The following is a 72,089-nucleotide window of genomic DNA, read 5'->3' as shown; positions in this document are numbered from 1 at the left end:
TGCAGACTTGCTGGTTAACCAGCCCACTGAGCTCTTTGTGCAGCAAACGTATGGGTCTTGTTCTTCCTCCCCACTCTTCCTCTTTTCTACTTGATTACCCCACCATGTCAAATTCTAGGACAGAAACTTATGAGCTGCAAAATGTTCGCCATCCCCTCCACCTAGAGTGGGATCTGTTAGGATGCCTTCATCAGCAAACGATAAACCTGGACTCAGCTGGCTTAAATTAGGCACATTTATTATTTCACATAATACGAGTCTGGAGGTGGGGTAGTTCCAGGTTTGTTTAATTGGACAGTTCAATGATGTCATCAAGAAACCACAGGCTTTCCATCTTTCTGTTCTGCTCTCTTAGCACGTGGGCTTGTCCCCGTGATCGGTTCCTTTTATGATTACCAGTTGGCTGTTTCGCTGTCTGTCCTAGTGAGCCGAGACAGACAGACAGGAATGTGAAATCCATTGCATACACTTTTATTCACAAGGTAAACCATACCTTGTGAGTAAAAACGAATCATTGGTTAGAATTACTTCCCATGTCCATGCCTAAAGCAGTTATTGATAAAAGGAATGGTCAGTGATTGGTTTTGATCAATCATAATTTAGTCAGTATGTCTAGGGAGGAAAGGATCCTCCCTAAAGATGCGTGGAGGCCCAGCGGAGAACGCGACTTCTGCTGTCCAGGAGGAAGGGAGCCCAGCCGCGTGACTCCGTGGATTTTGCCCAGGGTGCGGGCTCGATCCCCAGCAGGGGGCGTGCAGGAGGCAGCCGATGATGGATGCTTCTCTCTCTCTCTCTCTAAAGAAATCAATAAAATATAATGAAAATAAAAAAGAAGGAGGAAGGGAAGTCATGCCTATTGGGGAGGTGGCCAAGAAAGTCAGTCACATTGGTCATGTAGGTTCTGTGGAGGTTAAAAGAACCCTCTGCTCACTCCTTGACCCGGCACAGGCAGGACCCACCGCGCTCAGGGTTTGCCCCGTGGCTGTTGCTGGAACCACTCCCGGCTGCTCCAGCGTCTTCCCCCCAGTGCCCCCTCAGCATCTGCGGAGTGGGGCTCAGGCTCTTTTTCTGGAGAGAGCAGCAGGCTTCCTCCTTTCCTGTAATGAATGTGTCATAACCACAGCAAAGGCATTGCTCCCTTTCTTAGAGGATTTCATTTCTACACCGCAGACTTTGGACGATGCCTGGAGCTGGGGTCCCTAGCCTCTTGTTGGTCACGGGTGAACTGTACATATAAGTACATGCAAGATACTTGCTTTTAAATGTGATTTATAAAAATATTTAAACACAAAGCAACATTGGAAAACTGGCACAACAAATACCTGTAGATTCTCCATCTAGCTTCATCAATAGTGAACATTTTGGAAAATACATGTGCATTATCATACACACAAGCTGTACATATGTATGCCGCAGAATTATCATACTCCTGTATATTTCAGAATGCATCTCTTAGGAGTGAGGGCATTTTTCTACCTAACCAAAGTGCCATTATCATATTTAGAAAAAATAACAATAGTTCCCTAAGGTACCATCCGAATCATATACAGATCTTCCATTTGGCCTATGTATTTTTATAGTATTTTTTTTTTCCTGAGCTTGGATAGTTTGTATATTGCATTTGATTACCATGTCTCTTAAGTCTCTTTAATTTTTCTCCCCAACTACATTTTTCTTTATTTTTTTCATAATATTGTCTTTTGAAGAGTCTAAGCAGTGGTTTTGTGGAATGTCCCATGTTTGATCTTGGTCTGATTATTTCCTCATTGTGTTTTGTTTCTTCCTCTCCGATATAGCTTGTTAACCAGAAGTTAAGTCTAAAGGCTTAATTAAATTCAGATTAAATGCCATTGTATATACATGATATGGCATCACTTCATGTGCTGCATAATTTCAAGTTGCCCTACTATTAGTTATACTAACTCGGACCATTTGATCAAGGTATGATTTTCAAATTTTTCTATTGTAAAAATATACTTTAAAAAATTGTTCCATAAAGAATTTTCATTGAATAATTCTGAGTACCTCTTTTTATTATTGTACTCACTTTGTGAAATATTAAACCATTCCACTCTATAATGTATTACCCCCTTTTTGTTCATATTTATAGCAAAAGCATTTGACATTTTACATGGTTATACTATTTTCAAAGTGGGCTAAAACATTATTTGTATTTTTATTCTCTAACGTATTAGTGTAGCGATTTTATCTTTTTAAAAAGCGCTCTTGCATTCCTGAGATGTATTTTCTTGTTTCGGAGAAAACATTAGTACTCTCCCAGTTTCCACCGACTTTGGTTATAATCTCTAACAAGGTGTCCTGGATGGAGTCCGCGGCTGGTGGCCGCCCCGCAGCCTCGGCGTGAACCGCGTCCCAGCGGAAGGCCGCACCGAACACTTTCCACACCGATTGCTCAAGCTGCTGAAATATAAATTATAAGGGGAAAAAATTATAAAGTGAGTCAGTATTTCAGTTGGTAAAATATATATGATTTAGATTCCGAGGGAAATTAGTTTTAACCAGGAGAAAAATAGAAGTCTAAATTTCTGTGCAAGAAAGCTGAAAGCCAGAGACCTGGGGGATCTGTCCTGTGATATTTCTCCATGACATCGCAATGGGTGCACTTCTACAGAAAACTACTAAACATAAATAAACGCGCAAACATTTTTACCTAGTTATTCAGCATTCAGCATGAATGTTAGGGTTTTTGCCTTCAAAAAAAATTTTACTATTTATTTGAAGGGTCTTAGATTTTCTCTTTGGAAAATGTATGATAGGCATTATATAACTTCAAAGTCAGTTTACTAAAAAATGCAAGATGATGATGCTGATATTAAACATGCTTGACGTGCCTGGGAGACTTGATTTGAGAATGAATATATCTTATTGACATACATCGCCTCTTTAGACTTACTGGTCACCATTTGGCTTTTGCATTCATTTTTCATCAGCGATATTTGTCCTCTCCAAAAGTGGATGTTGTTTGAAGTATAAAGTTAGAAAATATGTGTGGGGAGTTTTTCTTCACACCTTTGTCTATACATAGCTTTTAAAGCTGTACTGACTCTTGTATAAATTTTGGCAAGACATGAAGATATTTCTTCAATAAGGAGTACTTGCTTGATGCATTTTATCCCTAGGCATGACATCAGCTCTTCAAAACATTTAGCTGTGATAACCTTTATGACCATAAATACTCATTGCTTGATCCAGTTATTTCCATGCAATTTTCTGAAGCTTCAGCCCAGACAGGCTAATACGTTTTCTCCAAGTCAGTGGACTTTACTGGAGCTGAACCTTCACCTCTGGAGTGGAGGAAATATCGGTTAATTAACTTTGCCCATTGCTTTTGCTGTGCATGGCTTTTTGTTCCTTTTACAAACATTGGGAATTGTAAGAAAAAATATTTTAAATTTGGCAATAAAGTTAAATAATCAAGTCTAAAATGGTATTTAAAAGGTGCCTAAGGCAATTTTTAAACTCATTTAGCAAACAGATGACTAGTTAGTGGAAAAAAAGTATCAGAGTAGTATATTATTTACATTTGCCTTACGATGGCTTACTCAGCATTAACTTTCATCATTTAAAGCTTTCCGGCTGCACTCCAGTGTGGATACACCCCGTACCACCTAGGTCAACTTTATATTGAGGATGTGGAGGTTTTTAGGCCTTAACGCAAGGAAACAAATGTTAATGAAGATGTTTCCAACTGGTCAAAAACTTGAAAGCACATACAACGTCCCATGCTTCATTAATGTCTAAGTTATTTATAAACAACGTTAAAATCATCCCAGTGAGACATGATTCACTTCCATAAATATTCTTGTAAAGAAGAGAGATGGGTCTTGATTTTTTTCGATGACATTGTTTCTAGTGAGCTATAGACCATGGGCATAAACATCTAAGTTTTGTAAAATGAATCTTTTTTTTTTTTCCCCAGTTCTCTGTATCCATTTATACTTGCAAGTAACAACTGCCACACCAACACTGAGTTATTTACAAAGAATTTGCATGCATTGGCACTCTGAGCTGGACTGGACTCAGCTGGTTGGTTCTGGCAACCTCTGTTAGTGTACATCCCTGTGTATTTGCGTGCCTGCCTGTCAGCAGAGTTCTGGCTCACAGTTGACTGGGATGCCTTGGTCCTCCTCCACTGGTGTTCCATTATCCAGCAGGCTAGTTCAAGCCTGTACTCAGAGAAGAGTGTACAGCCTCATGGTGACCTGGTTCAGAACTTGCACATTATTTCAACCAAAACAATGTGCAAGTCCAGTTTGAATTCAAGAAGTGAAGAAATAGACGCTACCTGTTGATGGGGGGAATTACAAAGAATTGTGACATTTCACAATCTACCCGACAACTAAGAAGGTGGGAGAATTTTTAAAAATTCTCTTTGTGAATATTTCTAAACTAAATACTGAATGTACACCGGTTACCGCACTCTTGTCATCATTTTTATTTCTACAAACAAGATGTTTCTATGTTAGCATTCTAAAAATAAACATATCTATTACTTTCATCATAATCTTTGCTTTGCAAGATATCTCACCTTATTTTACTATAAAATTTTCTTAAAAATTCATGAGATAAGTGAGATCATTATTGTTAAAAATATTAAATGTCTTAATGAAATAGTTGAACACTGTTCCACCTACTTTTTTTCTTTTCCTTTTTTTTGTTCAGACAGAGTGGGAGGGAGGGGGGGAGAGAGAGAGAGAGAGAGAGAGAGAGAGAGAGAAAGAGAGAGAAAGAAACATCAACGTGAAAGGGACATATCGAGTCCCTTGGGACACACGACCCAACCTGGGCCGGGGACAAACTGCAACCAAGGTATATACCCTTAGCGGGAATTGAACCTGAGCCTCTCTGGGCCGCAGGCCTACGCTCTAACCGCTGAGCCAAACCGGCCAGGGCTCCACCTGCCTTTTTTCTATGTTCATCAAAATTTTAGCTGTTCTTTAAAAAAAATTCCCCTAACAATTTCCCTTATACACGATCTTAAAGCATATTCTCCTTAGAAATAGTATCTTTAACAGAGTAGGAAAACAGTCATTAAAAGTCCATAGCTAACTCAAATCATCATATAATTAAATTATAATATTTACATGTAAAATAATTAAATTTAATTATTATGAGCAACACTGGTTTGCTTAGTGTAACTGAAAAAAGGTTGGAGACAAATTTATATAAAAGTTGATCCCTCAGGTACAATTCTTCTCACTCTGTTAAACTAATTCAGAAATTGTTGCTTAATTGTTTGTCTTTATTACTAAGTACCCAAAAAAAGTTGTGAAAATAAGTAGCAGGTGTATCTAATTCATTATAATGTCCTTAACCTATTGCCTAACATATAATAGGTGATCAATAAATACTTAAAAAAGAGAGAAAGAAGTTTTTTTAAACATTAAACTACATAATTTACAAATGCTATGATATGAGCATCAATTATCTATTTTATGTTAAGTGTTCTCATGCTTAAGAATATATCAGGTTTATTTCTTATGAGTCAATCTATCATGGAAAATATATATTTTTTGGTAGGTTAAATAGTCTAGCAAATCAATCACATTAACTTGGGCCAGGTTGTATGGTCTTATATTTGAATCATTATTCTAGTTTATGACGTGTATAAATGTATTTACTTTTTAAAGTGAATTTCATTAAAATAATTCTAATTTGGAAATTAAAGCATGTCAAGATATTAATATTCTATTAAAAAATGAATTACCCGATGATGTTATAGAATCATAATGGGAAAATGAATACTTTAAAATATCATCACCATCATCATTATGATCACCCAATTATTACTCGTTGAGGTTGATTTCCAGATATTCTCTTAAGAACATTTTGTGGAAAAAGAGTTCCTCCACGCCTTCGATGTAAAACAGATTTCAAGAAGAAGATGTTCGGAATATGCTGCATGTCACAGTGCTTCCAGGGGCTTTAATTCTCACTGGTGTCCCAGTTTCCACCACTAAAAATAGTGCTGCAACCTTTGTGGACCATCATACTCAAATTGTGGATGGTAACATGTCCACATTTTGGGAAATTAAAATTACAGAACAAAATTTCAGAGTTATAAAATACATTAGACATCAGACTTAATTGACTCAGTATGTTCTGAAAATCTGTCGATGACAAATATTCAATACAAAAATACTTTGCTGCTTTATAGAAATATATTCTTTAATTTTTGAGGCCTTGCCTCATTTTATTTATTAAAGATTGTATAGGGAAATTTGTTAACTCTGGCTTGTAAACCACATACAATGTTAAGAAATATCACTGGAGTATGTTTCCACTGTGACTTCAGTGACAAAGTGTGAAATTTGCTGAGATGAAACTCCTCCTCTGGAAGTGGCTGATGTTTTGAGAAACTCTCCGAACATGTCCGTTATGCTCAGCACACAGACATGCTTCCAAGAGGCAACTATTACCCCTTCATGTTCAGAAGTTACAGCTAGAGAAATGTTTAGAGTATTGTGTAAATTTGCAAATAAGAACATGTTAGTGCACATTATTGTGGAATTTCAGGTGCTACTTATATTGTCAGAAATGTGAAAAGTGCCATAGGCATAAGTGGATTTCCATTTTAGCACCATGGCAGTTTAACAAATATAAATTACATTTACACGAATTGTTAAAAAAAAAGCTCACTCCTTTTGATCTTAGCTTTGCAGCCACGTGATATTATTATAATAAAAAATTTACTAAATTTTTGTTCTATGGATAGTTATGTGTGCATTTTGAATACACTTATATTTTCTTCTTATTCTTTTAACAGAATGTAAATTAAAGTAAATGTAAGAAATGTATATTAAAGTAAATATAAAAAAATCTAAACTATTTTTTCATTGGTTCAAAAGTAAATTTTCTCTTAAGTACAGATAGTCCCTGATTTGTGATTGTGTGACTTAAGGACTTTTTGACTTTATCATAGTATAAAAGTGATATGCATTTGGTAGAAACCGAACTTTGACTTTTGTATTTTGATCTTGCCCTGGGTTAACCACTGTACATACTTTCTCATGATGCTGAGTGGCAACTCCTATTCAGGCACCCTATCACCATGGTAAACAACCCATACTCCACAGCGTACTGTGTTACCTGCATTTTATGAATACTGTGTTCTGAGCTTGTTCAAGGTAAGCTAGGATAAGCCATGATGTTCAGTAGGTTAGGTGCATTAGTATCTGTGACTTACAATATTTCCATCTCACAGCAGGCTTATTGGAACATAATCTCATCATAAATCTAAGAGCATTTATATTCAAAACTTATCAGCTGTCAGAGCGGAGGGAGGATGAAGGACTGGATGAAAGAAGATGAAGGGATTAAGCAAAAAAAAAGTGTATATGTAACAGACACAGACAACAGTGTGTGATAGCCAGAGGGAAAGGGGGTAGAGGGTAGGCAGAGGTGGACAAGAGAGTAGAAATGGGGGTGGAAAGAGGTTTAGCTTGGGCTGACGGATGCACAATGCAGTGTGCAGATGATGCTTTGTTGAGCTGTACACTTGGAACCTGTATGGTTTTGTGAATCAACTTCACCCCAATAGATTTGATAAAAAATAATATAAAAGGCTCATAGTAATCACAAAATCAAGTTATCTATGCAAGATATAATTTATAATTATTAAATATCAACTTACATAAATAAATGCAAATCTTTAATACATTCTTGTAAAATTAATTAAATTTTTATTTTTAATTGTATGTTTATACAAATAAAACCATTCACAGTTCTAGCATGTCTGGGTGACATTGTCAGAAATTGGTGTCCTACTTCATGCATGTAAAATGGACACCAACATACATACAAATTCAAGAATAGTAAGAATTGTCTAACATTTCGAGGGGTTTCTCAGCTTCCACATGCATCATGTGCTGAGTTTTTAGTGTTCTGGAACCATGAATTGGAAAGTAAACAGAAGCAAGAAAATGGACACTCAGCACTACTGTGAAACCAACTTTGCCATGCAAGACTCTCTTGCATTTCTACTGTCTGAGAGAAGGACTTGAAAAGTTAATTAATTTGAATTTTTCTTCCTTAAGCACATCCACAGCTAAATTGCCTGCCCTTTGAAAATTGCCTGTCTCTAAATTGGCAGGGAGATAAGCCTCAACCCTCCAGTCTATTCAAATATGGTTACCTTTTTGGGGAACAAATAGAGCAAAAGAGGTGGAACACTATCCTTGGAGCTCCAAAGATGTTAGTCACACGAGGGTGTATGTGGGGTCCCAAGATGTGCTGTATGCCCGTGATGACTGCTAGATGCTAGTGAGAGAAACATCTATAATCTTAGACACCGTTATTTTCTTTGGGTTTGTGATACGGGCTTCCGCCAAAGCACAGGATGGCAAGGAACTGCTTTGCCTGGGTACCAAATCAATGCACAGTGCCACACAGTTGCAATGGCTGTCTAAGGCAAATTCAAAAGGATCATTTATTGAAATAGTCTCATATGTATGTATATGGATATATATAAATATATATGTATTCACATGAACATGTATATTTGTGCATTTGAAATCTATTTATACCTATGATTAAAATGTATTTCTAAGTATTGTTTTAGACTAAGAGTAAATACTAGCTGGAAAATCAAAAGGTGTTGAGCATCTTTCTTAGGAACAAAGGTTAAGATTAAGGAGAAAAATGGATGGTAAGAGGAGAAAATGCTTCTTATTGAATTTGCAATGCTAGTTTAAAACGTATGGTAATAGAGCATTTGACCCATATGTTTAAAGGCAATGCAATCTATTATATTTATACCCATAAGCAATACAAGAAATTTTATTACATTTATACTCATTGAATAGAAAAGTATACAAATATATAGAGTACACTATATATATATGTGTTTGTGTGTATACATATATATGTGTGTGTGTATATATATGTGTGTGTGTGTGTGTGTGTATATATATATATACACACAGAGAGAGAGAGAGAGAGAGAGAGAGAGGTCTCAGTATTTAATGCTAATGATATTTATCACTATGCTTTATACCAACAATATTTGAAGGAAAAAAACTCAAGAATGTCTCAGCTCCCTCCTCAAAAGAATTACAACAGTCACTTATTATCATCGATGGTCCTGGGCAAAGGAGACAGAAGGTGGCATCCTTGTGGGAGGTATGCCAGACCGTCACATTTTAGCAGACAAAACAGGTATAAAAGTCTAAAGGCTGTGGGCTGTAGGTGGGGAATTCACAGGTAGAGGTTGGGAAAAATTAGAGAGCGATTCTCTGAACCCAGTAAAGCAGCTTTGAGGGAATACGAAGTTTGAGCAAGGGGTTAAGTGGGGAATGGCAGTCACAGGAAATGGCATGGTAGCTGGTATAAATGAGTTAGTGAATTTAACCTATAGTTCACCTTTTAAAAAGTCATCTAATCCAAGCTCCATGTGTTACCTCTAGGTTTAGTCTGTCTAATGGTATCCTAAAAATCTTTGGAGGATAGCATTCTTGCCAATATTTGCATGCTCAAGCAGCATCACAAATAAAAAATAATAGTTTAATGTTACATTGGGGAAGCTAAGCACTCAAATAGGTGAGCAGGGATTAGCTGCCTTCTAATTATAAAGAGCGCTCTTAGAGCTTAATTCCCAGGAGCTATTTGCTCCAGTGTTTTTAATGGCCCATAGTAGCTCAAGCCTGCATAGAGCACATATGCATGTATTCATATTTGTATTGATACATATTTCATGTATCAATTTCTATTCCCCAGCTAAAATTTGTGCTGTGAATTACTATAGTACTCTTTTGTCTGAAATGTAATTATCTAATTATGTGTTCTGGGAGATAACATAGCTAGAGTCGTAGAGCACCAATTCACAAGCATTTAATTTTTATTTTTAATAAGAGACAATGAGAAAAGGGATTTTTTTCCCTCTGGAGGGGGACACAGTACTTATGCCTAAGTGGTACTTTCAGAATTGGAATTTTCCTTGCAGCCCCTCTGGGCATCTCATTAAGTGTTTCTGCTACTACAGGGCAGTTTTGTCCTCTGATATGACCCTTAGAGAAATCCTGTTAGTCAATCACAGACTAGGAAGTCATACAATGGGAACCCAAAGTAGCCATGTAACATCCAATAATGCTATCAAGATGTGGTCTTTAATTGTTTTAAGGATGATAAAAACCCCTGTGAAATATCTTCTCTTTCAGGTTTACGAAATAGTACTATAATGAGCCAGCAGTGATTCATCCACACAGTTTGGTGGAATCAAAGGAACTAGTGGAAGCTTATGTGATTGGCCAGGAACCATAAACAAAGATGAAAACGGGCTCCATGGAAGCATGTTCTCCCCTCCCACTGGCAGCCACTGCAGTCACCGGTGCTTTAAAGAGCGGAATGTTGTACGACTCTTTTGCTAATAAAGGCTCCATTAAAGCTGTTTTGGCACTCCGATAGATGAATGAAAAACCTATTTAGAGTTGGTATATCTAAATACAAAATGTCACATTTTACTGGTTGGCACACATGCATCACTTAATTTCCCAGTACAGTAAACAACTTGTAACTCACTGGTTACCTTGATTGACAGCAGCCTTGGGCATTTCTTAGCACTCGGGTACTGTATTGCATGGAGTCAAACTTCCATGGTAATTGGCTTCAACAACAATAACAATAATAGAAATAATAATAATCCCAGAGTTAATTTAAGGTCTCAAAGAGAACTAAGTCAAATATGAGAATAATAAATTATGAGAATTTCTCATTTAAGTAAGTAACAGGTTTAATAGCTTTCTCTAAGTACTGAGATCATTCAATTGAACATCTGCTTTCCAGCTGTGCATATTGATATATTACCAGGTTTTTATTCCCTTCCACTCTAAATGTATCCATAAGTTTTTAGGAGTTGCACTACCTGACTTTCTGACAAAGCCTTGATTGTGAAAGATATAAAAATGTCAAAAATTCTGTAAGTCATTTTATACTCAGGATATTATTTTTCAATTGACTCCAAAGACAGATGTCCATGAACAATTAAACCATTCTCCAATCACACCTTGTTCCAGCTGGGATCAGAAAATTAGAAAGAAATAAGCCTTCATAATTTACTTATTGTTGGAATTCTTATAGTTTTCTGTTAATAGATTCTAATTAAATAATTCTATCAATGGAAAGGTATATTTTACATTGCTTGAACTTCTGAAGTTAGCTCTTTGATATTAAATTTAGAGTTCCTTCTCTAATTAGAATTCATATACTGAGCAACTACTTTCAGAAAAATCCCATTAGATGGAGATTAGGTTCTCTTAAGCTTTCTAAATCCCAAGTCAGATCTTAGAGAGTTTAGTCATAAAGTATTGCACTAAAAAAAGTGAGACTTGCTAATCAAAATGGATGTAACCCAATATCTTCTCTAATAGGGCGATATGGAATGAGTTCTCCCCTTTCGAAAAAAAAAAAAAAAAAATCCCAAATAAGATGTTATCTTCTTCCAATCAGCCTTTATCGTTATTTTCACCATAGCAACTAAATAGCTGAGAGTTGCAACCTAAACAAGGGACCAAATAACACGAGCTTATGAGCCCCTGCATTATTGCATTATCAGTGTTCATAAGATTGTAATTCAAAAACGCTCAAGTCATACCCACAAAGGAAAAGCCTTTATTCTCTGATCAAAAGTAGGGTTAATAAAAGTATTTCTCTATCTTCTGGGCTTTGTGGATTAAACAGCTTAAGATGTGGGGTGATGTAACCCGAAGGGACCATGTGCATGCCGCAGTCCCAGGACTCACCTCACAACAGCAGTCTGCTGGCTGGCAAAGTAATACACAACTGAAGATGAGATTTATTGATTGATTGGTTTAATTTTATTAAATGACACTAAAGAAACATGTATTTTCTTTTTCTTAACAACATATGTAATTAGGAGAATATAAAGTAGGACAGATTTGGACTGCTCCAAATGAGTTCTATAAATAACAGACCCCAGAGCAACCAGAGCTCTTCAGATTCTTAAAAGAATGCTGTCATTTGTGAAATGTTTCTAAATTATCTACTTTATTGTTATTCAGAGAGCAATAAGTTAGGAGTATCTGAACACTTTTGGTGTATATCTGATAAAGGTTAATAGTAGTACTAATAACAATAATAAAAATTAATAATAGTTAATAGTTAACATGCCACTTGCCATGTAGTATGTCTTTTGATTCACACTGTTATTCCCATACTACAGATGAGCAGATTGATTCACAGAGAGAATAAGTAACTTCCTAAATTTAGGAAGTGAAAGAGTTAGGATTTGAACCTGGGCCCTTTGACTCCAAAGAATGTTCTCAACCCCTAGGCACTGTTCAAATAGTTTTGTGTTATGCCCAGAAGGCCCAATACTGTGGCTAAAAATACACTTTGTTTTATATTTCTTGATCTCCTTCTATCACTATTATTATTTTTTTTTAATCCCTACCCGAGGACATTTTTGCATTTATCTTCAGATGGAGCGGGAGGGAGAGAGCAGAAAAGAGAGAGAGAGAAACATCGATGTGAGAGAAACACATCCACAGGCTGCCACCCGAACAACCCAACCAGGGCCGAGACAAACTGCAACCGAGGTACGTGCCCTTAGCGGGAACCGAACCCGGGTCACTCTGGTCTGCAGGCCAATGCTCTAACCACTGAGAAAACCGTCCAGGGCCCATCACTATTATTGAACCTACTATCTTTTCTACTATAACCACACCTTCTTCACGTCAAATTTATACCTAATTTAAGCTCTGCATCTTTGCATCATTCTTGGCAAGATTAACATTTATTACCTTCCACACACTTATTTTTTTTAAATAGTAGCTTTTGAACTCCTGTAGCTTTTTGTGCTCATGCATTTAATACTTGATACATCCAGTCTAATACGCTTCAGCTCTTTAAGTTCCCTTCTCCCTATACCTTTTAGAAAACAAATCTACCACTGGAGAGGAGACGTCCGGCTGGAGCACCTCCATGTACCGTGGTCAGAGGGCTTGCCAGGAAAGTAACTTAGAACCACTGAATTTTTAGTGATGAGCACCAACCACAGAAGAAGGCAGTGATTCCTGAGGGTAAATCCTAGCACGTGTGGGAAAGAAACAGGTCAGCAGTAGCCCCAGCCCAGCTTCCCACACTGCGTGGCAAAAAGAAGGAAAATCAGAGTAGGGGTCTGACTCATGAGGGTCTCGGCTCCAGGCAGAGAATAAGTATTTCTCTGTGGTTGACTGGGGACAACTGGTATCTGCACCACTGCCGTCTCTATAAGAACAATAGAATCCCTGTCTCGTGAGAAATCAGATAAATAAATATCAGGGTTCTAGTTATATGTTGCAGTGATGGTACCATAAATTATACACTGAAATAATATATGGAGTCAATTCACTTCTCTATAAAGTTACACAAAATTCTAGATACATTCTCAGACACTTAATAGCTCAAACTTTTTTTTTTTTTCACAATCAATCAAGATGCATTTAATAAATAATAAAATAAATTAGAAAAGCCTTTGTGTTTTTGCTTGAAAAGGGCTAAGTTTCTTCCTGGTAAAAAATATTCTGAAAACATGCTAAGCTACTCTACTCAAGATAATGGTCATTCTAAGACCTGCGATTGGTAATCATGGGGAGAGGATGCACCACATCCAGGATCAGCATCGGAAGCTTAGATGCAGATGGATGGTGAGAAGTTCTAGTTTATTAAGTCCTGAAGGTTTTGCAACTTAAACGGGAAATGAAGTATGGAGAGCCCGTCTAAAAGTTACAACACAATGTGAAAATTCTATGTTAAAAATAAAAGTACAGGGTACACAGAGAACTAGCATTCCAGTCAGAATGGAAAAAAGAGGGCCATGGAGGAAGAAGGCACAGACCTAGTCAGGCAAGCTTCTCGGTGGACGTGGCATCTCCGCTAATGAGCTTTGAATAATGAGAAGAAATTTTCCAGCTGAGGCGCTGGCTGAAACAGGTGATATTCTGTGCACACAGCAAAGCATGGCACTTTCAAGGATCCTTAAATAGTTAAGAATGTCTGGATGGTAAAACTTCATGAGTCAGAAAAGTTGAGTGTGCAGACTTTGGCAGATGCCAGATTTCGAGAAGACTTGGCTGTGCTTTGGAGTCTGAATTTTATCCCGAAGCCCCTGGGGAGCAATGAAGGTGTTTTAGCAGTGAAGTAACAGCTCTTTAGGTTTTTCAGAGGTTTGCATTTTTAATTCATCTTTCAGCAGGTGAAATATAAAAAGGATCAGAAGGCAAACCAGCCTGAGGCCTGACGGAGATGTCACAATAATCCAGATGAGACAGGATGCGGGTGACAGAGAGAGAAGCTGTGAGTCAACAGGAAGGGACGCAGGGAGCATGATTCAGAGTCAGGATTGACGGGCCTTGGTCACCACTGCGTTCAGAGAGGGGAGGAAGAGAATCAACAGAGACAGCAGAGTTGTGAAGCCCGGTCAGTCCTGCACACAAGACTTTTTCAGCTCCGTGTTGTACAAAATGTCCACAAGTGGACGTAGCTCACTGTGGACAAATTAAAGAATATGTAGTGACAATGGCTAATGTATTCTAGAACACTCTTAGGAGGTTAGCCAGGAGGACTTGTAGCTTCTCAGTAAAAGGAGGAGGATGAAAATGACATTTTCCAGCACACTCTCCTCTTCCCTTGTGATTCAGTACGAAGAAATAAAGTCAGAGCCTACGAGCAGTGTTAAACTAGAAGTATACACCCTAAGAATAATCCTGGCCTGGTCATTTTGCTGAAACATAGATTAGAATTTTAAGTATCTCTCCTTGTTCCCCAGATATTTCAGGGTTCAGACTGTGTCTTATACCACAGTAGCCCAGTAAGTAAGAAAAATAAAAGTATGTTGCAAGGTTAAATCTTAAATACAATCTTCTTTAAGGCTGTGAACACCACTCAGCACATAGCAACATTAAAACAGCCTTTCTAAGTTGTAATCCTTCACAGAGCAAGTGTTCATTGAGCACATAAAAAGCGCCATGCACTGTTCTGGGGGCTTAGGATATAGCAGTGGAAAAAAACAAGCAGACACCTCTGTCTTCATAGAGCTTACATTTCAGGGAAGGATGAATAATAAATAAGATATACAAGGAAAATGCACAGTATGTTAGAAGGTGGTGAGTACCACCATGAAGCGGGGAATGTCGGAGGCGGCTGTGGTCTTACATAGAGTGGCCGCATCTGGTCTCATTGAAAAGGTGGTACTTGAATAAAGGTCCAGATGAGGCTAAGGGGCAAGTACTGGTAAAAGAACCTTCCAACTAGAGAGGGGCACATCCAAAGGCCTTGAGGTGGGAGTGTGTCCAGAGATTTTAAGGAACAGTTGAGGCAGAGGGTGGGTGGCTGAGAGAAGAAAAAGAGGACAATATGAGCTCAGAGAGAGAAGGAGTAACCATATCAGGGAGGTCAGATATGTCCAGGGAAAGACTGGCTTTTATTCTCAGTGAGATAAGAGCCGTTGAAGTGTTCTTAGCCGAGGAACGATGTGGTCTGACTTATGTTTAACAGCTCGTCTGGCTGCTGTGTTGAGAATAGGCTATGACAGGCTATGAGAAGGAGAGCACGGGCCAAAGCAGGAAGAAAATCAAAAAGCTTTAGCAACTACCTAGGCAAGAAATGTGGGCAGCGCCACACTGGGAGCAAGACTGTAGTGCTGTAGGAGGTTAGAGGTGGTCAGTTTCTGGATATACTATTAAAGCTTTCATGCTAAGGGCCAGAAGCCCATTTCAGTGACGAGTATGTGATAACCTGGTTTGAAACCACCTTAGATTCCAAGATCTGCAGTTGGTGAGCTGGAGATTCCGGAGACCCAGTGAGTGGTTCCCGTGGGAAAGCTGGCAGGCTCGAGGCCAAGAGCGGATGTGCCAGGCTGGGCCAAAGGCCAGGAAGACCACTGTTCCAAGGCAGGCAGTCGGCGGGGCTCCCTCTCGCTCAGCCTTTCTGTTCTGCTCACGTCTTCGAATCCTTGGGTGATGCCCACCCACATGAGAAAGGGCAATTTACTCAGTTTGCCAATTCAAATAGTAATTTCATCTAGAAATATTTTCACAAACACACCCAGAGTAATGTTTGGTTAAATATCAGGGCACAAAATTAACCACCACACCAAACTTTGTCCCGGCCTAGCTTTAAGAATGGGTGTGCATCCAGCAAAGGACACCATCAATAAGATGAGAAGACAAGGGACTGAATGTGAGAAAGTGCTGCAAATCATATGTCTAGTAAGGGGCTAATATTCAAAATCTATAAATAGTTCATACAACTCAATAACAAAAAATAATCCAATTCAAAATGGGCAAGATATAAATAGGCATTATGGCAAAGAAGACATAAATGGCAAACTACATGAGTAGATGCTCAACATGACTAATCATCAGAGAAATACAAATCAAAACTACAATATCATTTCACATGTGTTAGAACGGCTATCAACAGAAAGACAAGAAATAACAAATGCTGGTGAGGATGTAGACAAAAGAAAACCCTCATATACTGTGGTGCGCAAGTTCTTTGGAGCAGTCACTATGAAAAATAGTATTAAGGTTCCTCAAAAAATTAAAAATAGAACTTGTGTATTATCTAGCAATTCCACTTTTGGGTATTTATCCTAAGAAAATGAAAGCACTATTTTGGAAGGATGTGTGCACCCCATGTTTATTACAACATTATTTATAATTGTCAAGACATGAAACAGCCTAACTGTTCAAGGAAGGGCTAATGGATAAAGAAGATGTGGTATATATGAACACAATGTAATATTGTTCAGCCCTAAAGGAGAATACAATCTTGCTATCTGTGACAACTTTGATAGATCCTGAGAGCAGTACGTTAAGTGAAAGAAGTCAGATAAAGATAAATATTGTATACTTTCATTTATAAGTGAACTCTAAAAAAATAACCCAAAAAACTTTCAATAAATGTAGATAACAAATTGATGGTTGCCAAAGGAGGGGGGTTGGAGGATATGAAATGGGTGAAGGGGTAAAAAAGTATGAACTTCCAGTGATAAAATAAGTCATGAAGGTGTAATATACAGTATAGTGACTACAGTGAATACTACTCTACTGCACATTTGAAAGTTGTCAAGAGAGTAGATCTTAAAAGTTTTCATAACAAGAAAAACATTGTAACTATGTGTGGTGACAAATGCTAACTAGACTTATGTGAAGATAGTTTCACAGTATATACAAATATCATATGAAACTAAGGTAATGTTATATGTCAATTGTAGCCCAATTAAAAATATGGATGTGCATTGAAATCAGGCCTGTCCTACCTATTTCAGTGGGAACCGAGTTTGTTGCAGAGCTAATCTGGAATTTGGGCTCAAGCAGTACCTTAAATTTGCAGTATTGAGTAGAGAATCTCAACATTTCAGAGTATTCTGTTCTGTAATCATAACCCCAGGGCAAGACGGAGTGAAGGAAGTAGGAGGCTAGAGAGAAGACACAAGCTTGCTCTGTGGGAGGTAATGGTAATAAACAGAGATGCACTACCTAGTATACCTTTTTCCATAATTGATACTGAATGTAATATGCAAAAAAGCAGCTAATTTTTAGAAATTTTATTTCAGCACAGGAAGGATGTTTGGGTCTGAACCCACATAATGGTTTTGGAAAATATAGTAGCATAACATTTTAGATGCTGACCTTGATGTTACATTTACTGCTTTATTGGCACCAACCTCTGTTTGAAAATCTACCAACAGATGGTCAGGGTATCTTGGTATGCTTTTTAGTCCCTTGTCTATTTGTGCATCATTTGACAGGATACTTCTGAGGCAGCAAAATTTAGCTGAAGATGTTATGGTTCATTGTTTCCAGCAATGGTTTTGGCTTTATCTAGAAGTCTGTGATTCAAATTGACATATGACCTTAATCTTATTCAACCTGATTGTCAAACAATGAATGTGTGACAACTCTTTAAGATTTAAGATCTAGTGTTATCTTCTACATTGTGCATTTCCAGGGTGCTCCCCTGCTGTGGTTAGTAAACAGAAATATTTTGAAAGTTTATTTTTAAATGTTATAGAAATTAGTTATCTTTTGAAGTGAATGCACCCAACTGAACAATATTTTAATAATAGAACACTTGATTCCTAGCTGATATAAAATATTATCAAATGTAGCATTATTTATTTGGGGATAAATTGTGGCACACACGTTTATCACAGTTTTTAATGGTAGTAAATTATCCTCTTCATACTTGGAATAGTACCATTGTAACATGCAAGAATAATGGAGAAATTCAAAACCAAAAACAGCTTGGGTTTAATATGCCATAATGTAACATTTGGCAGAACTCAGTATATACATGATTTCATGAGTCCTAGTAAAGAAATATTACAAACATAATTTGGCAGTGTGGATTGAAAGGGTTGGGATTTTACATTATTTGTCCTGAGAATTCTATTATTTTTTCTCTTCTAAAAATTAGAAATGTGAAACAAATTTTAAGTCCAAAAATGATCATCCTAGCATTGTATATAAAAACAGAAGGGAAAGTAATTTTAATGTAAGAATATTTGAATAAAATATAGCATATTGACACAATGAGTTTTAACACGATTAATATTATAAACTACTTACACAGTGTTTCCAAAATATTGATAAATAAAATAGTATAAATAATTTCAAATGTGTGTGTGTATGTGTATTCAAACAAATATAACAAAATGTCAACATTGTATTTTTTAAAAATTCTCACCCAAGGATATATTTTTATTGATTTTGTGAAAGAGAGAGAGAGAGAGAGAGAAACATCCATGTGAGAGAGAAACATTGTTTGATTGTCTCATATACATGCTCTGACTGGGGATTGAACCCACAACCTAGGTATATGCTTTGACTGGGAATTGAACCCTTCACCTTTTGGTGTAGAAGATGATGCTACAACCAACTGAGCCACCTGGCCAGGGAAACAATGGTGAGATTACAGGGGCCTTTTTTTCTTCTTTTTGTTGAATTTTTTCCAGTTTCTACCATGATACATACAACAGTAATTAGAAAAAAAAAATCCATGATAGTTAAAAGCCGAAGCATGGAGATATTTTCACCCAAGAAAAATATATGTTAGTTGTTAATTTTATATCATTAATAGGGTTAATAGAGAATTTTCAACCTCATTGATAGGTAGATGTACCTAGAAAGATCCCCTAAGTTTTACTTGCTTAAGAACAAAGTCTTATACTGTTATTATAACAAACCATAAAGATAGCTTCTCTTACGTATTTTTTAGGAATTTAATAATTAAATGAGTAAATATTTCTCTTCTGAAGTCCCTATACGAATTAAGCAATACTCTTAATAATTTAAGCAACTTACTATCTCAGGATCATTTGAGTTTGAATGGCACTGGCACCAGGTAACAAAAAACATAAGACAAGATAAACAAACATACGACACCAAGGAAAAGGCAAGCAGAGGAAATGACTATTCACCATGAAGCATGAGATATAATAAAAGCTGACATGATGATAACTTCTATGACAGTTTACAGTTTATAAGGCATGCACTAAACTACAGACATTCGAATGGCAAACATTCCAGTCCCATCTGCTTCGACCAAGATTTCACTCTGTGTAAAACACTAGCACATAGTGAAAAGTATTTATTAACATCATAGCTTTATTTTTTAACAAGTCAGGCCATCATTTTATTTTATTCCTTTTGTGTAAAGTATGGAAATACTTCATTTTTATCACTTAACCATTTCCCAAGGTTCTATTGTGTCTGAACATTTGGTTTTAACCTCATTATTGCTTTATCAGATTTTCACCTCAGTGAATCCCTCAGTGAAAACTGACCGCCTAAGTAACATCAGGAAGGAATGGAACTGATTCTGGGTAAGTCTTCAGTCTTTATTCCTTATGAAGCGCATAAGGAACACACTTCTTTCTGGTTAGACATATGTCATACTAAACCTAGTAATCAAATTGGTGAAGGGAAAATATTAGTCCTAAAAGTTTTAAAAAGTAAACTAGAGACCATTGTTCTGCACTTGAAAGTTTTACCAAAAATAATTCTTCCAATTGAGGATATGACACCATTCAAACTAAAGTCTTCCTTAGAACTACAGTGTGCTACAATAATTTTGAGGTTACTCTGGCTCATTAGTTAACCACTTTAATGTCATCGACACTGTCCAGCAGACTGATGACACCACAATGAGGCAGCTAATTAAATAAAGTATTTTTGTTATACTGTTATTCCAAAGCAATTTCTTTTTAATTCCAACAATCTATAGTTTAAATACATCAAATTTAATAAAAACAAAGCAGACATGATAAATGGCATTAAAGAATTTATTTATTTTTTTAATTCTTATCCGAGGATATATTTCCATTTATCTCAGATAGAGTGGGTGGGTGGGGGGGGGGGAGAGAGAGAGAGAGAGAGAGAGAGAGAGAGAGAGAGAGATGTGAGAGCAACACATTAACTGGCTGCCTTCCACACTACCTAGACCAGGGTAGACCAGGGCTGGGAACAAACTGCAACCTAGGTATGTGTCCTTGACTGGAATTGAACCTGTGACTCTTCCGTCCATGGACCTAAGCTCTAACTGCTGAGCCAAACCAGCCAGGGCCATTAAAGGATTTTCATCAGTTGAAGTGAATCAGACCTAGGGATATCAGCTAATTTACAAGAGATCTGAAGTCTACTCGATGATTTTAATTTTAAATACTTGGTTACACAATTTGGTGTAATTAATAAAATCATAGATTCTTAGAAAAGGATTTTCATCTTTTATTCCATTTATCAGAATATGATTGCAGAATTAGGAAAAACATTTCTTGAAGAATGGTCTTGTGTCTCAGTCCTATGATGGCACCCTGATATGGTTCATAAATCCTCTTTTTGAAAATATCTACGTGTTTATAACATTAATATGACCACAAACACCATTTATTAAGGATACAATTATGTCCATGTGAGATAATAGGACATATATATGGTCTCTGACCCTGGTTCCTATCACGTAGCTTCAGAAAACCTTGTATTTTGTGGGAGATAAGATGGGTTTTTGTTCTAACGAGTTGACTTTGAGTGAACACCTGGATGGATCTTGGATGATGGTTAGTCACCCAATACACCAAACCATGATTAGACACTTAGAATTTTCAGCCCTTGAACCCCCATCATCTTGAAAATGGAGGTGGGCTGGAAATGGAGTTGATAGATCATGCTTCAGTGACAAAACCTGCAAAAAACATCCTAAAAGTAAGGAGTTTGGAGAGCTTCCAGGCTGGTGACCACATCCACACACCAATAGGGGACAGAAGCTCTTGCTTTTGGGACTCTCCCAGCCCCAGCTCTGTGTACACCTTCATTCAGCGGTTCATCGTCTCCTTGGTCGTGTCCTTTAATAAACTGGCAAACGTCAGCAAGTGTTTTCCTGAGTTCTGTGAACTTTTCTAACAAATTAATCAAACTCAAGGAAGGGGTCATGAGAACCTCCAAATTTGTAACCAAATTTGACTTCATGTACTACATGCAACATGCTGCCTCGGTTCAACATAACATCCCGCACTAGAGGGCAATGAACTGTGGCTGTCCAAGGGACCTGCTGCTTGCTGTTGGCATCTGAAGTGGGGGCAGGGGCAGCATCCTGGGACTAAGCTCTTCATCTATGGGATCTCCAGGTAGATAGTGTCAGAATTGAGTCAAATTGTAGGGACACCCAGCTGGTGTCCCAGAAATATTTGGTGTGGGGGATAAAGCCCCCACACATGTGGTGTCATACGTGTGGTGTGTGGCAGTAGTATCGGAGTCAAGGAGAGAAACACAGATGGAAAGACAGGTGAGTTTTGCCAAAACAGTCTGGGACTGCACTAATCCACTTTCAAAGAGCTTGAAGTCTATAACTGTCCTCACTAGGAGGGGGCCCAGCACTGGCAGGGCTAGCAGGAACTGCTCCCATTATTGTTGCTGAGAAGCAGGTGGACTGCGGAGAGGTTGGTACTGAGCAGGGCTGATTGCGGTGTTGGTGGGAGTACTTGGTAACACCGGTTGTCTGATGAAAGCGGCAGCTGTCTCATGCACAGAAACAGGTGGAGGTCCTTATAGAATATCTGAAGCAAAGGGGTAGGGCAAGATTCCTGGTTAGAGGCTATGCAGGACTTAGAGATGGGCAAGTTAGATGAGTGAGTGACAGGAGTCAACATATATAAATAATGAGTCATCCTATATTGACACATTTTCTATCGAATAGCAAAATAAATTGAGTAGATATGACATTGGCTATCTCAGATAAAAAGTACTTACTCTTAAAAACAATGTTGATATTAATCTTAAAGAAAGCAAGAGATCCAGGTTGAAGAAATTGGGTTTGCTTTAGTATTCTGGGTCATAAGAGGCTGCAGTATGTATTAGAGGTATAGTAATCAGGAAATAAGCAATTAGTCCAAAAGTACATATAAACTTTTTAAAAGAATTAATATAAATGACAATACGGTTCTAAGTGCAGCATTAGACTTGTGGATTTTAATCATTATCTTTATATATATATATGAAAAAACATAGTAGAGTTACTGAGTTTGACTTAGCTCCTCCAAAACTTTTATCTCCTGATGTATAAAATCATGATAACATCTATCCTATTAAACTTATAGCTATGAGGTGCAAATGAGAGAATGCATAGGATAGCAATGGCAAACTAACAATACCCTTTTTGTATGTAAATAGGATGCTAATCATTCAGATTACTGTAAATTCATTTGTCATAGGTGAACTTGGAAATGACATTCATGGGGTAAAAAAACAGGTTGCCGAATCATTGTGCATTGTGTTTAATGATGATGATGAAGATAATGAAGAAAATGATTTTCTCTTTAGATATTATCACTGATTAAAATAATATATAGTTTCTTTTAATTATTTTTCCTTTTCTTTACAATCCACACCCAGGAATATTTTTCTGTTTATCTTCAGATAGAGAGGGAGGAGGAAGGGGAGAGAGAGAGAGAGAGAGAGAGAGAGAGAGAGAGAGAGAGAGAGAGAGAAACTACGATTTGAGAGAGAGACACTTTGATTGGTTGCCTCCCACATGACCCGACCAGGGCCGGGACGAACCACAATGGGGGTATGTGCCCTTGACCAGAATCAAACCCTCAACTCTTTGGTCCTCCAGCTGACACTCTAACCACTGAGCCAAACTGGCCAGGGCTCTTTTAATTATTTTTAAATCTACACTGCAATGTAATGCCATTTTACAACCAATTGCCATAAATAAATTGATGTATTTTTTCTTTAACATTTTATTATGGAGATTTGGAAACATAACAATACACAGTGTAAGATAATGAACCCCCATGTAGCCATCACCCTGCTTCAGTCCCCATCCACACATGGCCAGAATGGTTTTACCTATGTCTCCATCCTTTGCCCTACCTCCTGCATTGAAATTGGAAGACAATTCTCAACATCCTAATTATTTTTATTATTTTTTAATTAATGTATTTTTGTTACAGGTGTCCCCCCCACCCCATTGATGTATTTTTCCAAGAGTAGTTGGGTTTGCAGAGTCAATGCAGTTGTCCTGGACCAGAGGTGGGCTGATGAGAGGCACCATTCTAGGGAATGTGTCTGGGCTCCTGAAGGCAGGATGAGAACTTGGGTGGGAACTCGGGAGGGAGCAGTAATTCTAGAAAGCATGTGGAGAGGTAGGGAGGAGGGATGGTATGCCTCCCTGCTGTGCCCCGGGAGCTCAGCCCTCGTGGAGACCCTCGGAGGAACCTTACTGTTTCCAGTTCTCAGATTTGTTTCTCACTGACAGCTGGGTGGGGCAGGAGTGGGTTTAATGTTGTGAGCAGGTGAAACACAGAGTTTACTCTTGTATTATGATTGATTGTTGTGTTATTTTCCACATCAACAACTGTAAACCTACTTTTGCTCCACCCCGAGTCTCATGGGTCTCTGTTTTCGGTGGTGACACCAGCTTGTGCTAACTCCCTGGTCCATCTAGGCTGTCCCTCGGGCCTGGCAGTTTCCCTGGGGCTGGGCAAGCGGCGACGTGCCGGGGCTACCGCAGGGCTTCAGAACCGTTCGCTCGGGCCGTCGCCGAACATGAAGGTCAGCTGAGGAGGGTGAAGCACAGTAAGAGGAAAAATTCATGAAATAAAATATCCCAGGTACTAAAAAAGGAGAAAAGTACGTGAAATAAAATAATCACGGACTAGAATGTATAACTCATTTACCTGTCATTTCCCAAAAAGCAACCAAGTAAGAAATCGTGCTTTGGGGCCAGAAACACCTGAGCCCAAATCTCTGCAGCAGCTGTGCGGCCCATGAACGTTTGGATACGGCCATCACTCTCTTTTCTTCACCTCGGGTACTGGCTCGCTCAGGGTTTGGAAAAGTCCTTTTTTATAATTTGTCTTTATTATTAAAAGTATTACAGGTGCCCCCCCCCCTCATTGTTTCTTAATAAATAAAGCAGGAGAACAACATGAAACTACTCTGAAGCTCTTTTGAAACAATTGAAAGAATGTGCCCAGCTCAGGTGTTGACCCATGGTAGAGACTTAACACATGCTATCTCTATCTTTATCTCATACGTGCTATAAACTGAACTCGATCCCTCTAAAATTCATATATTAAAGCCATAAAGCCAATGTAACTGTATCAGAAATAGGGCCTGTGAGGAGGTGATAAAGGTTAAATTAGGTCATAGGGTATGGTACTAACCCTACAGGGCCTTCACCCTTGTAAGAAGAGGAGGAAAGACCAGAGCGCGCGGGCTCTCTCTCTCTCTCTCTCTCTCTCTCTCTCTGCCATATGAGGACAGAGCAAGAAGAGGACCAACTGAAACCATGAAAAACCAGAAACCAAACTGGCTAATAACTTTATCTTGGACTTCTGGGCTCCAGAACTCTGACAACATAAACTTCTGCTGTTTAGGAGACCTAGTCTATGATATTGCTGTTAAGCAGTCCAAGCAGACAGACATTCCCTTTTAAGTCTATACACGTGGTGGATAGAATATGGCAGTGTCTGGGCCTGTGAGGGCTGCTGAACAGAGTAGCATAGACTGGGTCCCTTATAAACGAGGGAAAGCATTTCTCACAGTTCTGGAGACTGAAGTCCAGGATGGAGATACCAACATGGTCATGTTCACGTGAGCCTCGCTCCCTGATTCATGGCTGGCACCTCCTTGCTGTGTCTTCACAAGGTGGAAGAGACTAGAGATCTCTCTGGAGCCTCCTTCAGGAGGGCACTAATTCCATTCACGAGGACAGGACTCCACCATTGTGATTAATACCTCCCAAAGGCCCCACCTGCCAATACCATCACCTTCAGGTGCTGATATTCCAACAGAAGAATCTGAAGGGAACCCAGACATTTAGACCCTAGCAGGTAATTGACTTTTCATTTGCTGTATTGCTTTTTGTTTGCTAGCTTTGTTTTTAGGACTGCCTTTAGCTTAATTACCATTTAAATCCAACTTTATGTTTCAGATATTTATCCCAGCTCACACATTCTTGGATGGTTCAATTCTTACCCTCTGTGATAAGATATGGTTTTGTTGACTCCAAGAAGCAAAAAACCATAAGACATTGCTTTAACTTTGTATTCTATGAATAATGTGTTATACATTTAAAAGCTACAGAGTTCCTGACTCCCAAATATGACACTAGCCTTGTTTTCTCATGCTGGGCACTAGAATCTTGATATTAAAGAGTCAGAAAGATTCAGCCACGATTATAAAGGTTAGAGGGTTTTTTTGTTGTTGTTTCTGTGAACATTTATCTTTTCCTTAGGGCCTTGTAAAGATGGCAGCATGATTTGTTGACAATAAATGAGCACATATTCTGCAATGACAACTATTGTATAGCCTCCTGAATGTGTGAAATATAGATCCGCAGGCAGCAGACTGTAAAGGAAATATAGTAAATGCTGATGTCAGTGTCTTCTCCTCTCCCGATAGGAACAGATAATAACTCTTAACCAATGCAGCTACAGGGCTAACAGATTCTCTTCGATGCCTCCCACAAGGCCCCCTCCCTGTGCCATCTGCCTTGACATGTGTACACCAGTGCTTGAAAAGGACCTTTGGAGGCCTCAAGCATAGATAATCTTTTGCTGTCTTCCCACTGCTTCTATATAGACACTCTGCAGAACAAAATGTAAATGATACCAAATGCTAACGGCAGAGTTGAGAAAAGTTCAACAGGACCTTATTTTTCCATTATCGCTAAGACAATGCATGTTTGACAGTTTTATTAGAGTATAATTTACATACCATAAAATACACCCATGGAAATGGAATAATTCAATGAGTTTTAGTAACTTTATGGAGTTGTGTGGGCATCACCACAATTCAGTTGTAGAACATTTTCAGTGCCCCCAAAAGTGCCCTCGGGCCATTTTCAGTCAGACTCTTCTACTGTTCTGCCACCGCTAGCCCAGGTCAATCATCAATCAGTTTTCTGTCTTTATAAATTTGACTTTAGTAGAATTTATGTAGTTGGAATCATGCAATGCATGGTCATTTGTGTCTGTCAACGCCGTTTTTATCCTTTTGTTTGGAAATAACTATATCTATTATACCTCACAAACATGATAAAATGGGGGTGAGCAAAATACGTACTCAAATCAGAAGGCCCTTGCTTTACACTTTTGAGGCTATAGTGACATCTGGACATAAAAATCCCTTTTGTCTCAGCTCCTCATAGAGCAATGTTGACAAGATTTTGTCTATGTCAATATAATACATGAGCAGGTTAGTAACGATAAAGTAGATGTTTGTAAATCTTAGAACAATACCCCTGCAAGCCAGCTCTCTGTTCACTGTAGCTCTTCAGCAGCATTTCAGCTCCTCGTGGGAAGTGCCCGGTCCCTAGGAAAGTGTCAGGTGAAGGAAGATGATGTAACGCAGGATTCCTGTCCTGGAATGAGGTCAGGGGCAGTTATAATAGAGACACAATAGCAGAGCGTGCATCACATTTCCCTATGGAATGAGTTGTTTTGTAATTTATAGTTTTTTCTTAGTTTATTTCTTTGTATAGCGATTTAACGATCATTTCAGGCATTGCATTACATACACATAACTTACCACAGTTTAGCTGTGTCATCATTTTACCAATTTGAGTGATGACAAAAGACACTTACCTTCTTTTGGTCCTGTTTTTTTTTTTTTTTTTTTTTTTTTTACTTTTCTCCATTATAATATAATTGTCTTAAATATTAGCTCTAAATACATTGAAATCACTTCAAACAATGTTATAATTTACTGTGTTGTTGGCTTCTTCAATGTCTTTTCTTGGGTCCTGAAGTCTCAACAGCTTTTAGAGTAGACACACACACACACACATATATATATATAAATATATATATATATAATATATATATGTATTTGTTCTCTATGGTCTTTGTTCTAAGTATGAGGCCTATGAGAACATACTTAATTATTAAAAATATTGTGTTACTTTTTAATTTTTTATGTGCCTTTATTTTGTCTTTACTAGGTTACTATAGAATCATACAGTTTGCAGGCAGAAACAAAAGTTTATAAATCCATTCTAAAAATATAACACAGTTTTAGAAAACGTGGTTCAGTGATCCCTGGTTGTTGGTGCCCAGGAAGGTACTCAGCACATTATTTAATTTCACCTTGGGACTAGCCTTACACTGACTCTCCCTTTCCACTGGGGCCTGGTCTTGGTTCATGTATGTACTTAACAAACAGCCTTCAAATACTGAGGCTTCAATGGGTCATTACCGTAGAAATCTGTACTCTCCCTGAATAGACTCTTCCAAACATTGTGTGTGATCGTGTGGGGCCAGACCTGTAAGACTTTCTAATCTTTCTCCTCCCTTTGTGATCACAGTTCAAGAACAAATCTTAAACTGTGTCTGCATAAGTATACCTTATTGTTTCCTTTCTCAGCTGGTGCCTTTAGAGTTTCATCACACACACAGCCGGATAGTCCTTCAAACCTGCCTATTCTTTCCTCTAGAATCAACTCATTTCCACATCTGCCCTTTGCCAAGAACACCGCTGGATCGGTTCTGATCTGAAATGCATTCACTCCTCATGCCCCTGCCTCCCACTCTAACCAACTTTCTCCTGAAAATCCTCCAGTACTCTCCTCTGCTTCCCCGCCTCATACTCTGTACCCACACCAGTAGAGGAAAACCATTTGGAAGTTTTTCATTTTGAAGAGTGAATTTTCTTGATGCTGGATTCTGTGTCCATCTGCTCTCACTGAGGACCTCAGCCAGCGAAACAATGTATTGTTATTCCAACTCAAGCCCCTAACTGAGTTGTGCATAGGGCAGAGATAAATATAGAGGTTATGGTACATGAGACTCTTTGGATATCCAGAACATGTTTCTTTCTTCCAGCACTTTTTTTCTTAATTAGACTTATGTGAGCTAGCTTCCAAGTTTAACAACTGTTGATGTTAATTATATTAAAAACATGCTGACTTTTGAAATTACTAATGTGGTTGATTATTAGGTCATTAAATTGAAGTTCTGAGATTCATAAAGGAAAGCTTTCTTCGAAACAATGGCATATAAGTCTGATGTGAGCAAATGTAGTCACTCATTCTACAAAAGGAATTTCAACACACAAGCTAGCCCAGCAGGCACACACTAATTTTGACTATTATACGTGGACTAGTGCTCCGTGTATAGGAAAATTTGAATTAATCTTACGTTTTCATTCCTTTATTCATACAATCAGAACAAATATGTAAACTCTAACTGCATTTATTATTATAGAACATGCAAAAGCATTTAAAGGTTTATATCAGGCATCCCATTAAATATATTGCCTTTTATGCCCTGGCTAGTTTGGCTCAGCGGTTGGAGTGTCATCCCTAGGACCAGAGAGTCTCGGGTTCTGTTCCACTAAGAGCACATACCTCGGTTGCAGTTTGTCCCTGGCCCTATGGGGTTGTGTGGGTGGCAGCCAGTCGATGTGCCTCTCTCACATCAATGTTTCTCTCTCTCTTCCTCCCTCTCTCCTTCCCACTCTATCTGAAGATAATTGCAAAAAAATGTCCTCGGGTGAGGATAAAAAACAAACAAACAAATAAAAAACATATTTCCTTTTATTACATGCAGTCAATTATTTTGAAGTAAATATTTAGTCTCTACCAACAACTGTTTGAACAAAACCTGCTTTGGCTAGATTGGTCAGTGAGGTGGTTATTCGTCTCGTCATACGAGATTAATATGACAAAAAGTTTCCACTGCGTTTTCCATTTAAAGATACTCTTTTAAAAGCCTGTCATAAAATAAAGCAGTTTCAGATAACTTTGGCTTCAGCTCTTTGTTTTAGATTTATTTTATTGTATACGATGCCCCTGTTCTTCAGTGATAGAACTGTAATTCTCGTATTTGACATGCACTATCTCACCTGCTGCTAGGTAATTACATAGTGCAACTCCTGAAGTCCCTTGACCCCTTATTAGAATGTACATTTTCTTCCACCCACCAGTCACCAAGTGTTCACTGCCTGTGGAGTCTTGATGACATAGCTCAGTTCTACATGTCGAATAGTCACTTTAGTCCAATTAAATCCTCATTGCATGACATTCTGGACTGCTGATGAAAGCGAAGGAAGTGGTCCTTCCATTACGGAGTGTAATAGTATGGTTTTGGACACAAAGTAAAGATGAGTATTCCTACGTTGTGTTGCATGACTATTTTCTCTCCTAAAAAAACAAAAAACAAACAAACAAACAAAAAACACCTGACAGTGCAATATTTTCCTGTCTCAAGCACCATAATAAATAGAGATTTGACCACAGTGGTTACTATAGCAGCTCCATGGACTGAGATACTGAGGTTTCGTTATTGACTTCTCACCAGGAATTAGACCTACCAGGCTATTTCACTGATTAAAACTTGATTAATCACCTGTTAACTTGTCAGATTTTGCTCACTGTGGTGAGAGACATTACCTATGAAAAACAGGTGAAATAAATACTAAAGAAAATACCATTTATAGCCCTCAGATCCTTATCCAACACCTATCCCATGGATTAAACTAGTTAGTAGATTTTGTATCCAATCGTTCTTTGTGCAAATAATGCTACAGATACAATCCCAGGGAAAAATGACCTTTTATGTTTACATTCAGTAGACTCGCGCATTTTTTATTTGTGTGTGTTTAATGTTATATAATAAAATGGCATATATTTTTTAAATGTCTTTTTATTGATTTTTTAGAGACAAAGGAAAGTGGAGAGAGATAGAAACATCCATGTGAGTGAGAAACATCAATTGGCTGCTCCCTGCACACCCCATACCGGGGCTCGAGCTTGCAACCCAGGCATGTGCCCTGACTGGGAATTGAACCGGGACCTCTCAGTCCATAGGATAATCCACTGAGCCGTATCAGCTGGGCTAAAATGGCATATATTTTGAGTGAGGGCAATATCCTGATAGAAAATAGACATCCGGTAAGTTGTGACAAGTAAAATATTATTCAATAATTAAAGAACAGCTACAAATGGTGAGAAAGTAGGTGTTCACTGTCGGTTCACACGACAGGATGGGAATCCCATTTTCATGTGAATGAATGACTAAGAGACTCCCCAGGTGATTAACACTGCCCTTCAGGATCACTGTGACCCAGAGCATGAGAAGGCACCAATTAAAGGCCAAAATTCTCATCTAATTCCTCACGCCTAGTCGCAGCCTTCTTTTCCTCCACCGTGTCCCTCCCTTCCACCCCACATTGTCTTTAGCAGAATTCACACAGCACGTCAAGAGCTTTGGCTTTGTGCACGGTCTTCAGTGATTTTCTCTCCTTCTTGATAAATTGCCTTGTTTTGAGACTGCTCTTCCTCTCTGTACGGTATCTGCTTTTTTGATCTCATCCGCATCACTAGGAATAGTGGCCTCGTCTAAGTCTGAAGTGCCTTCTGAGCTGCCGGGATTGGTAGGGCTTCTCCTTCCAACAGTGCTTGCCTGTTGAGTTTTGTCATGTTAGACTCCACACAAACCTCAACAAGTAATGACTATGTGCAATGCTTATGATCAGCGTGTGATATCAAATATATATAGTTAATTTCAAGAACATACCATGTTTTGATATTGGTCTCTACATGCTGTATTGGTTGTGACAGCCAAGGGCTGGCTTCCTTTTTCAAATTTTTAAAAATTTATTTTTAAACTATAGTGCACACATAATATTATATGAATTTCAGGTGTACAACATAGTGATTAGACATTTCTATAACTTTCAAAGTGATCACTGTGTGAAGATTTAAACTTTTGGTTGTGCCAAAGTACACACATAAACTAATTCTATGCTGCCTTTTACAACTGCTGTCCCCAAAAGGTGTCAGAAATGGAATGGCTTGAAGATTGCCTAACTGAAAGTTGTACCCAGCCAGGAAGGAATCAGGGCGCAGTGATGACGGGGAGGGGGATACATGCTCAGCTCCATATGAACCCAGGGAGTAGGGGCAGGGCAGCTCTTTCCTTACCAAACCCCAGCAGGTTATGTGGCCGAGTGCTCTCTGCCTCAGAGAAGGGAGTGACCATCTTCTCTTGTGAGACAGGCCAGTTCTCATGAGGTTTACCTGGTTGGTTTACTCTTTCACTCCATCCAACCAAAGGAACTCAAACCAAAGGTTAGATCAATAAAGCAACTGTCTACTTCTCCGGCTTTGCTCGCTTATTCAGCAGCCTAGGGGTCACGTGCAAGGAGTCTAATTACACAGTTCTAAAGATGCTGAATTAAATACCAACCAGGAAGGATCCTCTTAGGATTTCATGAACATTGTCTGAACCACAAAAACCGTTACAATGTGAAGAATGTAGTAAAAACACCTCTTTCATGAAAAAGAATTGATATTGTAACGGTTTTACTAAAAACAGTTAGTCATCAAGTGTTTCAGGGCTCTAAAGGAAGGGAATTTCTCTTCCTGTAGTAACAGAAACACCGTCCTCCAGCTCGGTGATTTCAGCCTTCTTCCACTAATATCCAAAATATGATTCCCAGAAAGTGTTGCTATGTTATCACCACAAGAGAGGGAAGAAGAGGCAGGATTATGTATGCAGAGAAAAATGTGAAAAGGTGAGAAAAAAGAAAACTTCTGCTGGGTACATTGTGCATGTTTATATTTGTTTTTAATTTCGGGCTAATTAGCCAGCTCAGAAAGGTATTTAAGAAGAGTAAATGTCCTTCCACTTAAGGACAGGGACATGTGGGCTCCATGCAGGAGTTATCATACACCCTGATAGCAATGATTTTGAAGAAGAATGCTAATTTGGGTGCATCAGTTGTGCTGTGCTGGATAAGAAAATGTGCTTCATCGTGTTGTCACAACCAATAGTACATCATTAAAATCGACTAAGAACAACAGCAAAAAGCCAAAAATCAATAAGAATTGCAACACTGTGTTCAATCAAGAGTTTGTGTAGGAAGAAGAAGAAAAAAACACCTTAATTTTTAAAGAGACAAGATTGGTAGATTCAGAGCAAAACAGAAAGTAGAGAGCACACACTGGCAAAGTGTGAGCCTTCAAGGACATCGCGTTGAACACAGGGACCTGGGCGATGGCATAGGACCGTGAACTCTGGTTTGCAAGATGGGTTGAGGATAGATTCCTGGGCCATACAGGCGTACAATACCTAATTCTCTTCTCTGAATCCAGCTACTCTTTTATCCCTTTAAAAATATTAATATGATCTGTATTTCAGCCTTCAATACACACGAAACTTGCCCTACATGTTAAATAGCATATGGGTATAAAAAGAGATTAGAGACAGGTCATGTACTAGAAAGGTGTGGGACCCAGTCTTGCTGCTTTTTCCAGTCATTGAAAACTGCAACAATAGGGATTTTTTTTTTTTTTTTGCCTTTAACCTCATTGAAAATGTCACAATGAGTCCTCATGATGCAACTAAAATGAGAAGTTCATGTGCATTCCCAGTCTCTGTCTGATAGAATCAAATTGTTCTGTAATACAAGACAGCCCTTGGAGGAAAGCCATTGGGTGCCTTCCACATAGTATTCAGAAATGTAGGTCCTCAAATACCTTTCATTAAATATTTCCTATTGCAAACACAAAGGTTTCTAGTAGAGAGACAAGGTGATTACAGACTATGGCATAAAACTGAAATAAAATGATTTATACATTATTACTATTCAGCAGCTCAGACTAAATGGGCCTTACAATTTCAGTTAGAAAACCAGGTACTTTTTATATACTGTAAACATACAGGAAGGATGTAATCACTGCTATTTCTACAGAGGTAATATTTCAATCAGTTGAGAGGACTTAGCACATTAATGAATAAGGGATCTGAAATGAAAAATATTGCCAAATTGATTACCTTTTTGGTGAGCTATTTGAATGGCTCTGGGTCTAAAACAAATGCCCATTCACTGAAAATTACCTTGATAAATGTATATTTATATCTTTAGTTATTTAAAAAATAGGTAGAAAAGAGAAATTCTAGTTCTATTTGGATCCTTAGTCAAAATTTATTGCAAAGAAATGAACTTACAAAGTGTCAGCTCTGGGCTCAACTAAAAATGTAACTTTCTCCGTAATCATATTATTAACACTAGAAATGTGAAAGTCAAATTAATGCTCAGAATTTCTATTACCCAGAATTTTGTTGTAGGGAAAGTAATGCAGACTTAGAAGTCGGAGAGCCCTGTGTCTTACTTTTGCCTATGCACCTGAACTTTATGGCTAAAATAAGGATAATGATATCTACCTTGCAGAGTTTTGCTCAACGTGTATGAGCTATTGATAAAGCATTTAACACTATGCCAGTATCGTGGAAAGAAAACGCTTGCCAATCCCACATCAACATAACATTTATAGCATATTTTGATTACCTAATTATGTGTTGACTTGAGTTATATTACCATGTACTGGGAGACACAGATAATACTAATAACATTAGAGATTTTGTTCAAATGAAAAAGTGATTAAGACTGGCAATAAAAATAGAGGGCACCATTAAAAGATTTTCTCATCGACTTCTGTTAAGGCAAGTAGGAATTCCAACGTGGTGCCGCGTAAAATGCACTGAATGAGAGCTAACCAGGTGCAGGGAGGGATCAACACAACCCTCTACTTTCTTATCAGAATGGAGCTGAACACTGGTATTATTTTTCTTTATCTTTGTATTAAAATTCAAGAATGCAATGAAATTGAAACACTGTGACCTCAGTCTGTGTGGACAACCAACCCCCCTGGAAACTTGAATTGGGAAATGTTGCCAACCATATCCTTGTTCCAGTATTCACAGCCTCGTGTTCAGGAAGGGGGAAGTCACTGAACCCATTGCCTCATTTGAGAGATATGGAAACTGAGGCCCTTAGAGAGAATGTAGTGTGCTCAAGGTCATACAGCAGGCTGATGGCAGACCCCTATCCAGCCCAGCATTTTGTCTTGCAACCTGAAGATCCTTTTGTTACCCGAAGGTGCTGTTTCAATGACTTTCCATAAGTTGTGTTCTTTCCTTTGGGAAAAATCTCATTGTTTTGTGTTTACCTCTGTATTACCAAATACCTTTTCCCATAAAATGTAAGTAAGTGTTCCTTTTCCAAGCAAAATAGCTGATTCCTGAAACTTGGAAATGATGTTCTATTACTCCTCATCTAACAGATTCAACATCTGAGAAAAATAATGAGAACAACATTTTCCAAAGAGCACAACACTCTCTCCTCCATTACGCTGATTTGACTTAAATAAATGAATAAATAAATAAATAAATAAATAAATCTTTTTTCTTATTTCAGGATTCATTTATTATTTTCAAATTAAGGCAGAAGATAATACTGGACACAACATGATGGTGTGGATGCGACACTTCTGTGGGGATGTCAAGGATGGCAGAAAAAAGCAAGAAATCAATGAAGCAGAAAAGTCGTCAGCAATACTTTTATACTCCTATATTTCAGAACTAGAGGAAAGGCGGAGCAGCATTTTCTGAGGTTCACCATCAGGCCTAGGATGAAGGCAAAAGGCAGAGAAAGAGAGAGCAGCATAAGAGGAGACAGAGTGGTGCAGGAGAACGAACGGAGGGGGTGGGGGAGAGCAAGTGCGGTGGAAAGGAAGGGTCACATATGGAGGGAGGGCAGACTGCCACAGAGGATGACTTCCGCTGTCACCCAGGGTTACCGCTGCCACAACTTGCCTACCTGCATCCAGCTTAATTCTGTACAGAACCACACCCTCTTCTATTTGCTGTCAGAGGCGAAAGAAAGGGGGTAGGTGGATTGAAATATAGAGGGAATTTGAATGTTCAGATATCAACTTAAATTTTATAGTGGAGAATTTACGGTTAAAATACTCGATGGATCAAACTCCCTTTTAACTATTTTCTTTCTATTGATTTTAAAACTTCAACCAAAGAAGATTTACAGATGCCGTCTTTAATATGCTTAAAATCTTTCTAGTAACAAAAACCATGGGCTCTCTTCCTTTTCTAATTCCACAGTTTAACTTCATAGAATTTACTCCTTCATTATAATAATTTTTGTGTATGACCACATGCACAATTGATGTACTAGCTCATAGTTTTTAACTGATAAGACCATTAACATTGTTCTCCTGGTAAAAGCAGCCGCCTGTGTGGTATCACCAGTGTTTATAATAAAGGTGGATCTAAAGTTCTAAGATGCAGCTCTCAGTCCTTGGTCCTTATGATATTGCAGGCTTTTCGGCAAGAAACAAATGAATAAGAAGGTAGGAAAGCATGTACATTACATACATATTACTGAAAACAAACAACATTTTGTCAGGAAGACCTTGAAACAGAAATCTAGAGTTGTAGACTTTTCTGGGCTAAGAATTGTTTGTTAATAGATATACCTATCTCTTTTACTAAAGTTACATCTAAATGTTCACTTAGAATCTCTCCTACAATTAAACTGTCCATTTTGTGAACTAACACTATTCATTTCATGAAATTTTTATAGCTCGTTATTAAGAATAAAGTGAGTCAATAGTTTCTAGTGTAGCTATAAGCTGAATATGTCTTATGCAGCTCAATTAAAAGAGAAGGTCTTTCCCTTTGTCATCCTCGAGACCGTAATATTATTATTTCTTGCATTCTTTTTAACATCAGGAGGGAAATTGGAGTTTTGTGGTACCCTCCTATTCCTCATGGATATATAACCAGGTTGCAAAATTCACTGAGAAATTCGGCATGATTTGGAGTCTCTCCTCAAACAGGCTAAGACTGGAGTAACGGGGAAGAGGCCGGTCAAGATGAAGAAGGATTTGCAGACTGTGCTCAGAGACCCACTCACCTGCCTGTGCTCTACTTGGCTCTTGTGGAGAGTATTATTAATCCTCGATTTTAATGAGCACCGAGATTTCACACAAGATTTAAAATAAATCTCCCGGTGTCTGTTCGCAGTGGTCCTGTGGTTGTAGGTACTTCCCTTAACCCCTTGCAACTGGAGAAAAACGAGACCTTGCTTGGGGACTGAACCATGAGGCAGGGCCGGTTAGTTCGCATGGGTTTTCAATAATTTTGACAGAAAAAGAAATCATTTGTCTGTGCTTAGATTTCTCCCTCATTTCATGGATTTACCTAAAGAGAGTATTGTCTAGTTGCTTATTCTGTGGATGAGAATATTATTATAATTAGCTTTTTCTCCCATGTCACACAATCTAAATTAGGTTCTCTATTCCTCTCAACACCTGCCTCAGATCCTTTACAGAGCTCGATAAATGTCTGGTGGAGAAATGGACACCTTTCTAGGTCTTTATTCCAGCGCTAGGAAGGAAAAAAATGTAAGAGTATTCTTAGGCAAGTTTTTAAAATAGTTTGCTGTAAATTCAAATTTAAAACAAATTGGAGTTTCACAGAAATTGAAAAAAAAATTCTTTTATAACATTTTGCCAAAGTCAAAATGTAGAACTAAATAAAACTGTTAAATTCTAAATGAGTGAGAAAGGACTGCAAGTTTATTATCTGTGAAGTCAATATTGGCAACTGACACAGAAAAAGTCGATGCCTCCCTTCAACGGTCTGAGCTGGTTTGAAACATCGCACATCAGAGACCTGAGGACGCTGCCTGGAAGGGCCTCCCTGAAGCCTGGAGTGGGAGCTGCGTTCTTTCAGGAAACAGGGATGATGAAGCCCACATCTGCACACCAATGTGGACTCCTTGCCCAACACACAACCTTCCTTGCAGAAGCTGAAAACAAGTTTTAAAATAGTGAGTCTAGGTATGGGGGCAGAAGAAATACGTCTCCTTGTATTCTGACCTCTGCAAAGCACCGCTAGACATCTGGTGTCCACTGTTAGTTGGGCCAGATTGTCATATGTTCATTTACTTATTTGTTCACTGACCTGCTCTTCACTAAAGATCTGGTGGAGAAAATAGAGAATAACAACCTTCTCCCAGGGAGTTTACTCTTAAATGAGAAGAGAAACACTCTCAGAAATGTTTGGCCAGTAGAACCAGCCGTATACCCGAGAGGAAAGCAGTCAGTGTCCAGGCAAATGCAATACAAAATGTGGAAAAAGAAAAAGAATGAGTTGCAGGGATAAAAAAAAAAAAAAATGAAACAACAGTGACACACAAAAACAAACAAACAAAGTGCATGGCCTAGTAGGTAGTCTCACAATAAATATTAACATTCAAATCTGAAAAATAAAAAGTAAAAAAAATATTATCCATAGTTAAAAAAAACAACAGAAGTTGGTTGTCAAACATCTATTTTCTTTACCTTCATTTGACATTATTTGGCAGAAATTTAAGGTCAAGAATAAAGATGAGAGAAGATTGGGAAAAGTTAGCTACAATACAGGACTTAGTTAATGCTTAGAGAGTGAGGTGTTCAGTACTAAGAGTCCCTTAACTGGTGGATTAAATTGCAAGTCTATTGCAAATTAAATAGAGAATGAAGGACACAGTTTATTTCTCTGTTTATTTTAGTCATGAAAATTGCAAACTAAAATTTTGTTTAATAGTGATTCATCTCGTTTGGAAGCTACAAAGTCATTACATGGAGAAAAACCAAACAACACTGCTCGTCATGTCTTTCAATGACTCACCAGGTAGTCCTGGGCAGCCTGGTCTTTTGCTAGGGCCCACACCTGCAGCGGGTGTTGTCTGTAACTACCATGACCACACTAACTGATTTTTCATATCACCGCTCAATGTCATTTCAGACACAAGTATGCCCATGTATCAGGCAGCCCTTTGACTTAATAAACAACTTAAAGGCACAAAAAAGAGAACTTGCTTTATTTTTCCATTTTTATTCAAAAACTTTAAACTTACACAATTAATATAAGCTCAAGTTCAAAAAAATCAAGTAATAAAAGCATGTAAAAGTTAAAAGTGAAAGTTCTCTGCCTTTCCATACTATTTATTAAATACTTAATTTAATTAAATATTATACTCTAATTAAAACCACCATTAACTATTTGGTGATTATTCTTTCAGAATGTTTTTCTTTGCCTCAACATATCTGCACACACACACACATGCACATGCATTTACAGAGAAACTGTAAAAAAAACCATACATACATATATTAAATTTTGTTTTCTTTATTGATTTTTAGAGAGGAAGAGAGAGAGAGAAACATTGATGAGAGAGAACATCGATAGGTCACCTACTGCAGGCCCCCCACTAGGGGTCAGGCCCACAACCTGAGCAGTGCCCTGACCAGGAATCGAACTAGCAACCTCTTGGTGCATGGGTTGACGCTCAACCACTGAGCCACATGGGCTGGGCGTACATTTTAGAAGTTCAAATATGTGATGAACATCTCTTTGTATCAGCAATTTTTAGCTGGTGTGCCAAAAGAGGTCCACTGGTGTGCCACAAGGATTTTTATTTATTTAATTTATTGAGGTGACACTGGTTCACAACCATACAGGTTTCAAGTGTACAACTCAACAAAACATCATCTGCACACTGCATGGTGTACTCATAGCCCAAGCTAAGTCTCTTTCCAGACAGACTGACAGCTGTCGGGACAGGGGGTGGGGGGCTTCTTGAAAGAAGGTGAAGGGCAATCTATATCTATAAAACATAGACACAGACAACAGTGTGGTGCTAGCCAGAGGGAAAAGGGGGTGGGGTAGGTGGACCAGGGCAAAGGGGAGATAAACGGAAACTCTTTAGTCAGGGGCACGGACCTGTTTTCTTTTAACTTGTCAAATTAAAAAGTAACAACAGCCAATAACACAGTGAATCAAAATTATAGCTATTTTTTGTCCGCTCAGCAAAAATATTTTTTTGGTGTTCCGCAGAATTTTCGTAATTAGTTTATGTGTGGCATGAGATGAAAAAGATGGAAAATCTCTGCTCTGTATCATATACATCTAGCTGAGAGTGTTCTATTGTATGAGTGGTGTTGAACTTCTGCTGATCTAATAGTAAACAGGTGATGTCTCCATTTCTGCCACTCTGCACTGAGAGCAACAGAGTCATCAAGGATCACAACGTAACTGTTTTTTTTTTTCAAAATATAGAGGCATTTTTCAGGTTGATGCACATCATTAAAGTACTCATCAGAAAATTAGCACAAACTATACTTCCTCAATCAATATATAAGGAAAACCTTTCCTTTGCTTTCTCCCAACCTCATCACACTTTGATAAGATAAAAATATTCTTTGCTTTTATGTGACTTTTTTCCAAAAGAAAAATGCTTAATTTTATTTAGATATTAATAAAGAATTATATAATGCAGAAATGTGCAGGTGAATTTACAATACTTTTTGTTTCAAAAAGTATAAAATTAATTTAATTGATATCCAGGTTGACCAGTGTTAAGATTTTAGTTAAGTATCTCTCTAGATTCTCTCTCTCTCTCTCTCTCCCCCCTCTCTCTCTCATTCCCCAATTTAATGAACTGGTAACATCAAATTTGCTGTATTGTGAACTTTTTTGTTCAATTTATCCCCACTACTAGTTTGTAGAATTGATTTAAGTCAAGGGAAGGATTTCTCAATAATCAATATGATGTCGATCATATTAATTAAACTTAATGCTTTTATAACAATTTTATATGGTTATGAAAGTAATTATCAGCTTAACTACTCCTTAAATATTTTTACATTAATTGCAGCTATCAGAATACCTAACAAAAGATGTTCAAACAATGTGGACTCATTATTGCACATACAAATTCTGAAGGTAAATATATTCAAGGTTGGTTAATTCAGAAGTTTCCAGTTTGGCTTCTTTGAGAAGGTCCTTCATTTGACCCTATGATCCTAATATAGCTACTCTGTCTTCGGTTTACCCTTCTCAGGGAATAGTATCTGAAGGCAAGATGGAAGATGCATTTTCTCCTACACATTGCTCTTTTGGTCAGGGAAGAATTCCCTTCCAGAGGCAGAGTTCTCCTGAGATCACATTCCTGTGCCCCAGCTGCGAGAGGTGGCTGGCATGAACGGCTCGCCTTCCCGAGGTCCGCCCTGGGAAACTGCAGCAGAGAGCAGGGGAAGAGTGGGCGCTGGTGACCAACAGTGTCTGCTGCAACTCTGACGCCGCCCATGAATGTGAAGTGTTCGTGGTCAGAACCACGACACGGCTCTGTTTCTCTTTACTGCGCACCGTTCTACTAATTGGAATTTTTATCTTGATTTTGAATTCCTTGTCACAACCTGCATGAGCATAAGCATGTCCTTAATTCATTTAAGCTACTCAAGGTAATTCTCAACATCGATGTCACTGTTCGATGTTAGTTTGTTTCAGTGATTTTGAACAAAAAAATAAATAAATAAATAAAAATGATAATACATTTAAATTTATTGTTAAGATAGCAAGTGGGCTAATTTTCTAAAATCAACTAGTGATTTATTATTTTAACATAAAAGTGAATGTCAGTTTGGGAACTTGCATTTATATAGACATAATCTAAAGTCTTTGTTTTGAGACAGCCTGTTTCTAGTTGTTGATATTATTTTCATATATAGTTTCCATCATACACATTACACCTCTACATGATATTAGACCTATTATTTATGCTTACTTTTTAGTTGTTTCTTGAATATATATCCAGCTTTCTTGAGTGGAACACAGTAACAGCCCATTAAAGAACAAAACAATTATAGCTACTATTTTCTTTGCATCCTCATTCAGCACCAGGGACTCTGCTAAAAGCTTCGTGGGTACCCTTTTATTGGAACCTCACAATAGCAACCTTATGCAGTAAGAGGTATTACTAACTTCATTGTACTGATGAGGAAACTGAGTCTAAGAGGTTGAGTCATCTGATTAAGCTCTCATGGCCTCAAATCATCAAACCAGATTATCCAGTATTAAACTCAAGTGATCTGATACTGAACCTAAATGAGACTCTGTGATCCCAGCCACTGCCTTGTGACCCACAGGGATCTAGTGCAGGACTGACTGACTAGGCACAACTCAGATACAAATCTGCAAATCGGCACATTACATGACAGCTGTGGACAATGTTACAAGTTTTTAAAATTTCTCATTGGATGTGTTTCAAGGGCAATTTGCATAATATGGGTCATAGTTAATGAGTAAATGATAATAATGATTTGAAATTGGAAATATAATTACTCATTAGCCAACCTTGGTTGCCAGAATGAAGAGAATTCCCAGAGAGAGAGCTTAATATATACAGGATTTGTGATTTTTACCAGAACTTTAGGAGCAGCTATCTTTTCTGTCTCCTCTTGTATGACTAATAATGCTTTGCTCACTGGACACTCCTCTGTGACACTCATCTTGACCAGAAAGATGAGTTCCTTTGGTTGTTGTATATATTTGGAAACCATGATATTATGCTATTCTTTTAAAAACATTTTTCTTTTCTTTATTAATATTAGAGAGAGAGGAAGGGAGAGGGAGAGAAAGATAGAAACATCCATGAGAAAGAACATCGATTGGTCGCCTCCTGCTTGCCTCCCCCTGGGGACTGGGCCTACAACCTGGGAATGTGCCCTGACCGGGAATCGAACCAATGACCTCTTGGTGCGTGGGTCGACACTCAACCACTGAGCCACACCAGCGGGCTATTATGCTATTCTTAAAAGCAGAGGAGCTGCATTCAACTTGACTTTTAACACAAGTGTCACTAAACCAGCCAGAAATATAACACTGTCCAGCAGACAATGAAATCTTCCTGCATGCCCCGTGCAGGTCTCTCAGAAGTGTGTGTAAACTAGCGTTTCGCCTCGAGTGGCTTGAGAACACTGCTGAGGTTTTCTTTCAGGCTTCTTTGAACTGAAAGAGAGTTTACAGCTGCTGGTGACTCGCTGTTGTGAAGCGCACGAGGGCACCCCATGCCACTCATGACTGAAGCCACAGGCCAGTGGAACAGTAGAAAGTGCTCCAGCCGACACATCGTCAGCAATGACTGCCCCACACAAAGCAGTAAACTAAGAGGGGCATTCAAGCTCAAGGGGAGCCCGAACTCAGAGATGATGGTGAAAGCAGAACAAAGACACCCTGCCCAGATCCTCCAGGGAGATACAAGTCCCGAAGCGGCCCACACAGACGCCATTCCTGCAGTGAAAGGTCCGTCCCCAGAACGTTGTCACTGCAGACACTACAGAGGGACACTTCCCTCAGTACCACAATCGGGTATGCACGGAAAAGGCGAATCTTGGGACCCAATGACCTATTATGAATTTTTTGCTTCTATTTTGATATTTTAAAGTATGAACCTATAAAATTAATGGTCATATACTGAGTCCTTTAAGAAAACAGTACTCAATAATCTCAGGAAGAACAATTAGTTAGGTGAATTCTAATTTGATCTCAATCATAAAGAAAAACATGTATTTATGTAGGCACATACAACTTTAAATGAATAAAACATATTTTTGGTATAGCAGATTTATTTTACACAACCTTAAAACTCTTTTTCACTTAGTACTTATGTTTTTCACTATTATGAAAGTATTTTTATAGGCTGAAATGTGTCCCCCAAATTTATATATTGGAGCCCTAACTGCTGTTTCTGGATATATGGCCTCTACAGAGCTAAGTAAATGAGGGCACCAGGGTGGAGCTGGGATCCACTATGACTGACGTTCTCAAGATGAGAAAGAGACTCAAGGAATGTATGCACACAGAGGCCGTGTGGGGGCATAGTGAGGGCCACTGGCAAGCCAAAGGGAGAGGCCTCGGGGGAAACTAACCCTTCTGCCAACTGGATTTTGGCTGTCCCGCCTCCCAAAATGGGGGAAATTAATGCCTATTTTTTTCTTTATTGATTTCAGACAGAGAGGAAGGGAGCAAGGGAGAGATGGCCACCTCCTGTACACCCCCCACTGGAAAGTTAGCCGACAACCTGGGCATGTGCCCTGGCTGGGAATCAAACCGGTGACCTCTTGGTTAATGGGTTGATGCTCAACCACTGAGCAACAGTGGCTGGGCTATAAATGTCTATTTATCAAGCTACCAATCTCTGATATTTTGTTATGGCTGTTCTTACTTTTAGGCACTACAGGTTTAAAATAGCAGTATCATGTTAGAGTATAAAATAAAAGGCATTTGGAATGTCGTCTACTCCAACAATTTTGTTTTATGTATGAGTTAACGATGGCTCAGAGAGATTAAACAATGTACCCAAAGTCATACAATTAATTAGTGGTAGAACTGGGATTAGATCACATGTGTCCTGATTCTAATTCAGCCAAGAATAAACAAGTTATTTGGAGTCTTTCACATAATCTTCAGTGATGAGGGAAGAGAGACGAGTCATTTAAAACTGATCACTTAGACAGTTTTTATGGTCTTTCTCAGTCATGAGTTTTCTAGGGACACATAGAGCAATTCATGGTTTCTGAATTACACATAATGTTGTTTTTTAAAATTCATATGGTGTGTTTCATACCTTTTGCAAAAACCCTAGTACTACTGCTTTTTAATCTTGAAAAAGTAATCCTCTTATAGTAGTGATTTGATCTAATTTTAAACTGGCACTTCCAAGTGGAACTATTTCAACAAATTGCTTGTCATTAAAAATAGACTGTTGATACTGTGTCATCAAGTGGTAATGTATGATATAATTAGTCCTTTTCAAATTTTTCTTCCTTTAAATAAAAAATTACACATGTTAGATATGTCTATCAAAAAAGATGATGTATCAATGCATGAAATCTTTGTATCATTATAAATATTTTCTTAGCAAGCAGAACTGTAAATTAATCTAGAACCAATTGCAAAGAAACAGTCCACGTCTATGGGACCACTGGAGTAGCATCTTAAATGTATTTCAAGACGTATGAAAATGAAAAATGGTCAGTCTTATTCCTATTAGCTTGCCTTATTTCCTTGAAATACTCACATCCTTTATTATACCCGTTGATAAAGTCTTGCCTACAGTTACAGAGTGGAAATAAAAGAACACTGAAGCTAAATGGGGAAAATATAATAAACTGCACCACTCCTTTATCATTTCATCTGGAGCTGTAAGTGTGAAGGAGTTATGCATCTTTTCAAACAATCCTTCTTGAATTAAAATGTAGCTCTTGGGGAAATCTGTAAAGGAGTAGCAATATGATTCATACCTCTGAATAAAAAGGAAAATTTTAAGACATAGTTAATTGATCCATTTCACATATTTGTGCATGAGAGCTGAGAGCATACTGCTGGAAATAAGTCCACTCTTGAGGCCGTAACAACCATAAGTCAGTCTGGCTCACTTTATTGCATGTAACCCATTTGGTGCCCTTGCAAAATCTGTCATCTGTCATATTTTTATCCAAACCATTAACCACACTGGTAGATAACAATTACATCCCATAAAACATCTTGTGCAACCTAGATGAAGTGCTAAAACTCTGTCCCTTCCTCATACTGCAGACATAAATACATACTGTACAACCTCTTTTCTCGTAATGCCACCTTATTGATCACTGGTGTATAAGCTGGTCCTCTTCCTGTTGAAGAAGATCATGTGTAAAAGGTGTTTTTTTCCCCTTTTTTACATTTTAATTTATTTATTGAGGTGACACCGGCGAATAAAATTATATAGATTTCAGGTATGCAGTTCTAAAATACATCATCTCAATATTGTATTGTATGTTCACCACCCCAAGTCAAGTCCTTCCATTATCATGGTGATACCCATAGCTTCCATGTTACCTTTGCAATTATCCTTTGTAAAATCTTTGATGTATTTCTAAAGACTTAAGATATCTACACTCCATACTAAGGACCCCAAAGTCATATATGGGTTAGTCTGAGATTCCATCTCCTCTGAATATCATATTCTTTCAGTCCTTTTGGTCCCTGTTTTCCTTTAGGAACTTTGAATGTATGTTTCCTCCTACTAGGAGGATCCTTCTTATCAATCACAGCTCAGTCATATTTTACTTCCATAAGAAGTATTTACTGACCATAAAACTGATAGCACTTTCTTCTCACATTTTTTTATATTTTAATATTTTTTGCCTTAATAGTACATAACACTAAATAAACTTATCATGATTATTCCCCTGCTTACTTGTTTATTCTCTCTCCTCCAATTATATAAATTCTAAGAGAGCAGAAATCTTGACTTACCTCTTCATTGCTGTGATATTGTTGCACTAAAACAATATCTAGTACACAAAGGACATTCAGTAACTACTTATGTTATGTAATTAATTAGTTAATGGCAAATACTTTGGAATCTCTCTTGACCCCTATGACCTTGATTATACTTAAAAAGTTTATATATCTATCTCTATCTCTATCTCTATCTCTATCTCTATCTATCTCTATCTATCTCTATCTCTATCTCTATCTATATCTATATAATTTTTTTATCCTCACCTGAGGATATTTTTCTATTTATCTTCAGATAGAGTGGGAGGGAGAGAGAGGGAGAAAATGAGAGATAGAGAGAGAAACATCGATGTGAGAGGGACACATGGACTGGTTGCCTCCCGCATGACCCCAGCCAGGGCTGGGACAAAGTACAACCGAGGTACATGCCCTTGGCCGGAACCGAACTCATGACTCATGGTCTGAGGGTTGACCCTCCACCGCTGAGCCATACAAGCCAGGGTTATATTTTCTTAAATGTATAATCTTGAAATGATTATTGTAGGCACATGACCTGGTTTTATTAGAGTTGCTGAAATTTCAAATAACATTTTCCCATTTTCTATTGTCAAAATAATAGGAGCAAGTTATCTGTCTTTTGGAAAATGGTCTGGTTTCTTGATGTCTCTTTTTAGGGTTACCTATCTCTATATCAATTTCTAGGATACTCACTAAAACGTTTCAAAATCATTTGTATTTTTAAAATTACTGCATTATGATATAATAACTTTCAAATAAGGAAAAAGTAAAAAAAAAAAGTATACAACAGAAAATAAGAATAATTTATATTAGAGCTACCTAAGAACAACAACTTTTATGCATTTTTCTCACACATTCTGACACAAGCCCTGATACTGTCTCCTGCCTTCCCAAGTCCTAGTTTGGAAGGAAAGTGGACTTCCTCTCCCCAGTCGTCAGGGTGCAGCATCCTCTCTGAAGGCAGGATAGCGTGTGTAAGGAGCTTAGAGAAGGCAGGTAGACATGTTACAGCAGCCTGAAGGTTCACCAGTTCTGTCTGCCTCATCCCTTCAGGGGAAAAACAGCAATTCCTACAATAAATTTCATCAGGTAGAAGCAAAAACAGCATGGACTGGACGTGTGCCTCAGAGAAAAGCGAGGCCTCTTTTTGTTGTAGGGCTAACCAGAGCAACCTTGGCTAAAGAGAGCTGGATACTGTAGAACTGGGTTCCTCAGCTCAGTCTACTAGTTAGTTCATTATATGTAACACATTAATGTTTCAGACAGAGTTTGCACTGAAATTCAAATTTCTGCTCCATAATCATGTTGTATGGTTGTGTGCATTCTACTCTTGGCCTCTACACTTTGTACTTGGCAGGCTCCTGGCAGGAAACAGTTGCTACACTGATAATGCTGGTGAATTGAGAAACATTTCATGTAAGAATTACTTACAAGGGTGTAGATGGGATTCAGGAAGATGCATGAGGGGTGAGCTGGTAAGAGGAACTACTACCACCCTTGTCCTGAAGAAGAAAGTTGAGTATCCTCTGAAGGAAAAAGGCCTCCTGACAAAAGTATGGACCAAGTTTATACCTAATGTTTGTGCAGCCATGAGCAGGAGTCAAATTAATACCTACAAATCATACATCTAAGTATTTAAGATATAGCCCGGCCAGTGTTGTCTGTGGTTGAGTGTTGACCCATGCGCCAAGAGGTCACCGGTTCGATTCCTGGTCAGGCCACATGCCCAGGTTGTGGGCCCGATCCCCAGTGAGGGGAGCACAGGAGGCAGCCAATCAATGTCCTCTCTCATTGATGTTTCTCTTTCTCTTCCTTCCTCTCTCTCTCTAAAATCAATAAAGAAAAAAATTTAAATATTTAAGATATAAATCAAGTTAACAAATGGAGAGATAATGTATATCATCCTATCTCAATTAATGCATCTTCACAATGACTTGGAAGGCCCGATTTGAATTTAGCATTCTTAGACTCCGTGGACTTTCTGCTCTGATACACTACAGCAGGGGTGGAACTGGCCCGGAGCTGCTCCCTTCTCTTCACACCCCTAGCTCCTTTGACCACTGAAAGATACTTTATATGCACATATATAGTGACTCCAGTTTGCACTGCCGGATTCTGTTTCCACCCTGCTCCTCATCCCACAAAGAGCTGTGCCCACCAATGCAGGCCCTACGGTGGTGGGCTCAGAACTGTTTCACCAAAGAATGAGGGGGACCTAAGTACCAACAACAAGGTCCAGAATGGAGATACTGGGCTCCGGGAGGGCATGTCCTGTTGGCCTACAGAGTCCTTGCTCTTTAGGTAGCAGTAAAAAGAGACAAAAGATCAGACGGCCCTTGAGAGCACTTGGCCCAGGGATGGGGTCTCTTCCCCCTACGTCACTGTAATGTTACTACGGTCTTCAATAAAGACACACCTTAAGCATATATCAAGACAGAATCTGGAGAATAAAATTCCTGTCTCGCGTTCTTCCCCACTACCCGTGCTCCCAGATAGCATTGCTTCCCGTCCTTGTTGGCCCAGTCCCTGCAAAGCCAGGGCAAAAGCATCCTCTGAGGTGGTGCAGTCCTTGCAGACCACATCTCTGCACAGCACACAGACGAGAGGAAGTTGGGTCTACAGAAACGCAAGGAAGATATCCAGCCCAGGTCATAGGTAGTTTCAGGAAAGTCTGATCATCTAAGGAAGAAATCATTTTAACAAATGAACCTTTGCTTTCAAGTCCCTGCCCATCTCTGCTTATATACACTTCTAAGAATAGCATCCTTGTAAATAAAGTGTTCGGCTCATGACTATTTTTTAGGGATATGTTTATGAAAGACTGTCTCACCTAGAGGATCTTACTTCCTGTCAGGTCTCACAGGCTCCTTTCAAATCCCTTTTCTACTTCACACAGCAGCCAGAGTGATTTTAAAACTTAAATTAGATTACATCAGTTCTTCTCTCAAAACGCTCCAATGGCTTCCATTAGCACTTAGGATAAAATGTAAAATCCTCGCTGTTGCCAACAGAGTACTGTGCGATCTGGCTCTCCTCCCGCCTTCCCCTCGGGCTCCACATCCGCGGTGCCCTCTCCTCCTCACTTACTGCTTTCTGGCCGTACAGAATGTTTTTTCCTGATTTCTGAGAGTTCACAGCTTTTTGCTTGCAAGCCAAGAAACGAAAGGTGAGCAGGAGTAAACCGAAGACGGGGCAGTGCGCCCTGTGAGGTGAGCACATGATGCCCGGCTGGCCATCAGCACGCAGCTGCATTTTTCTTCTTCCCATTTTCTTCAGGAGAAATAACTTTTAGTCCACATCCCCCCAAGACGAGGATTTGGGCAGGCTTTGAAATATCCTGGTTACTCTCAGATAGTCCCTGTTCTTCTCATTATTTTTAGTAATGGAAATAATTTTATTTTAGTAGTTAAAATGTCCTGTGCCAGGAGTATTAGTCAGGGTTCCTCCAGAGAAGTAGAATCAGTGACTCTATAAAATAAGCGACGTAGTGTCTAAACATTGACATAACTTTAGGAAGGAAACTGTCAGACAGGAGTTGCCCTCCACAAGTGAAATTTCTTTTTCTCCAGGGAAACTTCAGCTCTGCTCTTAACGTCTTTCAACTGATGAAATCAGGTTCTTCCAGGTTATCCAGTACAATCTCTTTCACTAGACGTTAATAAATGGTACACATGAATTACATCTACAAGACATTATTTCACAGAACACAAATTAGAATCCAATTAAATAACTGAAGACTATGGCTGAATTGAGACATAAAACTGACCTTCACACCGTATAAGAGTCAAAACTCCACACTTGGCTTGGTAATCGATCTCTCCTCTCCCCGTTTGGACCTGCTTGTGGGAGCAGTTTCCCCCTTTTTACCCAACTAGTCTGTTTCTCTCCCATCTCACATTTTCCCACACTCCTATCCTCTGGCTTTTCAAAATTTTCAGTCAAAATGCTTGCATAATGAATATTTTGTAAAGCTTCTTTGGTTTTTCTGAAATTAAATTTATAGATGATATAACCTACCTCACACATAATCAAAACAAAAGCAATAACATATTTGAACTGTAATGTAAAATAGTACAATAGAAACATGATTTATATTAAATACAATATAATAAAACAGGTAAATACTTGGGCTTAGCTTCACCAGAATCTATAATGATGAAATCATGGGGCTGAAGCTCCGTGAAGAATCATAGTGAATGTGATAATTTCAAGTACAGAATAATGCAGGAGTGTTATATAGGTGAATCATTAAATATCTTGAGTGGCGTAGAGGTGGTAGTGTAGAATCTGTTTTATACTCACTAGAGTATCTTAATCACTGTCATGCTAATGCCTTGATTGGAATTGACACGGTCATTCTTGTTTATGTTTGTTGTCCTTGCATAATTTTCAGTAGAGGATCGGTTCAGTCTCTAAAGGATCACCCAAATAATAGTGCGACAGAACAGCATGTTCAGAGCAGCTCACAGGCAGATAAAACAATCTCATACATGGAAGTAAGCAAGGCCAGGCAACTGGAACACAGAGAGGATCATGGGAGAATGAAGTACACGGAACCGGAGAGGAAGCCAGAGGTCACACTCCTGTAGAACCATTCGGGTCGTACGAAGGTGTTTTATTTATCTGAAAAAGCTCAGAAAAGCCTTTGAAGCGTTTTTAATAAGGACATTACATTTCAAGAATATCATGCTGCTTGTATATGGATAACTGATTGTGAGGAGTCGCAGACTGGATGCTCAGCACTTACTGAAATGGTTGAAATGAGAAATGATGCTTTAGACTACGTTGGTAGTGATGAGGAGGGAGAAACCTAGACAGATGTAAATGATAATTTAAAGATTAAACAGACAAAACTTGGGGATGGATTGTATTTGGGGAGAATGAGGGGGAGTCAAAATGATTCCTTGTTTTCAGACTTGGGCAAGTCAATGGACAGTAGTGCCATTCGGTGTGAAAGGAAACATTGGGATGTCCAAGATGTTTTGAAGTTGGGGGAGAAGATCATGAGTTAAGTTTTATGTTGTTAGATATAGACATGAAGGGCCTTTTATATAGAAATGTGGAGAAGTCAGAGCAGCGATATAAATCTAAGAATATACATATGACAATAAATGGGGTTGTCTTGGGACAAAGTATAGAGTAAGAAGAAGACCCTATTGAGTATTATAAAATCCCAATGTTAAATGGTAAGAAGAAAAAATATTTCCACAGGAGACAGAAAATACACAACCAGAGAGTCGAAAGGAAAATGAGAACTGGACAGTGCCATGGAAGCCAGGAGATGAGAGAATATTATCTGAAACGCGAGAAGCATGGAATTGGAGAGCATGCATTCTAAACAATGCTTCAAAAAATCACCTCCTATCTCCTTATCTAGAACTAGAGGGAATGTGTAGTCAAGTTGGAACTTTTTTTTAATGGGGGTGGGGAACAATGACTTTGAGAGAAAGAAGTGAAATATCAACAGGAGACAGTTCCATGCTCTGGTTCACTCCTGAGAAACAGAATTGGGGAATTAGCCTTAAACTGGATGAAGGAACGTTGTATCAACAAGTAGTAAGAAATACAAGGTGGGTGCCCTTGTGCAGGTTTGTGTTTCTAACATTAGAAAGATGAAGGTTAAATGTGATGGTTTCCATTTGTTCTTTTAGAGGAGATGAGTGTGTGGTGGCAGAAAGGCAGAGGAGCATTTGAGGTTAGCGGAGACATTCTAAATGAAGTACGACAAGCAGATAATTTTAAGGATCCATTAGAGGTTTTTGTGTGTGTGTGTGTGTGTGTGTGTGTTTGTTTTTGTTTTTTTGGTTTTTTTTGGTAAGTGCTCCTAGCGGGAACTGAACCCGGGACTCTCTGGTCCACAGGTCGATGCTCCAACCACTGAGCCAAACCCGCCAGGGCTCCATTAGAGTTTTGTGATCACATGTGCACAGAGGACACAGTCTACACGGATCTTCCTCCAGCATCAGAGCTGAGCAGTGGGCAAGGAGTTCGGCATGGAGTTTGCCAGAGGGAAACAACCAGAGGGCAGAAGGACAGGGAATTAGGGTATTGGCTAAAGACATGTTGAAGCAATGCACCGCGAAGCATAAGTGAGATAATTAGGAAAGCAAATACAAAGGGGCTGATGGATTGGGAAGAAAGGAGAATATGCAATCAATTTGATCATTTCATTTATTTTTTTTTACATTAAAATTTGTTTTCAATTACAGTTTTCATTCAATATTATTTTGTACTAGTTTCAGGTGTACAGCATAGTGGTTAAACAGTCATATACTTTTCAAAGTGATCCCCGATATTTCCAGTACCCACCTGGCACTGTACAGTTGTTACAATATTATTGACAATATTCCCTGTGCTGTACTTTACATCCCGTGACTATTCTGTAACTTCCAATCTGTACTTCTCAGTCTCTTCACCTTTTTCACCCAGCCCCCCAAAACCCCTCCCCTCAACTTGATATTAGTGAGGTTCAAGAAGGGTTAGAGCAAAAGGAGTTGATACAGCAACTGAAAGAATTGTAGGTTGAGCCTGGGAAAACCCTGTCTTGGATGGGCCCCTCAGATTAGATCAACTTCATCTAAATCAGGGACTCCTCATAATGTTCTGTTCTTATAATGTCATGTTTTTCCTCTCTGTCTTATCAGTGCTTGTGAATCTCTGTGTGTGTGTGTTTTTAATTTGTTCTGCCTTTCTTACTAGACTCTGAGGTCTGCAAAATGGAAATAATACATTATTATATTTATTTTTACATTATTATACATTATTATATTTATTTTTAACCACTGAATCTCCACCAATTTTTTCAGTGCCAAATACAGTGTTGAGAAAAATTGTTGAGATAACCGAATACATTCTATACTGATGAAGTTGGGTCTCTGGGTTAAATAACATGAATATTTCTGAGACATTTAAAATACTTAAAAATTCCAGACTAACAATGTTGGTCAAATTTGCCTTCCTACCTTTAGGGTAAGATTGTCTAAGGCCAGCTTCTACACACTGCCGAGGCACACGCAAGACACTCTGGTCAATTTTCAAACATGAGAATAAGTAACTTCTACAAAGACTAAGAATGTACCTGAAAGACAAAAGTGCTGATGGCTTTGCTGATTTCACTAATGATGGCTGAGATCAAGGTTATCTGGAAACTCCAGCTTCTGACAAATTGTCTTACTTACAGTTCCTGTGTACAAGGAGAAGTCCTTGAATTTGTAGTTCTTAGGTTGTTCCCAAGGCCTGGTGTCAATTCAGATGGAAAATGTGCCTGTGTTGCTCATGGCACATGGCTCTCTGAGAACATTCATAGCAAGAGCTGCCTTTTGTTGTGATTTTTTTATATATACCTTAAAAATATGCTACCCTGGGAAGAAAAACATTTTCTTAAAAACCCTAACATCTGAATTTTAACTACATGCCTTTCTTATTTCTGTCTGCAATCATACTCACAGAAGTGACTGAGCTTTCTGCCAAGTTTTATTTTATGCTTTTTAACTACCTAAAGAATGGATTTTATTTGGTCGATTTTCTGAATGGAGACATTGCAATTTAATGGAGTCATTAAAAATTGATCTAATTTTGTCAAATAGGTAACCATGCAGGCCTAAAACAAATAAAACATTTCTTAGGTAATAACCTATTTAATGTGAGTAAAGGGAGTTTTGTTATTTTTAAAAAATCAAATCTCTGTGTGGCGCTGCGGCTGTCTTTTTGTATTATGCAGCTGTGCCGTGCACTCATGTGGGCGCTCAGTACATACTAAGTGAGCATAAGAGTAATATCATTCCAATCAGAGTCAAAAGAAAAATATCATTGCAAATATAGAGTGCTTGATGCTAGGGTTTATACAGAAGTCTGTGCTATGCATAACAACAGAAATGGAAACATCTGCTGGAATCTGCTTCACAATCCAAGAGACAACAGAAATAATAGAGCCATTGTTTTTGCGTAAAATTAATCTGTTCTTTGGCTTCCTTTTAGCTGGGAAGGGGTTATGGTGCAAATATTAGCTGACCATTGGAATATTCAGTAAGTGGAATTGCACTTTTTGTTTTCAATCCCTAAGAGTACTATGGTTTATTTATGATGCCGAAGGAAGGCAACCAGCTTAGTGAATATTTATGTGGATGCATTCTTCTGAGTCTGTAGTATTTTCATTTTAGTTTTTGAATGTTGTAATTTGATATATTCTTTTCTTCTACTGTATGATGGTGAGAGATTTTAACTATTCGATAACATTTCTCCAGAAATAGTGCAGGCACAGAAAGAAAATGAAAATATCTAAATAAATCTGAACACTGGGTCAAAGTGGAGATTGGGGGTTATAATTAGTTGATAGATTTTTAGTTTGATTTTAATCAAGGATGTGTTACTTTATTCCTACTTCAATTTGAAGTACAGTGCTTTGCATCTCTCTGATCTTAGTTTCTGTGAAAACGCCAGTTCCATCAAGAGGGAAAAAAGGTAGATAGCACCCACCGCAATAATTCTCTCTCTCTCTTTTTTTGCCCACATTTTCCCTCCAAAGTTCAAAGACCCCTATGTCTTTGATGATATAGTAAGAAAAGCAGGTGGAGGCTTCTCTGCTTGTATTTTTTACTGTGCCTTCTAGCCATTTAGTGTTTTGAGTTTTGATCTGTGTTTCCATCTGGGTTTCTTAATGTAGAGACTCTGGCATCTAATTCATCCAGTTTATTATCTATTGAAATACCTACTGCCTGAAGTGAATTTATTTTGGCAGCAATGGCTTCTAATAGAGATGTATTTTGTTGTTTTAGTGAGAGACAGGTGAGGCTTCCAAACTCACTCCCTGACGACAATTCTTTGGCCTTTTCTCATGGCAAACTTTGAGGGTGGGGGAGTCTCCGTGAACACATTTGTTTTTGTCATTATAAACATTTTTGTCCAAAAACCAGAACTTTCAGAGCCTAAACCTAATGAAAGGTAACATGCATAACAAAATCAGGTTATTAAAATACAATACAGGTGGAGTCTCAAAGCTTCCTGGGGTACATCTCTCCTCTTTCTTTCTAGACCGAGTTCTTCTTAACCTTTAGAATTCAATTTGGGAAAGATTATGGCTGTATCAAGCTTTGCAAAAACTGTACTTCTGAAGTGTTTGCATATTTTGTACTTTCTGTTACATTGCCCTGAAGCTGAACTAGAGGAAAGCACAAGGAATAAAATTATGTAAAAGGAACATCTGAAAGGTCAAAACGGAAAAATGTATTTAGATCTTATATAGAGCTCAGGTTGCACCTTAAAACTTTCATTTTTGCCTCAAATTGAATTGCACTGCAAAGCAAAATTGCAGTATTCTTTAGACTAAATTCTTGTTTTGCACACAACTTGAGAACAGATTTGCTAATGAATACTTTCAGTTAGCTGCTCACTGCTTAATGTCTTTTTGTTTCTTTATTTTGTTTTGTTTCCTTTGTTTTTCTGAGCATATCCCAGATTTGGTTGTGTTGTGAATAGGCATTGCTTTGGCATGGCAATCAATCAGAAAGGGCATGCTCTGCACATGATGTGACTTTTTGGTACAAACCATGCAATGCCATTTGGAAAAATAGGATGAACACTTTTTACTCAGTATTAAGGAGCCACATGAAAAGGAATGTGGACAGACTTAAGGCACACTGAGGCTCCTGGCCACCAAAAAACAAAACAAAACAAAACCGAAAACCAGAAACAGCAGTCCTACAACCATAAGCAACTGAATTCTAATAACAACATAAATAAATTTGGAAGTAGATTCTTCCCCAGAACCTCCACATAAGAGCAGAGTCAAGTTGACACCTTGATTTCAACCTTGCTGAGAGCCCAGAAAAGCCCATCAGAACTTCAGAACTGTGAGATAATAAATGGATGTTGTTTTAAGCCTCTAAATTTGGAGCAATTTGCTATGGAGCAAAGGAAAATTATATAAGTGCTAAAGCATAGTAATAAGTATTTAGTTTAGTGAAGCAAAGAACTACTAATAAAATTACTAAACTAGATATTAAATCCAGAATTGCATATACATATATTTTTATCCTTACCTGAGCATATGCTTTATACAAAAGTTGATTTTAGAGAGAGAGAAAGAAAGAGATTGAGAGATACATAGATTGGTTGCCTCTGTAGACGCCCAATTGGGAACCGAAACTGCAACCTATGCATGTGCCTTCCTGACCAGAAATTAAACCTGCAACTTTCTTTTTGGTGTGCAGGATGAGTCTCCAACCAGCTTAGCCACCCTGCCTGGGAACATTATACATATTTTTAAGTAGTCATGAATATAGATTGTGAATCTATATATCCAGACCATTAATTCTCTGTGTGATAATTTTTAATCACATAACGACAGCCTAAAATGTGGTTAGAAATTGCCAAATGGATTTTTTTAAAATTCCATTTTATTGGATTAATATTCCATTTTCTCCTAGTTCCAAGCATTATAAAACTGATTAGAGAGAATAAAGCCGTTGAATTTTTTTCAAATTTTGAAATAAAACATAACGACTTTCTGATAAGATGTAAAGCCTTCCAATTCAAGTGCAAAATTATAGCTTCCCCTGGAGGAGGGGCAGATTGACACTAAGTAAGTGCAGGACTCACTGAGGGCAATGTGTTTGACGGGAAAAGGGGTCTTTATCGAAAACTCCACTGGATGCGGTGCAATAACCATGCGAACAATATAAAACAAAGGCGACCATCACATACCTGGGAATAGACATGTGACATTACACCTGGGAGAAAGCCGTGATTTGCAGTATGAATCAGCTCTTGATGGTGTACATCTAGGGATATGCTTGATGATGTCTTCTTTCCTGTATGACTTCTAACCCACGCATGAGGATAAAGTTGTTGTGTGTAGTTAAGCTTATTTGTAAGTCATAATGAAAACTGGGAAATCTCCTAATGGGACATAAACTGTGTGTGCAGAAAGAAAGGGTATTGCTTTGTAAATAGCAGAGGTTGCTCCTCAGTGCCAATATACACATAGCTTGATGCACAGTGAAGAGTGTGTTAGTTAGCAATTTGCACTAAATTATCATTTAATGTTGGTAAAAAGTGGACATTATATGTATGGTCAAGATACACATGTTTGCCCTAATCATTGGGCAATAAGCGCAAGACTGTTATTTTCCTTATTAAATTACACTAGCTCTTGATGGAAAAGTTTCTCACAGAAAGGTTGATCATATTAGAAATTGCATTTTTAATGATGTTAAGTGGCATGCCAAAGCTGCATGCCTCTAATATATAATCTGAAGCTTGATTATACAATCACTTAAGTGTATAGACTTATTAAAAAACCAAATCTAAATGTTGTAGAAATAGCCCAGCCAGTATGGCTCAGTGTTTTAGCGTTGACCCATGCACCAAAAGGTCTCTGGTTCAATTCCCGGTCAGAGCACACGCCCAGGTTGTGGGCCCGATTCCTAGTGTGGGGCATGCAGGAGGTGGCCAATCGATGTTCTCTCTCATCGATGTTCCTATTTCTCTCCTTCTCCCTTCCTCTCTCAAAAATAAATAAAAAAAATTCAATGTGGTAAAAATAGAAAGACATATTTCACAGAGTTGAATTCTACCCAGTAGTGGTTTGGAGATTCTTTTACTACTCTCATTCAATAATTTCCAGGTTTTTTTAAAAATGTCATGTTTTTTAAATAGCATCTGCTAAAATTTTGTAAATAGTTTGAATGAAGTTTTTCTATAATCCCCAGTTAATATTAGACCTGAATAATCAACATTCCTTGAAGAAGACATCGACTCCTTGCTAACATTTCTGTTGAACTATAATGTAATTTAGAGTTTTCTAATTTGGTAAAGATATAGAGTAATGAAGGAAACCAATAGTGTGTCTGTGTATGTGTGCATATGTATACATATACAATATACACACACATATATAAATACAGATTTATAAAGATTCATATACACATGTATATATGAGTGCATATGTATGTATACATACATACATATATATGTATGTATACATATGGTTTATGTATATGAATATATACATGTATATATTCATATACATAAACCATATGAAGTCTAATTTACAACTTAAGTTTATGGTTTTTTAATGCATTGCTTAAAGTCTGTATTAGGATTGTCTCTTACTGATTTAAAGCAACTATCATTAAAATTTTTAAACAGTACATTTTGTTTTATTATTTAAAATTTCAAGGAATAATATCTTAATTTACTTTAATGAGTGCTTGAATGTACACCTGAAGAAAACATTTTTTTCCGAAACATTTGCCTAACTGATTTAAGATGAGAAAAATAAATGTTTGCAAAGATAGAACAGAACCAAGATAAACTGAGGTAAAAAATGCCCAGGTACTAGCCAAGGGAGGAGGTGTGTCCCATGCTATTTAGTATGTAATTATCAGTTTTGTGTTTTAGCCTGCCTGTAATTCATATGATACATGAGATTCTTTGTTTTCTAGCATAGAATTTGCATGAATACCCTCTGCTATAAGAACCTTTTATTCTTTACTGGGAAACCAACTATAAGACAAAGGCAAACTTTTTTTTATCATGGAGACTCTTTCTCGCTTATTTTATTTATTTCTTGCCAAATGGTCTTGCTTTCAGAGATTTCTGGGCATGTCACAATTCCCAATGATTGGTAAGTCATCAAAATAGAGACCAGAAAAAATCGCCAGCCTGTGTAAAAATGCAGCAGTTGTAGAGAAGGCTAAATAACACAGTACAAACAGTGTCTCAGTCCTGGGCAGTGTGCTCCTCCCAGGTGAGGCAAGAGGAACAAACAGGCTTTTTAGAAAGAACAAGAGTTGTTCCCATTGATGTTCATAATAAATCATCATTCAGGAGATTCTGTCAATAACACACTGCCCCCATCCGCCTCCTGCCTGCAGCACTGCGCGCATGCTATTGCAACTAGATGAGCTATCAAAGCCTCATGCAGTCAAAGAGAGTAGTTTAAAGAGGTACAATAACAGGCGATTTGCAAACAGCCCAAACCTTTAGCTTTTCCCCCTTTTCCAAAAGTGTGCAGTGAATTTACATTAATACCTGCTATCAGAGATAAAAGAATGGTTTTGCACTGCAAGGTGAACGCCAAATCCTCCTATAAGACTGGCTCCTTTCACTATATTGCAGGATGTTATGCTGAACTGGAGGTAGGTAGCATGTGGCGTTCAGTACACTGGGGCAAATTTGGATTTCCAAAAATCGAAGTGGTAGTACCACATTTAACACACAGATCTCAGAAGTCCTGTCTTTCTAAATATTTGCTACATAACCACCATGTTAATTTCACTCCATAAACAGGTGACTTTATTGTCCAATGATAATTTATATCAGTAGACTTTTTACTACATACTCACTCAGATTATTATGACATTTAAGATTTTCATGCTGTTAAATTCAGTTTATTGTGGAACATAAGGGCAATTAAGGGATTGGAGATGACATTATATTGCATCAAAGTAAACTACAGGAAAAGGAAGTGTATATGACTCGTAATTTGTTGTATATAAACTTAATTTTGAGCATTTTCCCCATGGTGAAATGGAGCCACCATTTCTAACAACTCATTATGCACCAGACACTTTATTAGGATTTTACTTGCTAGCTAAGAACTAGTCATTGATTGAGAATTGAAATGAATAAAAAGTAATAGTAAACAGAAAATTTTAAAAGTCTAAAGAATACCATACATATTTCACAATCCATTTAAAAAGTTAATAATTGCATCAAGTCCCAAAATATCTATTTACAACTGATACATTTCCCCTATATTTTAAGACTACTTTATTAGTTTTCTATTACTGGGTAACACATTACCAGAAATGTAATGATTTAAAATAAGATACGCTTATTATTTCTAATTTTCTGTGAGTTAGAAATCTGGCCATGGCTTAGCTGGGTCTCTCACAGGCTGCAGTTGAGGTGTCAGCCAGGGCTGGAATCTCATCTGAAGGTTTGATGGGGAAGGAGTTACTGCCAAGCTCACGTGGTAGTTGGCTGAATTCCGGTTCCTTCAGTGTTGTTGGATTGAGAGCCTGAATTCTTAGTTGTTGGTCAGAGATCACTTTAGTTCCTTGCCACCTGGACCTTCCCAACAGGACAACTTTATCAAAGCCAGTGAGGGAGCAAGGCTGTTAGCAAGATGGATATCTAACCTAATCACAGAAGTCAAATCCAGCAGCGCTGCCTCATTCCACAGCTAGAAGCAAGTCACAGGTCTTGCTCACACTTAACAGGGACAATGACGTAAAGCCATAAATACTAGAAGATGGGGATTATAATTAGGGAACATTTTAGAGTCTTCTTGCCACAGCTACATTGCCTCTTGATACAACCCTGTGATTCACCCACTCTTCTCCAGTGAAGTCGGTGTCCTTGGATGCAGTTTGCTTCTCAGAAATACCCCTGCTTACTGTGCAGATTTACCCAGTGTCAAGACCAAAAGTACAGAGACAGAGGTCATATTCTTTGACTTTGGTTTTGGTTCTCCCCATTGTTTGGGCCAACAGATCTTTCCAGCTTTGCAAAGCTCGTTCTTTCTTACCCTCTTTCTTTTGTCCAGGTCAGAGGACATCATCGTGGTCTGCAGCTCCTTCTGCCCATCCCTGCATCCTCCGTGTGTCCTCCACACACATGTTCTCCACCCCAAACATGTTAACGTCACCTGGCATCTGTTTCTCAGAATAATTGAACTAACACATAGGAATATATAATGATAAAAAAGTTTTATAAAAATAATTGATCACAATATAGATGATCCATGACAAATACTATAATTTACGACCAACGGGATACTTTCTGCAACTGACTAGCCTTTCTCTCCTTTTAAATTTCTTCTTTTCATATATGTATCCATTTGTATTTTGGGGTGAAATATATCTTCCATGTTCTCTTAATTGTCATCTTTCACTTAGAGAGTTCCCTGAGGAGTGGGGGGGGGGGGGGAGAGAGAGAGAGGTGGGGGAACAGGAGGAGAAACAGCAGACAGTAGTTTTCCCTCTACCTCTTTTTTGCGATATGTGAACACATCTAAAAAAATTGTTTGCTATAGAGTATAGTATTTTCTTACCTCTGTACACAAAGTTTTTATTTCATAATTATTATAAATACATTTTTATGCTATCATCATCAAATTCCAGTTACATGTGAGGGATATAATACTAAATATGTACAGCCTTCTTCTGTTAAAGCACCTACAGAATCTCAAGGGAATTGTATGTCATCCTGTGAACAAGTATCATGTCATTATACTTATTTTACTGAAAAAAATAATAGAGATACCTAATTGTTAAACAAAAGAATAGTCAAATAACATCAGGAATTAAGTAACAGAGCTTGCAGATTTTGAGATACTTACAGAGTAATTGACTTTAAATTTAAAATCTTTAAAGTTTTGTTCATCAGAATTGAGTTTTCTTCTTCAGAAACAGGAATAACAATGCAGATTGATGGCATGAATGATGAAGTACCAGAACTGATACCCAGCTGATCTCTATCTGTAGAGTTTCTGAACAGCTCCCTCCCACGTCTGGGCAGAGAAGATCCACACAGCCCGTGCAGGGACTTTGTGCCTAGGAGCACCGAGGACTTTTCCAAATGTCAGCTGTCTTCCACTGAGCCCTCTTTTTCTAAGGTTGTGTAATTTTTTTTTGTATTTAAGATGCCAATTTTTTAAAATGTATCTTTATTGTTGAGAGTATTGCAGATGTTCCTTTTCTTCCCCATTGATCCCCTCTTCCCTGCCCTCCCCCTTCACCCACTCTTGTCTGCGTCCATTGTTGTGCATATATGCATATAAATTCTTTGGTTTATCTCTACCTGCCCCCCTCTCTCCTTCCCTTATATCTTCTCCCAATTTGTTGTGTTGTAACTTTTATCACAGTGCTCGGTCATAAAGAAGATTTAAAAATTTAATCTATCTATTTGCTATATATGGATATGAGTAAATGCAATGAAAAGTATACAGAGGAATTTCAGGCTATCTGTTACTTGGGGGTGAGGTAGGACAAGGAAACTTGGAAGCTTTCTCTGTGTTTGTGATGATTTATTTCATTAGATGAACAGCTAAGGTAAACATGCAAAATTAGATAAATTTTAAAGCCACATATTAGGAATTAAGTGTCAATATATTATTTTCTGTGTGAATTTTAGAATTTATATCCTGTCTGTGGATAGCACATATACGTATACACATATGCACGTGGCATATGGTTCTGGAAGGTGCCCTGTCTTTCTGTGCACCTGGGGCTGTTTCCGTCAGGGCGAGAGTAATGTGAAGACTGAGGCGGGCAGGTGGGAGACTGCGGGGAATCACCTGATTCGGCGACTCGGCACCACCCCACTGTAATCAGTGCAGGTATCCGAATTCCAGTTCCTTAATTTAGCCTGTCAAACGTAGTTTTTTCTAATTAAGAATATATCCTGGTAATAAAGTGGTGATCACAGAGACACTTTAAGGAGGACAGTTGAGACTGTATGAAGCCCATAAGAGTGTTTTTCTGAGAATGTGATGGTACGGATTTCACAGCCACTGCTAAGAGGCCAAGTCAAGTCTGCAGGGAAGACAAATAGGAGTCTGACTGGGATGTGTGTCCTTTTCAGAGGAAATTTGATTGATATGTCTGAAGAGCAGTATCAGAGACCTGCAGTTATGCAGTAAGGGCAAAGGGAAGAACAATTAGATTTATGTATTTATTTATTTATTTTCTTTATTGATTTTAGAGAGGGAGAAAGGGAGAGGGAGAGAGAGATGGAAACACTGATGAGAGATAACATCAATTGGCCATCTTCCGTATGCTCCCCAATGGGGATCGAGCCCCCAACCTGGGCACGTGTCCTGACGGGGAATCGAATTGGTGACTTCTTGGTGCATGGGTCGACGCTCAACCAGTGACCCACACTGGCCGGGCAAAAAAGTTAGATTTAAAGAGCAAGGAAACAGAAATTGTTCTGGCGATATACCATATCAAGGTTGATCATCCAGATACCATGCAAAGGAGCAGGAAATCACCGAAGAGAAATAAACATCGTTACTTTTCTAGCCAACCTAAGCGGAAAAAGAAATAGGTGAGATAAGCTAAAATTCAACGTTGGGTGAATTTGGTCACATATTATAGAACAAATGGCAAAATCAGATTTCTTCATTATTTATTTAAGAACAGAGAATAACCCTTGGCCGGTTTGGCTCAGCAGTTAGAGTGTTGGCCTGCGGTCCAGAGAGACCTGGTTTCAGTTCCTGCTAAGTGCACGTAACTCGGTTGCGGTTTGTCCCTGGCCCTGGTTGGGTCAAGAGGGTGGCAGTCACTCGATGTGTCCCTTTCACGTCGATGCCTCTTTCTCTCTCCCCCTCCCACTCTATCTGAACAAAAAATGGAAAAATGTCCAGGGTGAGGATAAAAAAAAAAGAGAAAAAGTAAAAGAACAGAGAATAAAAAGGCTATAAATATAGCAATAAATACTTTCTTGGGGTTTGTAAACTTCTTATTCACTTTGGCTTAAAAGAAGTTTTCTTTGTTCTCTCCGATTATTTTAATTTTGTGATGATTTTCATTCAATTTTGTGGGTGTGAGACACCTAATGTATACCTTTTCTTGTTAAACTATCTAAACATCTTGTTTTTTTTCTGTTTGGATTTTCAAAAATAGTTGAAAATTTTGCTTTCTTCAACTTTACACTCCCTCTAATCCATATAAATTTCCTGAAGGCTAAAGAACCCCTGGAGGTGGACAAAGAAAAATGCCAGCTGTCATAACTCAGGGGGAGGATCAAAGGCAGCCAGGGTTCCCCGAACCTTTGATCACTTAACACACAGTTCAGTGTCTGATAAAGGGAGAGTGTTGCTCTCCTCAGATTCTATCAGTGGCCCATGGCAAGAGAAAGCAATATTTGATAATATCAATAGGAAAAATGTTATAAGTAATAATCTACAAATTAATCAATTAAACAATAAAGGAGTTCCTAAGATTGTCCTTTGCTGCGATAGTATATAAAGTGAAGTTATACTATTCTTCCTGTGTCAGGTTTGGAAAACTTTCACAAGAACCAGCCATTCCATGGTTTGGAGGAGAAGGATAAAGAACTTTCAGAAGCAGGCGTTTCAGATCATCTTATGTAGTTCTGGTATCTTGTCTAAGTTTGCCATCAGAGGGTATACGACAGTCTTCAAAGTGGAATTTTTGATAATACTTATGAGTCATTAAAGTAAAGAAACAGGAAATTGAAAGTTGAAAATGTGATCAAGGGGGGGCAATTGAGAGAAAATGATGGATTTTTGCTCCCTGATATACTTCTTTCCCTGTGGATTAGTAAAAGGACCTTAAATAGCCATTCAGCTGGGACTTATGCCTAGGGAATACTTTGTCAAGAAAACCCTGCTTTTATAAATACAAAATAAAGCAAAATAACAGCAGTGCTTTAAAAAAATCACTTTCTAAAGTTTCTGGTTTTATATGGAAAGTGTCAAGTTTTGGATGATGTCAAAGGAGACAGGGAGTGAAGAAGAGAAGGATCCTAGGCAGCAAATGGAGGAAGTTATTTTCCTCCTGGGATACAGCTTAGAAAATAGCATTTAAATCATAAGTGTCCTGGTTAAGGACTTAATCTCATTCAGCTTCTGATATAGTGCATAGTGTGTCCTTGGCACTCAATCAGTACTTTGAATATAGATAATGAAAATGTCACTGCCTACAGGACAATATACAAATTGGGTACGAGCATAATATTCTCAATTTTTACCAAAGCTGGTCACTGGTGAACACTGATCTTCATCTGAAAATAGGAAAACCTGGCCTCTTCATTCTCCAAGGGGCTTACATTTTGTTCTCCTCCTAATCAGCCATGTTTTTTTCCCCCTCAAGGGACATTTCAAAATGTCTTAGAAAAAAAGTCTTGTCTCTAAGGCATCCTCTGGAAATTGCCTTGTTTGCAGTCCAAAATGCAAAGCCAAGATTCTGTGAAGATTACGCAGCTACCCAACCACTTCAAAGCTAAGTGGGGTTGAATCAATGCAGTAACAATAGGTGTTAACAGCTCCAATCAAAGGTTGCTTTACAGGGCCAGCAAACACTGTTTTGTTTTCCCTGCCAATCATCTGAACAATACAATTGCCAGTTACATTAATTTAGACAAATCTTTTCAAGGGAAGCAAGTGGAACAAATCCAGGCAAACAAAAAGGTATTACCTCTCTCCCTCACAATATCACCAGGAAGAGCAAAGATGCCATTAACAAAGAGCAGTGCCTCAGCACACCTCCCTGCTTTAGTGTCATCAAATGGAAATGCTACCAGGGCAGAGGTCCCGCGTGACTTGTTTGAAGCTGGATCTGTGTTGTGCTAAGGGGGAGAATTCAGAAGATGTGATGTTACTACAGCTTTGGAAGTCACTCTCCGTGAAAGGATAATCTTTCTTACCTCTTTATTCTGGTGTTCAATGTTGCCATTATTTCTTTTAAAGATGCTTTTCGATGGTGATGATCAGTGTCTCACTACTTTCTAGTCTGTACACAGTCCAACTGGACGCTGTTCCCAGAGCGCTGTGTGGACTCTCCTTCCTCTTGCTGGGGCCGGCTTCCTGCTGTCTGGGATGCTTTTCCTGGCCACACGTGGAATCAGACCTAGTCCTGGAGCCCAGCTCAGGTGTCTCCTTCAAACAGACCCTCGTAATTTCCCCAACATGATGAGCGGGGTTTCTGTTCTCGGAGATTATATTTGATTGCCTCTCATGTACTTAGGATTTCATGCTTTTCACTCGTGCTATCGATTCTCATCCCCTTCTCCTGCTAAACGGTAAGATCCTCAAGGACACAGAACCTTGACTAAAGCATCTTTTTATCTTCTGCGTGTTGTAGTAAATCACCTTGAATATAGCAAACTGTCGATAAAAGAACACATAAATAATAGTCGTTAATAGTTGACACTTAGACGATGTTTAATTCCTTACGTTCTTCTAATATATACAAATACATAGAATTATTAAAAAAAACTAACAGCATGGTTCTACTATCCCCCCTAATTTGTAGACAAGCACAGAGCAGCGCGCGCGCGCGCACACACACACACACACACACACACACATTGTCGAAGCTCGCGCAGCAATCAGATGGCAGAGCCTATTCAAGCCCAGGCACTGAGGTTTCCTTTTACATAGTTGTATGCCCGTGTTCTCCTGCACTGTTTTTAGATGAATGGATGAATGGGTAAACAACTTATTGAAAGTGCGACTTAAATTTTACTTTATTATTTAAATTCTCCTTCCTTTCACATTGGTACCAAGAACTTTCTTTTTAAAATATAGATTTTTTTTTCCATATGAAGAATTGAAGCTTTAATCCAAGAAGGCTATTGACCTGTTTCTTGGACTTGAAGTCCAAAAAGTGGAAATTTCTGTCATTTTTAAACTTTAAACATAATTTTAGACTCACAAGAGGTGGCAAAAATAATACCAAAGAGATCAGAGGAACCTGCCACCAGTGGTAACTTTTTACATAGCAATAGTGTGTTATCAGCATCAGGAAATTGATATCGGCACAGTACAATTGATTTTCCTAAAAGTTCTTACTCAGACTTATCAGTTGTTTCATGCACTCATTTTTTAATAGATGGGCATATAATTCCAAGACCTTTAATCACAAGTAGAGATTTAAATAACCATCACCACAATCCAGATACTATAAAACTGTTCCATTACCCCCCCAAACTTTCTGTGTGCTATACTTTTACCTTCACACCTTCCCTTTCCTTCCCAACCTCTGGCAACCACTAATAAGTTCTCTCTCTCTCTCTCTCTCTCTCTCTCTCTCTCTCTCTCTCTCTCTCTCTCTCACTTAGTTGTCTTCCATGGTATGAAAGAACTGCTGTTAGTTTAACCATTCACCTAGTGAAGGGCTCCTGGGTTGCTTCAGTTTTTGGGCTGCAACAAGTAAAACTGTTCAGAACATTTCCATACAGGCTTTTGTGTAAGAGTAAATGTTCATGTTTCTAAAATACATATCCAAGAGTGCAAATGCTGGGTCATATGATGGATACATGTTTGACTTTCTAAGAAACTACCGGATTTCCATAGTGGCTCTAGCATTTTGCATCCTCAAGACTCTCCAGATGTTTGTCAATTCATTTTGTATTATAAGTATTTTTTAATAAATTTATCCATTCTTATACATGTGTAATGTATTCTTACTGTGGTGTGATCTGCATTTTCCTAATGACTAGTGATGATGAACATTTTTTCATGTGTTTACATCACCTGTGTATCTTTTCTGGTGAAGTTTCAGTCTTTTGTTCATTTTTCTAATTGAATCGGTGTGTCTCCCTACTGTTGAGATTAGAGAGTTTGATAACTGACCTTTCATCCTCTGATCAGAAACTTTTTCAGAACAAAAATGTCAACTCTTTATGAAATCCAGTTTATCTATTTTTTTTCTTTTATAGTTCATGATTTTGGTGTCATATCTAACAATACTCTGCTTAACTTCAAGCCATAAAGATGTTCTCTTATGTTATCTTCTACATTTAGGCTTATTTGAAGTTTATTTTTATAGCTATTGATGTCCAGTTGTTTTAGCACTATTTATTGAAACAACTATCCTTACTCCCCTATGAATTTTTTCACCTTTGTCAAAAATAAGTTTGGTGTATTTCTATTTCTATTATCCTTTTTACTTTAATTGAGCATATTGCAATGAAAGAAAATGTGGGTGTTGGACCTTCTAAAGGTCATGCAAATATAGGAACTTAACAATAATAATTCAAAAATTCCTCTTCATGGAAACCATTATTCCTTTTCTGTGAACACAGCTAGCACTGTACAATTTTCTGTATCTTAGAAAGACTACCCGGACACGCTCTTTTACCCTTTGCAAGAGCACACACCACCAAAAACAATAAAGCAAAAGAGCAATGTGCAAGCCCATACAAAAGCCAAAGCAGTGAGTCTGGGTCCAGAAGTTTCAAAGTCACTTCTTCCCCTTGGGGTCTTTATAATGGGAATCATAAGATCAACCAACCTAGCCCTCACATGACGCTTTGAGGTTTCAAGGACATTGTGTGAGTGAAGGTGATTTATAAAGTATAGGTCACCATACAGAAATAGAGCACATTTCTTATAAGGCCATTGACTATAAGCCTTTCACTTTTAGATAGATAGACCTCACAGGTAACCAGCTAACATCTCAGTGTTTTGTGCTCTGGGTTTAGATAGTAGAAACACTGTATCCACTAAAGCTGCATTTGGTCAACACCAATGGGGTTCCATCCCAACCAAACATATGTTTCCTCTGAAAAATGTGATTGTTTATCATATTGGTAGATATTTTTCATTCTTGAATTGTTTATTTATTCATCAGTTTTCCCACCATAGAAAATTAACTACTCCAAAGTTACAAAAAAAATTGTGTAGTGATGATTTGGGTCATTAATAACCTTGTGAATATTACATTCTTACCTATTTTTTAAAAAAAATTTTTTTTTTTATCCTCACCCGAGGACATTTTTCCATTTTTTGTTCAGGTAGAGTGGGAGGGAGAGAGAGGAACAGAGAGAGAGAGAAACATCGATATGAAAGGGACACATCGAGTGGCTGCCACCTGCACGACCGACCAGGACCGGGGACAAACTGCAACCGAGGTACATGCCCTTAGCGGGAACCGAACCCGGGTCTCTCTGGACCGCAGGCCGACGCTCTAACCGCTGAGCCAAACCGGCCAGGGCACATTCTTACCTATTAAATAAATAATACGTGAGATGTGTATCTTCTTTGTACCAGAATCTAAACATGAAAAAGAAACACATGCCCTTGAAAGTCACCATTCTGGATCAAGCATGTGCCATTGCCCATTGGAGTGGAGTCATGCCAACCCCAAGGTCAAGGAACGAAAGCCTTTTGTAAACTGAAATGTTTAACCCAACCATTATGAGTTTACTGACAGAAAACTCCAAATTTCAAAGTCCTTAACTATATAATAAAAACTTTGTAAATGTCACATAACATTTATAATTTTACCAAAAGCATAAAATCTGCCATTCACTCATTCAGCAATCACTACCAGCCTTGTGCCAGTCTCTGATTTAGGATCTTGAAACCACAAGAAGCACAAGATACTTGTCCTTGTTTTTAAAAGGTCATAGTTTAACCCTTTTATAAAAAAGAACTAGTAATGAGATAATGCATGGGAATGTCTGTTTTTCAAAAAGTGTAAATTCCTGTAGAAATCGCAGGTATTGTTATGATTAGATAATTGAGTTATGCAGAAGTTTTCACTCATAGAATTGCTTATAATCAGATTAGCAAAAATACATTTGTCAAGGGAAATAAAACCAGACATTATAATAGCATTTATTGAAATATCTGCTATTTCTTTTTTGTTTGTTTTGTTTAGCCTGAGATCTTACTTAAGATTAAAAAGACTTTAAAAATTATCCAAGATACTTATATTTTGTGAACAGGGAGACTCGGGCTAAACTGATAAGCTTGGTCAGATTAATTACTATAAAAGTAAACCCAGAAATCAATCATTTTGTTAAAAATAAAACAACTCCATTTAGAAAAGTTTTATTGGCAGTCTCAGCTACAAACCACTTTAGTCCTAAAGATGTTTACTGACAAATTACTTTCTCACCTAACTTCAAGCTTTTAAAAAGTGAAAGACTCTATTATACTGTCATTCAGTGTGATCCAGTGATCTATGTTTCCTACTCTAACTAATCAACGTCTCTTTTTTTGGCTGGTTTGCTTTCCTTTCTGGGAGGATTTGAAGTCAATCTATGCATTTCTCTCTTATTATTCTGTATGTGTTCATAGAACCGGCCCCAGAAGCACTTGCTATCCAGATACACAAATAATGTGCACTTAGTGCTCTGGGTCTTTCTAAGCACTACTTCGGTGTGGCATTTGATTCGGTCTATGGAGGAAAATTAACTTTGGTTATTGCTGATGCCTCCTCATTGTCACTGTTAACCTGCAACATCAGATGCATACCTCTCATGGCTGCATATCCTTCCCACAACCCATCACCCTGGGCAACTTCTTTTAACAGCTCCAGAGCTCTAATAAACCCAATATGCCCATCATCAGGGGGCTAAAACCCTGCCTGACACGGACGTTGAAGCGGTCTCTGAGAAAGCATCCTCTAGGTGGCGGTCTCATTCCCAGCTCAGCCATCTCCGGGTCTCATTAGAAAGCAGCTCTGTGGAAGCATCAATGGTCCTGTTGCAGAGACATTGTCACCACTTGCTCAGGGGCCTCACCTGAGAGGCTGGTAGTTCATACAATTCCTCTGGGTGTTTTACTGCTTTCGGACATGGCAACAGGAACTCTCAGGGACAGTCAGGCCTGGGCAGCCTCAATATGCTGAGCACTTCTGCTTACTACTTTTCTTCATCTCTTGTGTATGTGCTCTTGGATTTTTATAACTGCAGCTTTGTAAAACATATCTTCCAATAGCTATTTAAAACCCGAAACTGCAGTGTCATGAGTGTTAAGTAATAATTAATGAAATAATGATTAATAGAAATCTTAATAGCTTCCATTTTATTTTATTTTTCCCCATCACCACATATCCCCCTATACTTTCTTCGACCTTCCCACCCACCCTCCTCTCCCATCACCACACTGTTGTCCGTGTCCATGAGTGCATTTTATTTTATTACTTTTTAAATATGTTTTTATTGATTTTTGAGAGAGAGAGAAAGGGGGAGAAAGATAGAAACATGGATGTGAGAGAGAGACATGAACTGTCTGCCTCCTGCACGCCCCCTGCTGGGGATTGAGCCTGCAACCCAGGCATGTGCCTTGACCCGGAATGGCACTGGGACCTCTCAGTCCATGGATGGTGGTCATTCCACTGAGCCACACCAGTCAGGCTCATGTTGCATTTTAAATGATATAACTGGATGTTTGTTTACAAGCACCAGTGATGTACCTTCAGAAATGCAGTTTATTATTTTTAAATACATTTAAGTTTATTAATAGAACCAATGGCGTCCAATGTCTAATGTAGGTGCTGCTATGTTGATGACAATATGTCCTCAGTGCAGTTGGAATAAGAGTAGCCATAGGTTTAAGCTACTCATGAGGGCAGAAAGGTAGGTGCGGGCACACGGGTCAAGAACACGAAAGCATGGTGAATGATACATGCCAAAAACAAGAGCCAAGTTTACAGTGCACAGCAGACAACAGTACCTGTGCTCACATGGTGTTATTTGATGAAACGTCTTAGTCAACTGCTTCACTTAATCTGTTAAAAATCTCTAAGAAAACAATCAAACAGATCTATTGTGTATAACCAATAAAAGCCCTTATATACACACAGTTTTCAGATTCCAGGGAGAGCAAACACAGTAAAATATTTGGTTTGGGATATTCAATACAGAGGGAAATGCTGGTGAAGAGCTGGTGATAAGATGGGAGAGAGTTAAATAATATAAAATATAAAAATTATATGGAAAGTAAGAAAAAAAAAAGCTTTTTGTAACCAAAATAAAAGGGAAAAATTTTCATTTATTTTAACAATTTAAATGTAAGAATATTGATTCTAGAATGTCTCTAGGTTTTGGATCATGGTTTCTTATTACCAATTTTATTTAAAAATCTAATGTTTGGCAGGTAATCAAACATTATTTTGGAGCCTGAGAAGATCCTGGAAGCAAAAGCAGGTTAAAAAAAATCATGTTTGAGAAGCTTGTGAAACAACAAAACCAGGAACTAAGTCCGACCTGGGGAAGGTCTGTGAAAAGCTATTCTCAGCATTTCAGAGTCAGATGAATGAGTAGAACAGTGGTCAGTGTTCTGCAGATTAGGTAGTTTGGACCAAATATGCTAAACAGAAGTATATTCGTAGCAGCCATATGTACAAAAACTACTTTATGAAAATAACTTTATTTGTATCCAACTACTTATCAGGGAAGCAGTCAAAATAACATTTATAAAATTCTATGTCATCATACTGAAATAAAAATTCTCATTAATTTCCTTGTGCCTATTCTTTTTCATCTGCCACTTACAGGTGTGGGGTTCAAGTCAATGAATCTGTAAATTGCTTTGCTTCTTCATCCATGAACTACAAGAGTTTAGACTCTTGTGTTTTGTTAAAGACAGCACGTTATTTGCAATTAGGGGATATCTATGGCACGTTTACCGTTACAGAGAGTCAAAATAGACCGGCACCAAGATGGTTTACTGTCATAGCATTTTGTTGCTTACCCATATTCTTGTGCTTTGGAATTTTAGAGCTTTGCCACCCTTGGAAGCCCTTTGCTTAGGCAATGGGGTCTGGGTAAAAATAATAGCAACTCTGCCCTGACCGGTTTGGCTCAGCGGTTGAAGTGTCGGCCTGCGGTCCGGAGAGACCTGGGTTCAGTTCCCGCTAGGGGCATGTAACTCGGTTGCAGTTTGTCCCCGGCCCTGGTTGGGTCATGTGGGTGGCAACCACTCGATGTGTCCCTTTCACATCGATGTTTCTCTCTCTCTCTCTTCCTCTCTCTCCCTCCCGCTCTATCTGAACAGAAAATGGAAAAATGTCCTCCGGTGAGGATAAAAAATAATAAAAAAAAATAATAGCAACTCTGAAGTAAGACTGGAAGCTGGGTTCATTTTCACATGAGTCTATGGACATTGTTATTTCAATGAATACATTGCTGAGTTTAGATGTTCTCA

Source organism: Molossus molossus, unplaced genomic scaffold (assembly GCF_014108415.1).
Source record: "Molossus molossus isolate mMolMol1 unplaced genomic scaffold, mMolMol1.p scaffold_m16_p_8, whole genome shotgun sequence".
Classification (NCBI taxonomy): domain Eukaryota; kingdom Metazoa; phylum Chordata; class Mammalia; order Chiroptera; family Molossidae; genus Molossus; species Molossus molossus.
The sequence above is the reverse complement of the archived record's forward strand: the minus strand, read 5'-3'. Positions refer to the sequence as shown.